Raw genomic sequence first — 72,089 nt, forward strand, 5'->3', positions numbered from 1 at the left:
TGTAAAGCACTTATCTTCCGAAGCATAACTCACGATCCGCACTCGTTACGTACACGCACACTAGATCCTCAAGTTCTTTCTTTCATTACCGCAAAATTCATACACAACTTAACATGACACTAATTTCCCCAACACCCCACACTCACTGTCTCAACAAAAGATTATGAACTACCTGCCGCTTTCAGCTCATTACAACACATGATCCACGAATCATTTCCCATTACCATGTCTACCGATGTCTCATCTGAAAACAAGATCAACATTACCGTAACAACCTCTCACAACCGCGTCCCATCAACAGATTATCACTATCCCATGACAACAACGAAACATATACAACTCTATTTCACATCATACTCTACCTCATTCCCAACTTAACCTAGTAACGAAAACATAAATAAGCAAGACAAATCTGTCTATCAAAGACAAACTGAAACTCGTAGAGAGCAACATCAAACAAAACAACAATCCATGTATAACTGGTATGTACTTTCGAAACTCGAATCATAATCACCCCGCCTACTCCACCACAACCGGTGACGGCATCACAACGCCGCCACCAACAGCCACACCGTAGTGCGAAAATACCCGCATCACAACACTAAATATCGAGCCCGGATCACCACCCGAGGCACCACAACCACATCGATAGACATCACAACTACATACGATTCCATAAATACTGCCTCGGAAATAACCTTTCGGACAAGGAAACTTACTCCAATCCACTTTACTCTATCACAACGCAACATATTATATGAAATAACAGATAAGCATCTCATGAACATCATCTCTACCATTTCACGGAATACACGTGTGTTATTAATACACATAAAATTATAACTAGCCATGTCAAATTAATCAAATTATTACCTTTTTGGATATCATTCAATTAAACTACCGTGTCCAACATATATATATTACAGAACATTCATAAAATAGCTTTATAATTATCACACCGTACCACTTCTTGTGAGGTCAGAACCTCACACAAACATTTACACATATCATAGACCCGTAATCACAACCAACTAGTCAATCCTGACCACGTAAGTTACCACTCAACAAAGGTTACCTGCCGTCCGAGCTTAACTCGCATGCCCCTCATCACATTCTTCCATTCGCATCACCAAAGACCTTCTCGCCATACATAACCATACAGCTAACACTCATTATGAGAAACCACCTCCTAAGACTATGTCTTATACTTCCTGACAACCATACTTTTATCAATTCAGTCTTTACAAAATCAGCCTCTTTAGAATTGCCACTTTTCTAATATACACTTTTCCTTAACCACTAGTCAAAGACCATAACACTACCTTTGTCCAGGACATCAAACCTCTTCACTCATCTCTAAATATCATGATTTCTTTTCTATCTTTGGTTAACATCCCAAACAACGAACATCGAATCCATGAACAAAATTATCTCAACATTCTTCCCAATATTTTCCTTAATTGAATCATCATCCATTTCTCCACCAAAATCTCATATCATGCGAGATATTCTCTTCTAACTTCTTACTTTCCTTAATTCCTAAACTCATTATCAATCATGTTGTCTGAAACTCCTATATAACCTTCACTAACATCTTCGTGATACTATCACACATTTCGATGATTCCTTACCTTTACATCACATAACTCCGGTGAACATTTTCCTCAGTTTACTTTTATCCTTCTTTTCTCTTTACACTCAATAATACCAATTTAATAGCTCAACTCCTTATTACTTCTATCTAACCCTTTTGTGCACCAATTACCTTCTCATCGCTCCAAAACTCAAATCCCATTATTTTATATCGATATCATCTCCCTCTTTCTTACCACAAATATTCTCTTATTATGTCATCAATCACCCTTGCCACTAATACATCCATAGAATCAACGTTCTTTGTTCAACAATTGCATCTCCTTCTTACATCTCTAGAAATCAAAATTCCTTTCATACCGCCAATTACCCAAGGAACTCACACAGTAGTTTCATCTTTTAATAAACCTCCCAAACTCACTCACTGTCTATAAATACACCTCGCGACATGTCTCCACAAAGTTCACTATATATTACTCTTCTCAACCCCTTTAAACGAACTTTCACTACCTAAATCCATAACCCACACGACTCCTAACCATTTCCCTCCTTAACTCTTTACACATCTCAAGCCGCCACTTTCCACATTCTTACTTTCAATCTTTTCATTCTCACGTTCATTATACTCACATCATCCCTTGTCTATATTCACTTATTTCTACATTACTCAACACACAATCATATCACTCATCCCGTCTCGCAAAACGTGCGCCTTGCCTCAATAAACTATACCAATCTTCCTTTTCTTTTTCCACCATCTATCATAATCACTCATAATTCATGTCCTCCCCACCGAACTCATACTCATCATAGTGCCACTCTTTACAACATAAGATTGGGTAACTTACGCTTCAGGACCAACACATACGTAAAACAATGCATAAAGAAGTAATACAACACCTTTGAATTAAACGTAATATGCAACGAATGTCAAAAGACAAACATACGACCCGAAATACGCATATGACCTGTACAGACCCCACTCGATCGAGTACCAGAACCTACTCGATCGAGTTGAGGCTACTCGATCGAGTGCCCAACATGCTCGATCGAGTGCCCCGACTCCAGAACCCAAATAGACCTTCTGATCTCTGACTTACTCGACCGAGTAGCCCGGCTACTCGATCGAGTGACCCCATACTCGATCGAGTGCCCGAGGTACTCGATCGAGTGCCCAGAAACACGATTCTGGTCAAAATAACGACAAGTACCCACTCGATCGAATCAAACCCACTCGATCGAGTCATGCGGTTTCGTGAATACTACCCGCATGTTATCTCACATACCCTAACGTACTATGCATTCATTATTATTTCAACATTATGATTACAACTACGCATTCAAATCTGCGCGACTCCTCATACAATCAACAAAATAATCTACTTCGTGTTATTAAGTGCCACGTTATAAACAACCATCATGCTTTTCATCCAATTCGTTATACAAAACACATATCATTGAACCTCTATTCTTCATGTTACTACTTACCAAAAGTCAAACATTACCACCTATCATGCTCATATAACATTCAACTTTCAATCATGTATTACTCGCATGTTTTAAATTTTCATAACTTTTCATAACACAAACCACACCCATACACTACAAATCCTATTTCCATGTTGCTAATACAACAACATTACAAATCCACTTCATCACACATCATCATATACGAACTACATTCTTTTTCTACCATATCATTCATCATTCTCATATACTTTTTCAACGATTCCAACCAACATGTCAACCAACTATCATGCAACATACTTTCAACAAACCATATACAACACAATTAACATACACGTCACACATATACCCACGGACTCCACGTTCCCATACCATGTGGTGGCTTAAGTATCATGGGGCCAAGATTTTGAAGTGAGGGCGCCTACTCACCCAAAACCTAGCATCGTAGGGCTCCCATTACACATACACCAGGTTCATTTTATTAGACTCCCTATGTTCATTATGTTCATTTGTTACGAGTTCCAAGATCGTCGCTCGATACCATTTGTAACACCCCCATACTCCAAGTGCCTTACCAGGACCACTCGGGTATAAGGATACTACCATCTCGGTTGCGAGGTAGTCTTGAATATCATAAGACAATAAAGAAACGTACTTTTAAAGTAATTATAGATTAAGTGATTACATGTTCAAACCAAAACTAATAAAAGGAATTACAAGGTTCTCATACGGTCTGACTAAAACTATCAAAGCTACTAGACTTCGTCTAACACAGCGGAAGACTTCTAACTGCCACGTGATGACTCATCCCAGCTATCCCATACGCGTCATATCACACCTGCTCAATAACTGCTCACCACCCCCGAATGGATCACCACAGTTTTTAAAACATTTAAACGGGGTCAGTACTAATCACACAATTCAATACATATATCAACAATAAGATAAACAGACAATTTGAGCTGTCACACACACACACACACACACCACCAACTCCCATCGTCTCAATCTTGTTGTCCCTTTGGACCAGCCGCCCGATGGGGACCGCGGCCGTTCCCACCTAAGCCCCGCTCATCGTACGAGCGATAACCCTGTCCCATTAATGTGCACATCCCCTTTCGTGGCGGGTTCCACGAAGGGCGAAACTAGGGCGTGAGATCACTCCCGCAAGTGACCCCACTCAGCCGAGAACGCATCTCGAGAACCATCAACAAACACAACCACAATCACAAACACAATTACAATTACAATCATCATATCAATCACTAACTACAGCACATCACCAATATCCCATTATGGGACTAATGCTGAGTAGGAAATCCTACCGGATAGCACAACACGCAGACGATATCAAATTTGTCTCAAAACGCCTCTTCTATGAACTCTCCTCCTACCATACAACACATAGATACTACTATTCAATTACTATTCATAAAAACCCCAAATTCCTAAATTAGGGTTTCACTAATCTTAACAAAACATTATATAAATTACATTAAAAGCTTACCCTCGACGCAAGGAATCCAACGACACAAACTACGATGCAAACCGACCGTCGAACTCCGGAATTGTCAAGAACGCGATTAGGAAGAAGACAAGTTGCTTTCTCTCTTAAACAGGTTTTAGGTTTTGTAAAAAGTGATTTAGAACAAAGACGAATTGGTTTAAATACCTTAATCGCGTAATTAACAAAACCCGAGAAAACTCCCCGTAAAACAGGACACTCGATCGAGTACCCAAGGTACTCGATCGAGTACCCCCTACTCGATCGAGTATTACTGCTACTCGATCGAGTACTAACAGTCGAGAAACTATTTTATTTTGCAACTTGCCCTTACTCGATGAGTAAGGGCTACTGACGATAAGTACCCCAAGACTTATAAATACGGAGTATTACGAAGAATGTAACATTCCGTTTGATGTCTATGAGTGTCTTGGTATTGGATTTGATAGTTGATGATATTATGGAGCTAGCGGCATTAGAGGATGGTAGTTGGTTATGTATGGAGTTGGTGTCGTGAAAGATATATATGTGGTAGATACGATATAGTGAGTCATGTTGTGGAAGTAAACATATTTTGGTAGAATGGGGGTTAAGAGTTCATGTTCTATGTTCGGTCGAGTTCTCGAGTCCTTAGCTAAGTTGTTGTGTCTTGGTGAGTCAAGTATGGTTGTTTTTATGTATGGGTTGAACTTCGGGACGAAGTTCCTTTTAAGGAGGGAAGACTGTAATACTCCGTATTTATAAGTCTTGGGGTACTCTATCGAGTAGCCCTTACTCTGTCAAGTAAGGGCAAGTTGCGAAATAAAATAGTTTCTGACCTGTTGGGTACTCGATCGAGTAGTGGGGTACTCGATCGAGTAGGGGGTACTCGATCGAGTACCTTGGGTACTCGATCGAGTGTCCGGTTTTACGGGGAGTTTTCTCGGGTTTTGTTAATTACGCGATTAAGGTATTTAAACCAATTCGTCTTTGTTCTAAATCACTTTTTACAAAACCTAAAACCTGTTTAAGAGAGAAAGCAACTTGTCTTCTTCCTAATCGCGTTCTTGACAATTCCGGAGTTGACGGTCGGTTTGCATCGTAGTTTGTGTCGTTGGATTCCTTGCGTCGAGGGTAAGCTTTTAATGTAATTTATATAATGTTTTGTTAAGATTAGTGAAACCCCAATTTAGGAATTGGGGGTTTTTATGAATAGTAATTGAATAGTAGTATCTATGTGTTGTATGGTAGGAGGAGAGTTCATAGAAGAGGCGTTTTGAGACATTTGTAGATATCGTCTGCGTGTTGTGCTATCCGGGTAGGATTTCCTACTCGGTATTAGTCCCATAATGGGATATTGGTGATGTCTTTGTAGTTAGTGATTGATATGATGATTGTAATTGTAATTGTGTTTGTGATTGTGGTTGTGTTTGTTGATGGTTCTCGAGATGCGTTCTCGGCTGAGTGGGGTCACTTGCGGGAGTGATCTCACGCCCTAGTTTCGCCCTTCGTGGAACCCGCCACGAAAGGGGATGTGCACATTAATGGGACGGGGTTATCGCTCGTATGATGAGCGGGGCTTAGGTGGGAACGGCTGCGGTCCCCCATCGGTGGTGGGTCCAAAGTGGACGGTCGTATTGAGACGATGGGAGTTGGTGGTGTGTGTGTGTGTGTGTGTGTGATTCGGTTGTCTGTTTATCTTATTGTTGATATATGTATTGAATTGTGTGATTAGTCTTCGACCCCGTTTAAATGTTTTAAAAGCGTGGTGATCCATTCGGGGTGGTGGCGAGTTATTGAGCGGAGTGTGATATGACGCGTATGGGATAGCTGGGATGAGTCATCACGTGGCGATTAGAAGTCTTCATTGTGTTAGACGAAGTCTAGTAGCTTTGATAGTTTTAGCTGTAGACCGTATGAGAACCTTGTAATTCCTTTTATTAGTTTTGGTTTGAACATGTAATCACTTAATCTATAATTACTTTAAAAGTACGTTTCTTTATTGTCTTATGATATTCAGTACCTCGGGCAACCGAGATGGTAGTATCCTTATACCTGAGTGGTCCTGGTAAGGCACTTGGAGTATGGGGGTGTTACACCGTTGGCCGGAGATGGCGGTCTTATACCATCTCCGGCGGGCATACTAAATTTATTTTCACGTAAAAATCCATAGCATAGTATTAGAGAGTAAGCTATTTATTTAATGATGAATAAAAGTAGGGCCCCACCTTCCCCAATCTCTCCCTCCATCCCGTACCTTTTACCAACACACAGCCAACCACCCTTCACCACCTTCACCAATCAAACATCACATTATCTCCCTTCACAAATCTCTTCCAGTCGACACCCAAAATCCAAATCCACCCATCATCCCCCCCCCCCCCCCACAACACTCCAGCCGTCGCCATCACCACACAACTTCAACAAACCCAAACCCGCTGCCTGACTATTATATTAGGAATAAATTTCTCTATCGTCCTCGGTTCTTCAACTTGGTGCCTCCGCTGATGCCGCTGAGTTTTTGTTCGCGCCGCCACCGTCATCACACTTGTCGATGTCCATGGTTTCTAAAACAACCCTCTTTGCCATGTTGCTTCGGCAACCGCCACGGTCCTAAACCTCGCCGCGTCTCACCATTGCCTTCTCCCTGTCCGCCTCTGGTTCGCCCCAGATACCAATCCCGCCTCGTGGGCCGGGTGGTATGACTCTGCCGGCTACGGCCCGCACCGCAATCTTGACTGCCTCTGGATCGAAGTGCCTCGATGTGTGCTCTGTCTTCGGTTTAGTAGTATTGTTTTATTTTATTTGTACGGTTAAGTTTGCTTCGGCCCTCACCGTTTTGGTGTTTCACGAGTTGTTACGGCTCTCGTGCACCATGATTTATTTTATGTTTTCTTTTATATAGTTGGTGTTCCACGAGCCGCTATGGCCCTCGTGCACCTTGACGTTTTAGTGTTGTGTCTCACGAGTTGCTTCGGCCCTCGTGCACAGTTAGTTCGTGTCATTATGTGTGGCTTTTCCAAAGGCAAGATTACAACAAGCGCAAGGTACACATTCAGTGAAAGCGTGATATAGGGATTTGCCGTCACTTCCCAATCAAAAACAAATTTATAAAACCCAATTAAAAGTAGTATTTAGTCGGGTGTCGAACACAAAGATGGCGGGGGTTAGATACTTGGTTTGTTTTAGTCTTTAGTTTAGTCTAATAAATGAAGGAGGTTTGATTATAAACTAAGATGCAAAAAAGAAATAAAATTAAACTAAATGAAATTTTAATTAATCAATATGAGAAAGACTAGAGCTTTGGGTTCACTCGGGTCATTGGGCATGAAACAAGGAAAATATGGGAAATAGGTGATTCAAATAGTCAAGGAATTATGCCTAATGTCTTAGGACATCTAGAAATTCATTAACCCACTTTCATGCGATTAACCAAATCTCGTCACACACATACACAAAGATCATCCAATAGTCTACACACAAAGATTGTTCATCCATTAGTATAGACACCAAGATAACCAAACATGTGAGAAAATACTCAAACTTTCATAGGAGCAATTCTACAAACACTTCATGTGCAAGAAAGTGACAACCATTAAAACACCCAAATCAATATGTTATCAACCCAAATTCACACCCATTTACTACCCAAGATCCCCCTAAGCTCTAGATGAGGACTACTCACACATGTTTAAGGATGAAAATCTAACAATAAGATGGAACAATACACACACAAACATGCTAAACATAATAAAGATAGAAACTTTGAATGAAAACAACAAGTAAAGAACAATAAATGTAAACTAATGAACTAATTGTAAATAAAAGATGAGAATTGTACCAACAAAGAGGAAATGAACAAACTTGGATAATAATGGAAGATGAATTTCTTCTTGTCTTCCAAATACAACCCAAATGACTAAATGTAAACTATTGAGAAAATGAAGAACTAGCATAAACTAGAGAATAATTAAACTAATAATTAAGGAAAGATTACTTTTTATTGAATGAAAATGAGAGAGGAAATATTAGAGTTCTACAAATATTTGAGAGGAGAATGAACTAATCTAATTTTCTATTCTAAATTGGTGATGTCTAATATCTAAGATAAATTGTGTAGTCTAATGTAGGGTGGTGTGTTCTAATTCTATTCTAATGTGGTCTTTATATACCACTCTACTAATAATTTAACTAATACAAATAATAATCATAATAATAATCTTCTAATAATAATAATCTACTACTAATAATAATAATAAAAATAATAATGCCTCCAAGCAAAAAACCTAATCACGCAACATTCTAACCCGTCAAAACAGGACAAAAACAGAGCAGGGGGGTCCTGCCGGCCCGCCGGACGCCGGCCCGGGCACCGGTAGCGAGACCATCAATAAAGGAGAGCAATTTTGGTGTTGCGTGTTGGCTGCCGGTGAGCCGGCAGAAGGGCCACCGGTAGAGAGCACAATTTGTGCGAGATTTGAAGAGGAATGGAGCTGCGTGCCGGTTGGCCGGCTGCCGGTGGGCTATGCCGGTAGCGAGACCTCACGAAAAGTAGGAAAATTGAGTGTGTGTGCCAGCCGGTTGAGGGAGTCGGTTGCCGGGGTACCGGCATAGAGAAACAAGCATGGTTGATTGCATTTGTTGATGTCGATGGATGGATGAGGGGCAAGACGTGGCTGCTGCTGTGGTGGCCGGAGGTGGTGTTCGTCGGCGATAGGTGAGTGCTGGGCTGTCATGGTGGTCGTGGGTAGCGGCCAAGGTGGTCCATGGTGGCTGTTATGGTGGTGAGAAGATGGTGTAGAAGATGGTTGTTGTTTGTTGATGGTGATGGACAGGGGGTATAAGGGAGGTCGTGGTGGCTGTTGTGGTGGTTAATGGTGGTTATTGGAGGTTGTATTGTGAAGTTAGAAGTTGGAGGATGTTAGTGGTGGTGATGGGTGGCTCCCACGGTGGCTGGAGGTGGTTATGGTGGTGGTTGAAAGATGGTCGCACGAAATGGTTGTAATTGTATGTTTGTGGCTAGGGGGTAAAGGTGGTTCGTGGCGGCTGGTGTGGTGGCATAAGGCGGTCATGGGTGGGTGGAATGTGATGGTGGATGTAGGGGGTGGTCAATGGTGGTGAGTGGTGGCTGCCACGGTGGCCGGAGGTGGTAGTAAAAGCTCAGCAAAGACCGTCTGAAGTTAGCAGCTGCTCCTTTACTTAGTTTATTTTTCCAAAGTTGAGCCTATTTTCACCTCCACCATTTCTTCTCATAATCTCGTCTTGCTCTTCCGCCTCACCTTCCCGTCTTGCCTGCACATTAAATTAATATAATAATAATAATAATAATAATATTATTATTATTATTATACATAAATACAATTAATTATTAGTTATAAACTAATACGACTAATTATTATAAATTAGTAATTAAATGAGCTTTTTAGACATTTAAGCACACAAAATCGAGTCGGAATAAGATATAAATGCGGGGTAAAATACGACTAAAATGCTACTTATCAAAGCGTAGACTAATATCAAGTCAGCTCATCTACAAAGCGTCATCAAGTATATCTTTTTTGGTCCAGTTGAAGCGTTCGTCACCTACCGTTTCGACTGAGGGGTGTATTAGAGAATATATTATCATATTATGAAAGATATTATTATGTGTATCATAATAATATCATATAGAATATTTAGGAATATGCTTGGAGTATCCTCCAAGACGGTCTACTATATATTGTAACCGAATTCATTAATAATAATCACGTCATTATACAATCTTACAATAAATTATAAACCTAACTGTGTTATTATGGTTACATTTAATCATAAAATAATCGCTAAACCCCGTCTTTTTTAAAAAACAATTAGTCTTGCTGAAGACGGGTCGGAACAAATGACGGATAATGACACTCACAAAACGGATAGGGGGGACAAGATAGGGGCACCCCATGTGCTTCCCTCTCTCCTCTATTTGGATCATTTGTGAGGAAAAATGGTAACGGATACGTGCCGTCACAAATGAGATTTTGTGTTTAAAAAAATAAGAACTTGTGGTATACATAATGACGGGTATGTCGGTCTTAATAATTCAATGGCCCAATGATCTGAAGTTTTTGTACCTCTGATGGAAAAAGATCGGACACACACTAGTGTGATTTTTGTGGATTTCGTAAAGCTCCCTCGTTTAGTGGCTTAAATAGTACTACATGTGTTACAATTGGTCTCCCTTGTGACGGGTTACCATTTGTGACGGATATTTTGTGAGATAAAATGGTAACAAAATGGGTTAGTGGAGAAAGGGGACCACATGAATAGTGTTGCAGAGAGAGAAAAAGTGGGTACATTGTGAGGTAAAATGGTATCCGTCTTCAGCTTGTGACGGATATGTCATGTCTTCAATGAGAATTTGTGCATGTGTTAAATGTCAGTCTATACTTTATCCACTTTTAGTCACTTACATATACATGTGCTAAATGTCCCGGGTCGGATTAGAGTAAATATCACTCTAGTTCTTAGGGTATTTACAATAGAGGTTTATTAACTACTTTTTAAAGATTTGTTGACAAACCTCTCTATTATTAGGAACTAGTGTAACACCCGTGAAAATTCACGGGATTGTTTATATTTTTTAATAAATAAATATATTTCCTAAATTTGTAAAATTAATACTATACGTTGTATTTAATCATTATGATTATAAATATATATGCTTAATATGATGATATATAAGATTTTAATGATTTATTCCCACTTGACATGCATAAGTTTAACTATTAGATTTTCTTTTGTATGAAACAAAATTATATACTTTGTAATTCATACATTTTTTATCTAAGATACAAATTTCAGTCGTGACTAAGATAAATCAATTTACCAACTTGATTATGACTTTATGAGACAATGTAATAAGCACTCTCATAATTCTAACTCAAGACCCCTAATAGGATATATTAGGATCATCAATAGCTAACATGTACTCACGTAGCATCCAATTTGTCTCCTCTTATAATCTGTCTGTAAAAAAATAATAACCTGGCATTAGAGACCGTCAAAAAATTATGTACTTCCTCCCTTCTATTTTTATTGTGCCCCTTGCTATTTTGGAATGATTTACTCCCTCCGTTCCAGTGATATGTTTACACTTCTTTTATTTCCCCCTCACAAAATAAAGGAAGTGTAAACATCTCACTGGAACAGAGGGAGTAAGAGAGAAAAAAAAAAGTGAATTACCAATTTTATAGCGGTAGACGGTAGTTGGTATTTAAGGGCAAAATTGGATAATTAAAGGTTTTCTTTACTAAATTTAAAAAGAGGATAATAATTATGGGATAAAATTTAAAGGAAAAAGGGACAATAAAAATGAGATGGAGAAAGTATTTGAGAATTTACAACTCGTAGAACATTAACTTACACCTATATAAAATCAAGTTCGAATCAAAATAAAAGAGTCGTAGCATTGATTAGAAAAGATGGAGTAAAAAGATGGTAGAATTCTTTACCACTATTTATGCGATGATATTGAAGCATATACCTGAATTCCGTCAAAACTAAAAACTGTAAGAATATTGGGTCCAATACTATTTATGTGGACACACTATTATACAGATTGTATTTGTTTGCTATCGTTTAAGTTTAGCCCAATATAGTGATCCATTCGGATAATATAATACGGGCATATTAATCACGTCTTATAAAGTATGGGCCGGATATCTTAATTGTGTAGATACCCACTAGGTTACTAATGCATGATGGGCGCATTAGATTAAGGAGACTATATATAAGTCACCTGGGTTATGGTCCCTGGTAGCACACAATAACCTAATCTCCCCGCATCCCATCAGTAGAGAGATCCCCTTGGTATTTGTGTCTACTAGAAGACCTAATCCCGAAGACCGTCTCTTCAGACGGTTTATCCCAACCTTTCGTCATGTAATCAGGTACGCTTCCGCTCTACAGTTTATATCGAATAATTTAGTATGAATTTATGGCCTTTAATCGGATTAATTCTAACAAGTGGTATCAGAGCCACCTTCATATTAAATTATTTGGGATGGTGTTATTAAGTTGTACGGTGTTCGATCTGTATTGTGTTTGCTGATGAACAACCGTCAATTATGTCTTATACTTTTGTTTGATGAGGTTTTCTTAATTATGGTGGATTTGTAATGGCATCATTGTTTTCATATTGCATGAATTTGCCTGATTTTGTCCACGTCTGATCAAGTGGTAGACCATTAGAATTAGAGTTGGATTTCATACGCCATATTGTGATACTTATACGATTAGAATTATATGTATATCTCATCTAATCATCTCATATTATACCGCTATTAATTTTACATTATGACCGCTTGGGTAATCAGTTTAGATTCATGACATTAATGCTTATTTGGCTTAAGAGTTTATTGCGTTAATTGACTCGATCTCGTGTTGAGTCGTTGAGGCGTCTGTTTATGTTTAACCTCAGTAAGTGCTTTCGGTGAATTGAGATTTAACTTGTATAATTACTGAGTAATGAGATATACGGAGTAATATATTACGAGGCCTAATAATACGCATGAAGTGTTAATGACTTATGTGTACGGTGAATTGGTGTGTTGATTTGTCCATCTCCACATACATGATTCATATATGCTTCGGTTGGTGGCTTTTACAATAGTAAGGGATTATTAGTGGTGCATAATATTGTGGGTTAAGGCATTGGGTTCAGTACCTCGGCTAAGTTGATGAATACGATGATTGACAAATTTAGTTCTCACTTCTCAGCCTAGTCTCATCTCATCAATTTATTAATCTACTTCCAAGTTTGACCTTTGCTTGTGCGGCCTCCAAATTCACAGCATGTTTTTATGGTACTGGTTATGGAGCTTCGGGATTTATTAAATCTGTACATCTGTTATGGCATAATTATATGGTTGATGTGCTTTGGTTTTTTATCCGATTGATCTTGGGCATGCCTTCCAGTAATTCTTCAGGCAATCGAAATAAGGTTAATTAAGTTAATGTTTTGATACATGTTTATAATTGGGTTTAATTAAGTTCTGGAAGGAACTAAAATTTGGTTTCGACACATTTTATATACTCACATGGTATATGAACTGCATGCTAAGAAATTCCTTGAACGCTCTCTATGGGGACTTCGTTTTTCTTTTGGATTATGGATTAGCACTAAGTTTTGCACTAATTGGCATTGGTCTATTTTGCAAACGTTTAAGGTAATGACGAGTGAAAACTAAGGTTTGTATTTGTATGGTCGGTTAAGCTTACATACTTATGAGACTAAGGAATTGTTTTGATAAAGTTTTGTATATTATCATTAAAGGTTAAGTCACTTGTCAATTAAGTACTTGTATTTTCAGATTTAATAACTGGTCAATCGAATTTATAATAACGGGTCTAATATTTTAGGTTGTTTGATCGACACAATAAGTTGCCAAAGTAACCTCTATTGTGTAAGTTGAATGATTTAGAATATTATGACTACAGTGTGTAATTGAGTTTCATGCGGATAATGGTCGGCCCAAAGGAAGGCTATTATTTGGCCGAAATTCAGTCATGCTTGTGGTGGTAAGTATGTAACAACTGTAAGGTTTCCATGTGAATATTAAGTCGGCTCAAAGGAAGGCTTAATGTTTGACAGGAATTTATTGTTAATACTTGATCACTACACCAAGATGACCACTTACAAGTTAATTTTATGTCCAAAGACTAAACTTAATAATGTACTAGGTGTCTTGTGTTGATGGGGATGCCAATATTTGAATCTGAAAATCAAGTTAAGGGAGTGTCATTATGTTTATGACACTCATAAGGATTATGCCCATAAAGTTTAATTTTAAGGTGAATAAATTCAATTTTTGGTTTAGTGTGTGTAGTTCATGCGAATAATGGTCGGCCCAAAGGAAGGCCATTATTTGGCCGAATTACATATACACGTTGGGTAATAAATATGTGACGATTATTCGGATTTTCATGTGAATATTGAGTCGGCCCAAAGGAAGGCTTAGTATTCGATGTGAGTTTATCGTCAATATTTGATTACAATCACTAAAGAGTATTGTCTTTAATTAGTTAGTATTTATGTCCAAAGACTAAATATTTAATTTTGCAAGGACACTTTAATTATTTGAATTTATTCAAAATATAAGGACATTGTTTTGTTCATTCAGTTGACATTTATGTTCATTATATCTGTCATATTCCGTTACATTCTCAATTCGGATGAAACCATTTATCAAATGAATGGTAAGAGAATGTACATACTTATTTGGGGTTGCGATAATCTTAACATTGCTTTGAGAATGTATAATTGCTACTCATAAGGATTAAAGTATCGTGTGGACTCACGTGATTTGAGGAGTAGTACATTTAAAATGCATGTTTAGTGATTATCTAATGCGACATTAAGGAAATATTTAAGGGCATTTTTTCAGTTAATTAAGAAGCTGCAAAAGTCAAACTCAAAGAAATAATAACAAACATAAGGTTAGACTTTTTTTAGTCGTTAGTTTGTTGAGAGTTTTGACATAGAAAGAAAATCTAGTATCAGTTTTAAAGCCTTGCGTTTCGGTAAAGTTAAGCTTCTCATTCGGTTTGTCTAAGGTTAATTTTTATATCTAATCATGTTTGGTGGGTGGATTTTTTTTTTTTCACCCACATAAGGAGATTGATGCAAGTATAACTAAGATATGACAAGCCAAGTGATGATGAAAGATTCATCTATTTGGGGGCAAGTCATCATCTGAGTTTGAGACAATCAACTATTTTAGTTATTATTAATGACTTATTCTTTTATTTGTATGTGGAAAATACTTTCGGTACCGCCTTTAGGTGGACAGGGTTATTTTTCGTATGGACAAATTTGGTTTCTTGTCTATTGAGAAATAATTAATTTTGTGTTTTCCTAATTCAAATAATAGTGAACCTATCATTTTTAATAACTTTATATAGTTTAGATTGGAATCTCTTTTAAGTAAACATGCATTAAAGTTCAATGGATATAAAGAAAAATTAAGAAATAACAATTTCTTTTCAGTATGACACATTAAAAGAAAATTAATGTTTTGGGTCAAAATGAAATTGTTGAACCCCTTTACTTCGGATATTCAAATTTAAGGGGATAAAGATAAACTAAGGGAGATTAGATATCAGTTATTTTTCGATGTCTTATTATTAACATATACGGAAAGGTGAACCATTTTATACTTAAGTATTAATGGTTTATATTATTATGTTAGTTTGTAGACGGAATTTAGGCATGGATATCTAAATCTCATTTGTGAGAAGTTTTAAGTTCTTGACGTTTTTAGTGATGTTTGACTGAGTTATTTTACTCAGTAAAGGAATAATTATGTCATCTTTGATCTAAGTGTTAATACTTTAGCAAATGACTAGTAAGGATTACAACGTCAAGGTTATTTTAAAGAATTTCTAGAAGAGTTTGACCTTGTATTTGATATTATATTACACCATATGAGGATTCTTAATATGGATGGTGTAGTATGTATACAAACAAGATCCTAAGGCCTGGTAAGGAGTGTGATTATTCATACTCTTTTCCATATTACTCTAGTTATAAGTTCTTAAGATTGCAGCTATCTCTGGATAAATTTCTAACAATACCATTGACTATTTAATCATAGTGTAAATAATGTACACATCCGGTATGTCCAACTAATTAAGGTTGAGGTTTAACAGTCATAAGATTAATAGTTGGATTTAAGGATAACCAATGACTATTTTGTTGGATAGTACTTAAAGTTTTAAGGGTAATAAAGTAATGATCCCACAATAAAGCTATTTAAGACGGAAATTAAGGGGTTCATTGAGAATATTGAGTTTGAGTGGGAGAAAAGGTAATTGACATTGTTTTAAGTCTCCTTATACATGATTATAAAATCAATTTGGTTAAACAAACTCAAATATCTCAATAACCAATTCATTAGAAAATCCACATAATAAGGTAAATACAACTACATTAATTACATTGTTTTCCTATATGGATAAAAATGGACAACAATGTAGTGACGGATTAACTAGTTGTAATAAGAGTTAGATAATTAATGGAATGGTAAAGATGATTTAATCTCTTTTTGCCAAACCATTGAAGGTCCTAACTCATATAGGTGGATTGACGTCGTAAAGAAATTAAGTCATTTGATGGATGATGATATTTGGACATTGTTCCATTACCTAAAGTTGTGAAATATATTGGTTTCAAATATTTATTTGTTATCAAGAAGGATTCAAAAGGTACCCCAATTCTTATTTCAGACCAAGGGTATCCGTCTTATTAATAAGACGGATACCATATTCTCTCACAAAAAACCCATTTAGGGTGAGTGGAGAAGCACATGGAGGGTCCCACCTTTGTCCCCTCTACCCATTTCCTCTCACACAACTACCCGTCTTAAAATCCGACCCGTTTTAAGCAAGACTTACTCCAAAAGGTAATGTGACAGTATATTTCATCTAGTCAACAATGACAATAAGGATATTTTGGCATATTCCGGTTTTAGTTACATTGGATGAATGTTAAAGATATGTTTATCACTTGTGATATTGATGAAACTATTCAGTGCAGCAACTAGAACTTTGATTCAATAGATTCAAAGTCGATTTTCTGCAAAAGGGAATTCATCCAATAAAGCTCAAGTAAGGTTTTTCGTCATAAAGATTACAAATCTGCCTTGCTGACATCTTATTTGATATTAGATGAATGTGGTAGATGATTGCAGATACTCAAGATTCAGTGGGAGCAAGTAAATATTTTTAGTTAATACCCTTACAGTAAAGGAGATAAATTAGTCTCAAATGCCCTAAGGAAAATATTCAGAAAAATTCATTAATGCTTAAATTCATGTGTCTCAGGAAATATTTAATGTGTTTAAGTATTATGGTATATATTTAGCTTGTATGCATTTGGATATTGCGTACATCCTAAAGTTTGTTGAACAGATATTAAGGCAATACAGATTAGGATCTAGGATCCACTAAGGGCAGCCAAATATATTGTTGGTCATTTATATTTGGAACAAAACATTGTTTATAGGAGATCGATTCAGGTTGAGATCATTTGGTATTTCGACTCCTAGTTGGTTATGAACATTTGTCATGAGGCTGCAAATTCAGTACGATATTGAAAGACCATTTAAGTTATTTTGCGACAAATGTACAACTGTAAAGTTTCTAATAACAATATAAGTGATGTATTGTTTAAGAAACAATTCAGAGTGAAAAGGTGTTAATTATACATGTTGATACAAACTCCATTTTGCGGATCCGCTTACTAAGGAATTACCACCCACGGTCTTTCTTGAGCCAATTGTTCAAATGGGTGTTTCGGTTTTAAGGAAATTCAGTTTAAGTGGGAGTTTGTCATGTTAGACACATTACAGTATACGGTTATTAAGTTCTGCAGAAATAAGGATTTCGGTTTTCGGTTTTCGGTTTCACTCTGTGTTATTTTGGTTGATCTCACTAAGTTGGACCAGTTGGAAATATACATATTTTGGATCACATTTGGATGTTGTTTCCATGCTACGCACCTATATTAGATTCATGTCGTTGGTTATATTAGCATACGTGACCATTGAGGGTCCTGTAACGACAAACTGTAGCAAAGGCCGCTTTGATCCTATGTTAGTATGATTGATGGACCGAATTGCATAAGACGGTTGGAATGTTGATAGCACTGTTGAGCGCGTAAGGTTATAAAATGAATACAATTTTTTAGGTGTCACACACTATCTGTATTTGACCCAAGTGGGAGATTGTAAGAATATTGGGTCCAATACTATTTATGTGGACACACTATTATACAGATTGTATTTGTTTGCTATCGTTTAAGTTTAGCCCAATATAGTGATCCATCCGGATAATATAATACGAGCATATTAATCACGTCTTATAAAGTATGGGCCGGATATCTTAATTGTGTAGATACCCATTAGGTTACTAATGCATGATGGGCGCATTAGATTAAGGAGACTATATATAAGTCACCTGAGTTATGGTCCCTGGTAGCACACAATAACCTAATCTCCCCGCATCCCATCAGTAGAGAGATCCCCTTGGTATGTGTGTCTACTAGAAGACCTAATCCCGAAGACCGTCTCTTCAGACGGTTTATCCCAACCTTTCGTCATGTAATCAGGTACGCTTCCGCTCTACAGTTTATATCGAATAATTTAGTATGAAGTTATGGCCTTTAATCGGATTAATTCTAACAAAAACCAACTAAGATTGCACAGCTTTAACAGTCTATCTTACTCCGTATAACTCTAGAATGGAGGAGAAAATTCATATGAACAAACGAAAATGTTAACAGAATGTTAAAGAAAAGAGCAGGTAGGTGTGCTACAATCTAATAAAAAATACTGCAAATTGCTAAATGAAATCACGCAATGGCATCCATGAACATCATAGCAACCAATAACGAAACTGAGATCCATTATTATCGTTGATTCAGATCATTATTGTTGTTCTAAAGCGGCGCCGCTAGGGTCGGATAAGCCGTAAGTGGGAGGATTAGGAAAGCCGATTCAAGTGTTAAATGAAAAGTGAGTACTCCTGCCAAAGTATAATATCATGAAAATATTTCCACGTTTGGCTTCTTAACATTAGGGTACATGTTAGAAAATCATTTAAATGAAAAGAAAAATACCATAAACAAAGTGAAACCATAATACTATATACTCCCTCCTATTCCCGATAATCTTCCCTATTCATGGGTGGCACGAAAATTAAGAGTGTTTGAATTAAATAAGTTAAAGTATTGTGGTGGGGTAAGATAATTGGAAAGAGGGAAGGTATTGTGGGGATGAGGTGATTAAAATAAGTATTGTTGTGGGGTAAGGTGATTAAAATAAGATAAAGTATGGGTATTGTGGGGTATTGTTGTGGGGTGAGTTGATTAAAATAAGTATAAAACTTTACTAAATAAGGAAAGAGGGAAGATATTGTGAATAGATGAAAAAGGAAATAAGGAAGGTTATGTAGAATAGGAGGGAGTATGACGTTTTACAAAAAAATCAAACTTATTAAGAAATCTTTTTACTATCGTTATGGCATTAATTAAGGAGTATTTATGAGCTTTGAAAATAGAAAATTCACTCCTGCCAAGTAAATTAATCAATCATGTGAAAGCTTTCAACTCAATAGCAAACTTATTGAAAACAAACAGCCTGCATTGTGCATTAAATACATTAATTAAGGAGTGTTCATTGGCTTTGAACATGGTAAAACGTCATGCATAAAGAAATTTCTATCAAGTGCTTCAACGTCTTATATTGAATAATGGAGGGAGACCGGACCGGACCTTTATGCAACCGGGTCGGTCTTTGGTCTTCTGTTTTTGTCTGGCCGGTTTACGATCCTAGCCGGTCTAAAACCCGGAGTACCCGGTCTAAGACCGGAACCGGATGTTCGCCTGATAAATGATGGGTGTAGGCATGTGGTCAGTTGTCATTGATGGCTGACACATGTAATTGAAATCTTGGGAAAGTAAATAGTGGGGGTAGGCGGCGGAGACTCTTCGAGAGTTATAATAATAGGGTTTATTTCATTATTTGTTTTGAAAGTTACCTTGTCAAGTCTTTTAGACTTTTACTAGTACTTTCCCTTTTTTTTCTCTTTCCTACTCCATTTAAACTCTCCATCTTTTTAAGAAATTTTCATCTTTTTAATCTTTCTAATCGTTTTTATCTCTCTAATTAAACTCTTTCATCTCCATGCGAAGGCTCCCGAATCCCGATTAGATAAAATTATAAAAACTCTCGTTATGATAATCTATGTTATAAACAGGTACTTGTCTTTCAAACTCACATTTTTTAAGTAGTTCTGTCAACTATATACAATTAGAAAATGTAAATTTTTTTATTCTCGACTGTTTTTTTTTACTCCGTATCGTTTTTATGATCAGTAGGTCTTGGTATAGACGGGTGGGGCGAACAGACGGGTAAAGACCTCTAATAAAATGGGTAGGGGGACAAGGTGGGGCACCCCATGTGCTTTCCACTTTATGGCAAAATGGGTATTTTGTGAGGAAAAGTGGTATCCGTCTATACGTATAGACGGATAGTGTCCGTCTATAATGAGAATTTGTGTTTTATGATTAAGAGTAGTATAATATAATATGTTTTCTTTTCGATTAAATTTATTTTTTCAGTTACAATTTCTGATCTATCTTATATTCTAAAATTTTTTCCTAACAATGGACACTTATTTAATTTTTTTCATTATTTTGTACAATATTAATGAAAAAAAATAAAAAAAATGAAGATCGTGTCAACTGTCAATGTTTCTTTAGACGAATGAAATGGGAGAAGTGAATTACTGGGTTGCATTTTCTTATGTTTTGATTCTTGTTAACTAAAGAAAATTATAGAAAAATGAAGTTTCAGTATCAAGAATCGGTCCTTCCGGTTCGGTCCGGGTTTAGACCGGATTAAACACTGCTTGAATCCTACACAATTAAACACCAAAGAAGACATAATTTTTATCATTACCCATAAATTTCAAACATTCATTTTAACAAATTAATTAAAAATATTACCAAAAATCACAAGAATTAAGTTGAATAACCTGGAAATTCATTTAAACTAGTTTTAAACCCGTGCAAAAAATGCACGGGTCGTAATTAATAACATGCGTTATCAATTTATCATTGTATATAAGAGCACTTAAATGAGTATGATTATCCTTAACTTTGTTTATTGACATCGCAAAACAAATAGCGATGAGAATATATTCAAGCAAAATATAAGTTTTTTTTTTGCCAGCGGTAAAGATAAAAGCAAAATATAAGTATATGTTTTTAAATGAATTTTAAATTCATGATCAATTAAATTGATTAAAAGTATCTAGTGAATATAACATGATTTTAATACATTTAAACTGATATAAAGAACAAAGAAAAACCTTATAGGGAGGGCCGACGGAAGTGAAAATAACTATATAAAATCTCGACATGTTAAAATAAATTAAATGTACATCTATAAATTATACTCCTATAATATTTAGATCAACAATCCTGATGTGTCTAAATTGTAATTGGGTCGACATTTTCAGTTATTTAAATGGACATATGACTAAAATATGAGTTCAAAACTATTATTCCCTCCGGCCGAGTCATTTGTAATCTGTTTTTATTTTAAGTATATTATTCATTCGTTATCTATTTCTATATCAGGTAAATAACTTTTCACAAAATGACAAATATGCCCTTACACAAATTATAGAATAGTATGACATCATAGTGTAAAACGGTCTATTTTTATTAGAAAACTTTTTATTTTATGCTAATAAATAATTTGTATTTTTAGACGATAAAATCGTCTTATCGGCAAAACCGCTTCACAAAAACTACCATATCCCATATTATTCACTACTATCGTACGCTCTATTATTCACTACAAACTACCATAAAACGGTAAGTCTATATTACCTACCTATAAATTCTGATTTTGACATACAAACGGATAAACCTACCAAAACTTAAAAGCTAAACAAATTATACATAACCAAAAATATGTTTTAAGTAATTAACCATACCCAGCCACCTCCTCACTCATTTTACCCCCTCGTCCCATTTCATGTGGCTCTCTACCCCTATCTTAAAGTTCCGCTGCACTCCTCATCAGTCACCTCTTATATTTTTAAGCTCATTTAAACCAATCTTTGTTCATCATCATCTTTCTCCTTTTGTGATCCTACCCATTCTCAGGTATCACCTTCACACTTTTCACCTCCTATTTCGATCTCTACAGGGTCTCCACCCTAATGAGAAAAAATAAAGATAAATTTTCCTCTAATTTTCTGCCTATCGACAATTTACATCAATATACATATTCTTTAATCTTTAATGCCTTTTAGATTCAAATTTAATAAATTTAATGTCAATATTGGAGTTAATTGAGAGTATAAGTAGAAGAAATTCATGTAAGTATGATCCAAAAATTATACTCTGGGTTCTTTTATTCGCTTGGTCCATTTCAAAGTACATATTTTTTTTTCGATTTTTAAAATTTTGTCAATAAGTTTTTTCCAAGATTTTTTCAGATCTAATATGCTTCTTATTTGACTATTTCTTATTTATTATATATTAATATATTCATTAAAGTGTTTTTTTATGTTTCTTTTAGAGGATTATTTGTAAATAATTTTTTTTTTTGCTTTTTTCTCCGAAAATCTCCACTTCTACATTAATTGTTACTCGTATTTTTTTCATTTTAAAATATTTATCAATATTTTTTTTTGAAAACCTTCAAATACACAGTTTTAAAAGATTCAGTAGTATAATTATAATTATTATGGTGATTTAATTTTTTTAAATAGGTCGATGTATTCCCAATGATTAGATTTATTTCCGCAAAACAATTATACACATAATATTTTTAGTTAACTGGTATTTTTTTATTAAGATATTATTTTTTAAGGAATTTATATTTATTTACTATACTCCGTAGTTTTTTTTAAACATCATTTTCTTTAAACATGAAACTATTTTTTTTTTATGTAAAAGTTGACTTGTTGAAATTAAAAGTCAAGATGATTATTTAAAGTGGGCTGGAGAGTGATAACTGGTTTACAATTATTATCACTAATTATTGAATTTGAGTAATTAAGAATTGACAATTGAATAAGAATAGAGTAGAAATTTATTAGAGAGGAGAGAGGGTAATTAAATTAGAGGTAAAACATGGGGGGACCCATACAAATTCAATTTTATGAATTTTATCGACCAATCAGAAGCCTTTAAAGAACCTAACTTTTATACTTTCTAGATTGCTCCATCAAACAAAGAGTGCTCAAAAAATGCATCCTGCGCCATTTTTATCAAATAAATACAACCCAAAATTCTTATGTTTATATACTTTGATTAGTACCTGCAATAAAAGAAAAAACAAAGTTTTAATAATGGACTAAATATTAGAAGTCAATAGAAAGTATTAAATCATAATTAATTAAATTGAAAGAATGAAGGTAAAAGGAGTTGAAGAATATTGTTGGGAATGGAGTTAATGGACTGGATTGAGAATGCCGAGTAGCAGGGAGTGTAGAAAATTGAAGGAGGAAGATGTATTGACGGATCATCATTTTCTGATCTCATTTCAAATAAGGGAGTTTTTCCTGAAACAAAAAAAATTAAATTATAATATAAAAAAGGACAAAGTTGGGGATGATGATATAGACGGTAAAGGAGAATACTTAAAGACAGTAAATGCTACTTAAGATAATAATAATGGGAGTGGCTAAAGCGTAGGCAAAAAAGACTTTGGAAAATGGTATTGTGCGCTAACCTAGGGATGGAGTGATAATAACTGTTTTATCCCTCTATTTTGTACTGAATAATTAAACTATATAAGTGAATGGACCATTTTGTCCAATTTATGAGAGAATTTTTCTGAAATCTTGTGCTGCCATGTCAGCTATTTTAAGGTGTTAGTTTTGATTGGGTGAGAAAGACTGAGATTGTGAGAGTGAAGGAGAGGGCTTCTAGAGTAGTTTTCTGAAATTTGGTTGCGCCACATCAGCAATTTTACAAGATTCTTTTATATATATAATATAATAATGAGGGTTGAGGTTCATAAATGGAAATGGTTACATATTTGTATACAGGTTTGTGGGATGACATGACAAGTGGTGGTCTCTAAAATGTACCCAACATATGAGAGGAAAAAAATTGGATAATTTGAAGTGGATCCTCTAACATAAACCTTGAAAAGTTTTGTCTATTGTTATGTATGAGTTTGTTATCGGAGAGGTTTGTTAATTTGGTGATGTGTCATGTGACAAACCTCTTTAGAGGTTCATCTATTGTGGATGCCCTTATGAGTATGGTTTAGATTCAATCATTCAAATACAAGTTACAAATATTTTTTTCACCCTTATCTAATTTAGGAAAATGAGATAGCGCCACCGGATGACATTAAAATTGAGCGTTACCGGGGACATTATAGTAAAATTGTATAGGAATTTTCATTTCCCTCCCTTCAAATTTAAATTTTAAACTAATTAATAAAAAGGGTTATATAGTAACTTGACATTTCATAATTAATTATAAGGATAGCGATATAGCGCCACCGGGTGGTACCGAATCTCAGCGCCACCGGGTGGTACCGAATCTCGGCGCCACCACAATTAAAGAAAAATAAATATAAAAAAATAAAATGTTCACTTTCATTTTTGCGCCAAAGTTTTAAGGGTGTCTACGTAATTTTATATCAATTCAATTATAATTGAACTCTTAACTAAACTAAATTTTATCAAATATTTTACATCAAAACAATTTATTTAATATTAATCTAACTTACACTAAATTATCTTCATCGATAATTACATTTTGTCATCATCGTATTGTGTGTTTCATCTACTTCGTTTTTCATATTGGATTTTTCATCTATAAGCCGACGGAAGAAGAATTGCAAACGATTCTTATACCTAGTTCCTTGATAAAGTGAGTATAATTGATTGGTGGATTCTGTGTTGTAAGTGTGAGTTGCCTATGATACTAAGGTTATGGGACTTGACCTTGTTGTTTATACTTGGAATTTGAGAACTTGGTAACTCGAATATTGTTGCTTGGGGTTTTGACATGGAGTAGAGTTTATGATGAGAGCTCGTTGTTGGCCATTGGTGATGAAAGTGTTACTTGGAAGTTTGAGTTGAGCTCGAGGTTAGCATAGTCGGTATACTTTTGTGAGTGTTGTGATGATTACGTAAGGACCATGTTAGGCGAGAGTTGTTGTTAGTTTTGGAATCTCATTTGGGTTTTCACTTTGCGGTGATGAGGATTAGTAGCCAGAGTTCTTGAGATGTAATTATAAGTTGGGATCGATAGATGTTGAGCTGAAATGAGTTAGATGTTTTGGGGTGGTTGTCTCGTAATTTGGAGAATGTCACCATCTACGCTTGAGGTTTCGAGAGTATAACAAGATCTCTTTGGGATGATAGAATGTGCAAAAGAACTTTTGAATTTGGATTTTTGATTGAGGGTTTTACCATTTTGAGAAACTCATAGTTGACACTAGTTGGATATGAGTATAGCCTTGTTAGAAGCTTTGACCTTGATCTCGTGGAGGTTGTTTGTAGATGTTTGAGGATTTGGAGTGGTGAAATCACACTTATAGTGAAGTACCTTGTTTCATGGAATAGCTTAGGATGAAGTAACGTAAGTGTTTTGAGGAAATCCTTGGAAGTGATGTGGTTATGAGTTTTGTTGCTAGGGACGTTTGAGGAACCGTTAGGATGACGTGGTTGTTTGTGTTTGAGAGAGTGGCGTTCCCTTGTCACCTGATCTTCCCTCTTTCCTTGACCATAAGCTTCATCGTTCATGCATCTCCTACCCTTTTTCGGTGTGCTTCCCCTTTTGATTTTAATCTAGAGGCTTATGAAAAATTCTATCTTTGATATCCTTGTTGACCTCACTTCGACACTTACCCCTAGGAAGTTCATCATAGCTCTTTTGTTGGTTAAGTTTAGATCCATTTAGCATACTTTATATTTGTGATGTCTAAGTTACTTTTCATTTCGTACGATTTCTAAACTATTCAAACTACCATTTTTGGTTCTTTGTTAAAAATATTTATATTACTATTATAAAACTTTACCTATTTTTAAATATTTGAAAAATGAAAATTTGATTTAATTCTCTTTTGTTCTTTGAATATAACATTTTTTTTTAATTGCTAAACCCGAGTTATTTTTAATTTTGCTCAATTTCTAACTAACATTGATCTATTTATGATTCCTTGTCAAAACCTAATGTTATAATTCAAGAATTTGATTCCTTTTCGAGTTTAACAGTGAATCTTTTAATTTTCATTTGGCTTTTGTAAAAGAAAATTTGAGTGGATTACCTTTTTCAATTGGTTTTAATGTTGATAGGATGTTAGAACCCGTTATTAGAGACGTTTAATAACTTGTTCTACGCTTGTCGGCGAATGATTTTTTTGTTTTAAACCTGCCTTTGACTTGGAAAGTTAGCGCTCTTGTGTGCACGACAAGAGCAATTTCGTTCCATGAAAGAGACTTATACTTTTGAAAACTCTTCATAAATATTTTTGAAAGTATTTTGATTTTGGTTTTCTGCAAATGATTTGATATTTGACCTTGTCTTCGATTGGGAATGCGATATTCTTGAATGCGCAACGAGAACACTTCCGTTTCTTTGACGAGAATCTGGTGCTGTTGAAAAATCTTACTTGAAACTTTTGAAAGAATTTCAATTTTTACAATAAGTAACCTTTTAATATTTTAGTTACCGATTTCAAAAAGTCTGGCTTTATTTTTCTAACCTTTCATTTTCTACTTTCAAGTTTCGAGGGCGAAACTTTTTAAAAGATGGGGTGATTGTAACACCCGCGAATTTCTCATTTTGACATTTAAAATTTATTTAACCGTTTAATTACTTTATTTTATATTTTATAATTATTTAATTTAATTAATTTATTTTAAACTCGATTTTTATAAAAGTAATATTTTAAGGCTTAATTTATATGAAAATACGTATTTTAGTCGGATAGTAAAGACAGTGACGATAATAATAGTTTTTCGTCTCAATTTTTCTTCCGTCGGCTTATAGATGAAAAATCCAACATATGAAAAACGAAGTAGATGAAACACACAATACGATGATGACAAAATGTAATTATCAATGAAGATAATTTAGTGTAAGTTAGATTAATATTAAATAAATTGTTTTGATGTAAAATATTAGATAAAATTTAGTTTAGTTAAGAGTTCAATTATAATTGAATTGATATAAAATTACGTAGGCACCCTTAAAACTTTGGCTCAAAAATGAAAATGAACATTTTGTTTTTTTATATTTATTTTTCTTTAATTGTTGTGGCGCCGAGATTCGGTACCATCCGGTAACGCTATATCGCTATCCTTTATTTAATTAAAACACTTCTTAATTAAAATTTAATTCATAGTATTTCACTACTTTACTAGACTAATATCCAAAAGCTTAACTCGTTAAGCTCTTATTAGTACTTGTGTTGTGACAAGATGAAATTTTGTTATGTTTTATTTGGTTTAATATTTACTCCCTTTGTTCCAGTGATATGTTTACACTTGCTTACTTGCTTTATTTTGTGAGGGAAAAATAAAGTAAGTATAAACATATCACTGGGACGGAGGGAGTACTTCCTACTTTTTGCTTCCTCCATTTTATTAAATTCTTTACGTTTGTTTTTTAGACACTTTTCATAAGTGGGGTGAGAATCTTCAATACAACTTTTAATATATAACGTACGGAGTAAATGATAGCCATTTGATATCTTGTTTAAATTGTTTTACCGAATGCATTAATATCAATTTTGTATAATTTTTAGTAATATGTAACTAAAGATATAAACAAAAAATTACTAAAAATTAAGAAGTGCATCTCCAGTGGCCAGCTTTCATACATTGTAACTTAATTTACCAAATCGATTTTTGTAGCGATTCTTCTTCAGGCTACAAACTGTTTCAATGATAAGCTACAACATCATGTAGCTAGTATGGGTCCACATTATTATTTTCATCCAATGAGAAATTTTTATTTTTATTTTTTGTGAATAAAGTTAAGTAGCTTGGTAGAGCTACCATGCTTACTAGCTAGTAGTTACACACAAATATTGTCCCTCCTATGGTAGGCTACATTCTTACTATTTTGTTAATATTGCAAACAAGTCATTTAGAAAAACCATTGAAGATACTCTAAGTAATTGAGAAAAAAAACAAAAATAGGATGAATTACCTTAGACTTTATTTGTTTTTGAGCATATGTGTATTTTTTCTGAGTTTATTAAAGTTTATAAGTTAGATTTTAATTTTTTTTCCGTCAATACTCAAATTTAACTAAGATTATATGTAATGTTTTTGAGCTTAATGTTTAAGTGAATGAACTCAAAAACTTTATAATAAAACTCATAATTTTTAAAACAAAACTCAAAAAATTTATTATAATGCTCAGAAACTATACAAGTGGTGGTAGTAATCGGATGTATAATCTACTTACTGTAAGAAATTAAGTATGGTAAACCAAGTATTTGATTCATTACTTGAAACTGATAATTAAATTATTATTATTATTATTATTATTATTATTATTATTATTATTATTATTTAGAACGGAGTATGTTTCTTTTGAGTTACTTCGTAGCTTTTTTTGGGTTTGGGTTTTTCTTATAAGATATGGACATATGGTGAGCTGATGGTTGTCCGTAGAGGGAGTAGCGAGGCCGGTAGTGATGGAAGGAGGGATAGTAGCGTTGGGGGTGGTTGTGGAGGCGGGTTTTGAGGGGTTTTTTGTGGGGGGTTGTGGTTGGCTGACGGTGATTGGTTGAGGGTGCGTGAGCGGCGACACAGTGGTGGGTGTGGGTAAGCAGCAGCATAGTGTTGTTCTGAGGAGGCAGGGGCTGTCGGAGTGAGGATTCATTGGTGATAAGTGGTTTACACTGTATTGTACAACACTACTACGTTGGGGGGGATTTTCTTTCTCCAAAATATTTTTTGTATATCACATAATGAAAGGGATAAAAGTGACGAACGCATACCGTACTGAGTAAAATATATATTAGGAAAATCAATACTCTATATTCCCTCTTTATTTGAGTGTTTTTTTTTTATTGAAAAAGGAAGAACACTCAAAACTAGGAGGGAGTGTTATTTAACCATATTTTTGGCATTTATATGTTATTTTCTAAAGAATAAAATCTCAAAAACTTTTGTTATAGGAAATGTAAATATCTTAATACGTCATTTTTATCATTTATGGTTTATGATTCAAAGTTCTGGAACTTGGATGACAAAAAAAGGGTCTGTATATTAATGCCTCGACCAATATATCTAGCAAGTATATTATTTTAAATCATACTCATGCCTTGAGTGGTGTGGCACACATGCACTAAAGATTTTGGCCGTCGAATTAATGCTTGCCAAAAAAAAAAAACATAATTGCTCTTTTATAGACGGATTTTAGTTTTTTATGGAGTTTTTTTTCATAAACTTTCATATCTTTCCCTTCTTTAGAAAAAAAAGTAATCAAATTCTTTCTCCTTTTCTTTCTCTTAAAAATCAGTCAAATCTTTATCAAATCATTCAATTATAATTCAATTATAATCTTAAATCTCATATTAATCAAGTAATAATTCATAATTCTTACTCCACAACATTTTTTAATATTGAATTTGGGTGGTAAGGGACCAAGAGGAGGAGCTGATAGTGACGTAGGGAGGTCGTCTGGGTGGTGTCGGCAGGTGGTGGTGGTGGTGGCGACTGGGTAGGGGAAGGGAGGGTTACGTTTTTTTTTAATTCTTTTTTGTTAAATGAAAAGGTATAAAGATCTTTCATGTCCATGATTGAGTAATCATGTCCATAAAACAGCATAACCCAAAAAAGAACAAAATGATTACAACGTTGAATGCATATATCAACACAGAGGGATTTTACCAATCGTCTCCTTTTAACCTTCTCCTCTAAGACCATCTTATAATATTAGCTAATTTCGAATATTATAAACGGAGATTGGAAGAGAAGACTTAAAAAAAAAAAAAGGTAGATAGTATTTCTCATCGGCCAAAACACAAGCGCACCACACACCCCTAACCACCTTTCCATCTCCACTCAGTGGCGGAGCCAGGAACTGACCCCAGCAGGGGCGAACGGGTAATGTTTTAAGGGAGACTCGAAAAAAAATGGCAAATTTTAACTAAAAACGCTAACTTGGAAATTTCCAACCGCCAGTGGGAACAACCGCTACTGCTAGCCCTCCCTAACTCCACCACTATGTCCACTGTCCACGTTATGATCTCATCCAACGGTCCAAACCACTCCCGAATCCAAGTCTCACACTCGTCTATCTCCTATATATAGGGCAGTCATAAATCCGCGGTGGAAATACACGGGGACACGGGATTTCTTAGCTCACTTGGTCACTTGCCTATTATGCCCTTATTTTTCATGTCCACAACATATCAGCACTCATATAGGTACATAGTAACTTGGGGAGTATTACATTGGGACACTAACATTTTCGTCTTAATGAATACTTTAGAATTTTCTGCGCGACACAAATTCTAAACGATTTGAGCCGGCTTAAGGTTAAGATAGAGATAAGCAAAAACGTATATTCTATATGGTTTTAAAACCGTATATCCGAATATCCAGTATTAATCTCATTCGAATATCCTATTCAGATACAGAGTTTATGTATATACGGAAACCGTATATCCGGTTTTCGTATATACGGTGATTTATGTCTTGTTTTAAATTTTTAAAGTGATTTTATGATTTTTCTTAATAATTTTAAAAAGTGCCAAAAATAGTATAGGAGTAAATAGTTTAAAAATGTATAAGACTAATAAAAATGAGTCACGGATATATTAGACGTTTTGTAATTTTATGATTTAATTTAATATTTTCTATTAAAAGTCCGTAACAAATTATGTCGATTCGTATATGAAAATTTGTAAAATTGGATAACAATACCATATCGAACGTATGGTACATATATAGAAAATCCGAAACGTTATACAATTTCAATTATCCATATACGAATATCCGTATATACGACACAATTTATAGAATAAACTGTATCGGATATGTATCAGCGCAATTTGAAATGGGATATGCGGTTTCCGACACGGATCCTTTTTGAAGGGAAATATTAAAAAAATCATAAAACCACGAAACATCTAATACAATATATCACTCATTGATCCAGGATAGGATATTCATTCAGAGGTTAGATATACGGTTTTGAAAACTGTATTGGATATTTACGTCTAAGACTTAAGCTTAAGACGGGTCAAGTATCACAACAACAACAACATTACCCCAGTGCCTCAATAGCCTCAATGGCTCGTGCAAATTGCGGGGTAGGGGGGTCGGATGTACGCAACCTTACCCTTGCGTTAGCAACACAAAGAGGCTGTTTCCGGATGACCCAAGATGAAAATTGCGTCGAGAACATAAGATAAAAATATAATGCATTGAGATTGCCATGGTATTTATCTTATCTATACAAGTGATGTTTAATTTGATTCATTTTATTCTTAAGACAGATATATCCGCTCGAAAACATTTAACTTAAAATTTGTGCTGCGTAAAATGATGCATTGATAGATGAAAATATTAGTAGGCCCAATATAATGCTCCACATGTGTACATGAAAAACAAGGGCATAATAGGCAAGTAGGCAACAACTCCTGTGTCCCCGTGTGTTTCCTCTGTGAATTTATGCCTGCCCTATATATATATCCCCTGCTTTCCTCTCATCTCCTCACCATTTCCACTTTTCCCATTATTATTTTACCCCTCAAACAAACTAAGAAATGATGATGTTAGGAGCTCCACTCTTCAGCACCATACCCACCCCGGTCAGCTCGAACCGTCCTGGGTTCGGCATTGGAGTGAGGAGGAGAAAGGTGAAGAGTAATGGGTTGGCACTTGGCAGTAGTGGCTGCGGTTCAAAATGGTGGACCGGTGACGGGGATTGTGTTTCAGCCGTTTGAGGAGGTTAAGACTAATAATTTGACAACGCCCATTCTTCAACAGCTTTCACTCGCTCGTCAAAATTTTGTTGATGATAGTGAATCTGCTATTAATGAGCAAATCAAGTACGGACTATTTTTCTCTCTCTTTTATGAGACTTACTAAGTTCACTAATGTTGACTTTTTTTTAAAGGTGACTATGTTACTTAACATTTTGAAATCGAGTCTTTGATTTCGACTTATGATGAGATAAACTAAAATCAGTCTCTAAATTGACCAACTTGTTATTTAAAATAGTAAACTACGGAGTAGTAATAGTTCATTCCGCGTTTGTTACCTAAGACGCTCGTAGACGGAAGAGGATCATCTTTCGTCTACGAACGATGTCTTACGTAATTTCATTTCAGTCAAATTACAACCATTTGATCGATCGATCTAGAATTAAATCTGGACCACTTAGAAGGTAATGAACCTCCCGCTTTTCCTAGAAGAAAATTTATTGCTCCTCGTAGACACTACGTGGTGTCCTTTCGTAAATGTCATATTGATAAACGATAAACCCGTCCGTTGGTTTAGTTGTGCATGGATGATGTAGGAGGTTTGCTGACAATAATGTTACAAATGGCTACAAAGAATATACTCATCCGTACCATACAAATCGAATAAATTTAGTGTTAATTAATTCTTCCATTCAGCTAATTTTGTACAGTATGTCCGATTAAAATAAACCTCGCAAAAAAAATAAAAGATACTTCTTATAATTAATTGAACAAGACGGAGTAGAGACTAATATGGAGGGAGGTGACTAAAACATACTCCTAATATGGATTTAAAAAGAGGGTGCTAACCATAAGATAAGGACGTAAATTTTCACACTTTTTTCTGTTAAAGATCTCAACTTTTATTTAATACGGTTAAGGACCTCATACTTCACTTCCGTCACTCTTGACGTTAACTTCACATTGTTATGCAAGAGAGAAATAGACTATGAAAAGAATTTTCATTGTTTATTTGTTTCTCCTTCACTATGTATTAGCACAAAATCTCCCGTTTTCTCTCACAAAACACCAATTGAGAGGTGAGTGGGAAGCATATGGGGGGTGCCCCACCTTGTCCTCTCTCCCTTTTTGTGAGAGGTCTTCCGCTTGTGACGGGATTAGCCCGTCACAAGCAAGACGCTTTGATATATTAGTTATTCTTTTATTTATTTTCTTTACTTTTTTTTTTTTTTTTTTTTTTTTTATTCTCACTCATTTCAACTAGGGCTGAGCAAAAAATCCGATTATCCAAACTGATCCGATATCCAATCCGAATCCGATCCGAATTTTTGGATATCCGATCCGAAAATTAAGTTTGGTTTGGATATCTGATCCGAAATCTTTGGTTTTGGTTTGGATATGGATATTAGAATTAAAATATTTGGATATTCGATCTGATCCGAAACTATATTTTTCTAGTATAATTCGAGAAAATAAAATTTTACTCCCTCTGTCCCGGTCATTTGTTGTCCTTTTCCATTTTGGGGTGTTTCGGTCATTTGTTGTCCTTTCTATTTTAAGAATGAACTTGATGAGTAATTTGATCATTCTCATTCAATTTGTTCCACTTGTCATTTAGTTATTGGCCTATTCCTCTTTCCTTGGTCTTTGTGCCAAAACGAAAGGACAACAATTGACCGGGACAGAGGGGTATTTGATACAACAACTTAATTAATGTTTAAAATATTAGAGAAATAACTAAGGCCCTGTTCTTTTGGACTGGAACTTATAGGATCTCAATCGAATCGAACTTATAAGATCGAATCGAATCGAATCGAACTTATAGGATCTCGAATCAACTTATAGAGTCTGAACTTAACTGAACTTATAGGATCTGAACTTAACTGAACTTATAGGATCTGAACTTAACTGAACTTATAGGATCTGAACTAAACTTATAAGATCTGAATTGAACTGAACTGAACTTATAGGATCTGAACTGAACTTAAATTAAGTGACGTATAGGATCTGAACTGAACTTATAGGATCTGAACTAAACTGAACTGAACTTATAGGATCTGAACTGAACTTATAGGATCTCGAATCGAATCGAACTTATAGGATCTCGAATCGAACTTATAGGATCTCGAATCGAACTTATAGGATCGATCTCGAATGAATCGAACTTATGGGATCTGAAGTGAACTTAAATTAAGTGACTTTAAGTCCAAAAGAACAGGGCCTAAGTGGTACTTAAATTTTATGTCGAGAACATTGGAGTAAGAATATTAAAGAAAATCATCATGTAAGACTGAATATAATCGTGTTTCAAACTTAATTTTAAAGTAAATTCAAAAGTTTGGATATTTGATCCGAAACTATATTGATCCTATTTTTAGATGATGAGTTGACTCATATTCTGTATAAAACCAAAACTAGAAATCGTTGTTATTACTTTCATAACCAAAAAAAATTGGAAAAAATATATAAATTGAAACTCATTAGCTTTATTTATGCTATAAAAATACTTTCATTAAAATATATTTCAATTCATTACTAAATTCTCTTAACTAATTTTCAACTCTAACTTGTATTTATCAAAGCAAAATACAATTATGAGAAATGTAAACAATTACAAGGTACCAATATTATATAAGTAATTTTATAAAAATAATAAATTTTAAGTTGCGCGCATATAATGTACGGGGTCTAAACTAGTGATGTTTTAAGTGAATGTCAATAGGTATGGATTGCATCAATATTGTTTAGAACTGAGACGATCTCACATCTTGATCGAGACAGTTCTATTATGTGAAAAGATAATTCATTTATTAACATTAAATGAATAATTTTATTTTATAAAAATGGATGGTTTTATTCTGTAAAACCGTCTTGTTTTATAATTTGTGTAGTTAGAAAAGTGGGTGAGATAAGTTTGTTAATTTGTTATAGAGTAGAGAGTAGTTTAGTGCGATTAGGTAATACAGTAGGAAAATGGAGGCTTAAACTTCCCTCCATCCTCATTATTGTTCTATGTTGGGTTGTTTTACGATCTACCAAGTCCTTACGACCTTATAACTCTAAGAGTTAAATCTTGAATCGCTGGTTCAACTAAGAGTTATGAGTTATGTACTTAGTAATATTCATGCCATTCTATTCAACACTAACGGGTTTTGATTGGTGTAATTGAAATTTCAGTGTGGAGTACAGTGTATCCTATGTGTACCATGCTATGTTTGCATACTTTGACAGGGACAATATTGGTCTCAAAGGCTTTGCCAAGTAAGTACACATTATTGTAGCATCAAGTTAGTTTCTAAATCTGAAGATCGGTATCGCATTCAATTCATTTATCATTGTAACATGCTCTCATCTTTGACATTGTTTAGATTTTTCAAGAACTCTAGTTTGGAAGAAAGGAACCATGCTGATAGGCTGATGATATATCAGGTAATAGCCATGCTGACCGCTCTACTCTGACAGACTTGCTTGAGCTCGCTGTTACTATCAGTGTTTATCTTCTTAATGTATGTTTGCTAGAACAAGAGAGGAGGAAAGGTTAAATTGCACTCCATTTTGATGCCATCGTCCGAGTTTGACCATCCTCAAAAAGGAGCTGCATTACATGGTACTATACCACCTCTTATTCTCATTCTTCTCTTCCCAAAATTCTGACTCACTGTAAGAGACCGTCTCACACTGTATATAAACTTTTGCTGGAATCTTGTTGCAGCAATGGAGCTCACATTGTCGTTGGAGAAGCTTGTGCATGAGAAACTTCTGTACTTGCACAGTGTAAGTTATACACCCTGTCTAATCTAAACAACAACAAACCCTTGATTCCAAAAGAGTGTTCTCGGGTTGGGTATCGTCAAGCCGTGCCCGTGAACAATAAAAGGAAAAAAGCAACACGAAAAAAACAATGATCCATCATTTATATTTTGCTACCGATTATGTATATTACAGGTTGCACAGAAAAACAATGATCATCAGCTACAAGGTTTTATAGCAGGCGAATTCCTGACGGAGCAGGTAATCTTAATGAAGTTACCTTGTATGCAAATGGCAAACTGCTAGTACTATTGTGGCTGATGAATCAATCCTGGTTTCCCATTTCCATAGGTTACGTCGATCAAGATGATTTCTGAATATGTCAGTCAATTGAGAATGATTGGCAAAGGATATGGTATAAGTTACACTCTTACTAAGTGACTTAGCTTCCTCTGTGCTGTTGAGTGCATTAGCGCAGTATCCTCTCGAGTCTCAAATGCTGTTAACTTGTTGTAATGTGGGTTCTAAAATCGGATAAATTTACTTTCAGGGGTATGGCACTTTGATCAAATGCTCCAAAGCAAGGGGAGTGGATGGGACTGAACTCAAGTGGAATTTTCTTCGCAGCTGTATGAATGAATTGAATGAAGTTTGTTTCTGAATAAGTTCACCTTTAGCTTGGAGTTATTGGGGTGAAAGTACTGTAAAACTTTGAATTGTAGAATCATGTTCGGCATATTGTTGTTGTTGTTGTTGTTGTTGTTGTTGTTGTTATCATCATCTAGACTTGAAGCAGAGTATCGAGTAGCGAGGTCTCTTGCAATTAACATTTCTAGGAACATCTCTAGTACAGGTTGAATGAATCATTTTCCACATAATTTCTACGTCACCATATCCTGCGCACAACTCCTTGTCTTTGTATAGGCTTATCAGCTCCTTTTTCTTAGTAGCTGTGTGACACAAGTTATGACAGGAAGACATCTTAATTTTCTTATAATTTAATAACATGTGCAATAAACAAATTCTATGCTATAGAACCACCGGAAACAGTGACGGAGCAAGGGGGCTAGCCCTTTCTCCATTTTGTAAAACCATACTCTTTCTACCAGAACCTTACTTTCTCACTTCGGTACCGGCAAACAATCAAACAATATTTAATTAAAGATTATATATATGAACTTGTACCTTGCTTGACTCCAGAAGTAGAATATCCTACATAGTTTAACAAGGGAAAAACATAAGTTTTTCATTTCATTTCCATGCCTTTAATTATACAAATCAATCAAACAATATTTACAAAGAAATATATATAAACTTGTACCTTGCTTGGCTCCAGAAGTAGTTTCCTTCAATTGTAATAAAATGGATTACTTCATACTTCGTCTATTCATTTCTTTTCCATACGTTTGTTCAAATTACATGAGTTTTTTTAACTAACGTATGGAAATGAAAAGGATGAAGTCACATGAACGAACCTAGAATTAAAATTTTGGGTAGCAAATTTTCCTCATGTTGCTTAATACTTATGTTAAGATTTATATATAAGAATTTTGGGTAGTAAAAATCGATAATCTTAACCATTTTTCGAAAATTTGGGGTAGCGAGTGCTACCTTTTGCTACTAGCTGGATGAAGAGCGTATTAATGGTCATAAAAAGAAATTAAAACCAATCGTTGGTTGGCGCAGTGGTAGCATGGGGCTGCGCTTGGTAGGGAGGTCTGCGGATCGATCCCCCACAACTGCGATTAGGAGAGGTTTAAATACCGTAATCCTTGGACACGCCCCGAAATCCGGATTAGTCGGCCCAATGTGGTTCGGATTACCGGATGATTTAGACCAAAAAAAAAAAAAAAAAAGAAATTAAAGATGGTAAAAAGAAAGGGTACCTTTAGCCTTAAGCCATAATCTAGATGGTAGCTTAGTGAAGATGGTTGTAGTTGGGAAGAGAAGGGATGACGAGGTTTTGAAGCAAAGGTATTCCCTTAGTCTCTCCATTTAGTTTTTTAAGTTAGCTACATACACTTATGCTTTCTTCACTCCTTATATATTTATTATGTTTAGTCTAAAAAGTCAAATGATTTTCTTGTAGTTGAAAAAGGTATTATCATAAAATAATAATAAATAATTCATAATCACTACCATTAAGAAACTATGTGGGCTATAGTTGAAAACAACACATGTAAGGACAGTTGAGCCTTCCCACACTTATGAATTAGAGTAATTCTACCGTCTTCCCGGAGAACGATACTCTTCACGCACAAGTCATTATAATATTCTACTTGGGTGGATTGTGTTTGTGTGTGAGAAGTACCGTCCTCAGAGAACGGTAGAATCTATATATATATATATAAAAGAGAGTTTTTTCGAGCGATCTGAGAGCGTCCACATCATCAAAAATCAATTTAGGAAAGTATAATTGTTGATGTAAAAAATAAAGTGGAAAATCTTTTAATTGTTATAATATGTATATTTCCTAAATTATATTCAAGTGATATTTCCAATTTTTATATCAAACTTTTACATTTCATTTGTCAAAAAAATATCGTTAAAAAAATTATGAAAATAATGTAATTAGCTTTGTGGTAAAAAATGGTATCATTAGAGTATAAATTTCATATTATTTGCACATATTAAAGATGGTGTATTTCTTAATATGAAAAATTGTGTACTTTTTAGTATGTTTTGTCCCACATTGGAAAATAAGTAGGTGTGGTGAACGTACTACATATAAATAGTAGAATTGTCCCACATCGAAAGATCAGTATAAGGTGGGTGATTCTATAATTATAAATAGGAAGCATACTTGGAACTTAGGCATCAACCCAAAATCTTTTGAGTCTCTTAAGTATTGTCTTGGAGAGCTCTTAAAAGTTTATATCATTATATTTTCTACCTATAGATTTTATATATCCCACATTGAAAAATAATGTAGGTGTGGTAAATATACTACGTTTAAATAATATAATTAGAATTGTGTTAAAAAAAAGTCTATCATTAGAGTATAGGTTCATATCATTTGCACATATTTTAATTATGATAAAAAATAAAATAAAAAACAAACGTATGGATATTAATAGATAATATAGTATTTGCTTATTATTAAATCGGGTTGGATGTCGAATTAGGTTCAAAAAATATGGTGTACTTTTAAATATGTTATTCGTCTCACATTGAAAAATAATGTAGGTGTGATAAATATATACTACGTATAAATAGTTGAATTGTCCCACATCATAAGATTATCATAAGGTGGGGTGATCCCATGATTATAAATAGGATTTATCCTTGGAACTTAGGTATCACCCCAAATATATTAAATCTCTCAAAATATACTTATTATATAAGAGACTTTAAACATAATCTTGAATTAAATGTTAAATTTTTAAAGTGGCGTTATGAAAAAAGTAAACACAAGGGTATTATATGTACAAACTTAAAATTAGGGATATTATGTGTAATCTAACAAAATTCGAGGGTACCATGAAAAATTTCCGTTATAATATTGACCATTCTATCGATCTTTCTCCCACCTAAAAAAATGTTAGTTTATTAAATAAAATATGGATTTAAGAATTAAATGATGAAGTGTTTGTGTAATAGATAACAAAAGAAAAATGCGTCAAAAGTCATCGTAGTAATGACGTTATGACGGAAGTTGTCAAATGGTATTCTGGGAAAGAAAAAGGTGAACACAGGGGTACCATTTGTAGAAACTTAAAATTAGGAGTACCATGTGTAATCTATAAAAGTTCAAGGTTACCATGAGAAATTTCCAAATTTTTTTTTTTTGGGTAACTAGGGAACCCGCAGCCGCTACCTTCGATGCGCACTGGGTAAACCCGCGGGTGTACGTGATAGCCTGCGAACCACGTATACCAGGTAAACCATCCGAGGGTGACAGGCTCGAAGTCTATTAGGCATGGACTCAGGCCAAGAATGCTCCACAAGATTTTGCTCTTGGGGAGGCTTGAACCTGGGTCTCCTGGGAATTTCACCAAGTTTTAACCACTATAATGATATAGTTAATTAAATTTTCATTTAAAAGAGAGAGATGTCCGTACCAATAAAACAATAAGGGGGTATTATTTTTTAATTGTTATTTTATTGTCACGCCATCAAACTTAACGTCTATTTAACAGCCTTTATATTAGGGGGTACCATGAGCAAAAAAAATGGAACTTCAAGGATACCATAGGCAGATTCTTAAAAGTAGGGGTAACATGGAAAATCTGACAAAATTAAGGGGTACCACGGAAAATTTCCGTATCTCATTTATGATAAAAAAAAATGAAGAAAAACAACGACGAATATTAATGGAGAGTACTTGATCATATTATTAATTTTAAATATAACTATTAGATATAATGAGTAACAATTAACCGTATTCGGTATTCGGGATCTGGTTGAATGTCGGACTAAGTGCAAAAAAGATGGTGTAATTCTGAGTATGTTATTTGTCCCACATTGAAAAACAATGCAAGTTTGATGATATACTACGTATAAATAGTAGAATTGTCCCATATCAGAAAAATAATCCAAGTTTGGTGAATATATTACTTATAAATAGTAGAATTATCCCACATCGAAAGATTAGTATAAGGTGGGGTGATTATATGATTATAAATAAGAGTTAACCCACGTATATATTAATCTTTTATTTTTTTTGAAAGAGATATTTTAATAATATGTAAACAAATCATTAGACATAGAATGTAAACATTAAACTCTTATGTTTTTTTTTGCATTATAAATACGTTAATTACCCCGTTGTAACGCACGGGCATTCAAACTAGTTTTTGTATGAATTAACCCTTTTTCTTAACAAACTTCGGTCCTTTGCTTTTAATATAACAAGAAGACTCTAAAGTTAATGTACCCCATTTATTAGATGACAAATATGGGAACCACTCTTTCAACTTTATTTTATTTATTTACTAGTTTGAATGCCCGTGCGTTGCAACGGGATAATTAACTTATTTATAATGCAAAAAAAAAACGTTATAAGAGTTTAATGTTTACATTCTATGTCTAATGATTTTCTTACAAATTATTAAAATATTCTTTCAAAAAAAATAAAAGATTAATATATACGTGGGTTAACTCTTATTTATAATCACGCCACCTTATATTAATCTTTTGATGTGGGACAATTACACTATTTATAAGTAATATTCACCAAACTTAGATTATTTTTCTGATGTGGGATAATTCTACTATTTATACGTAGTATATATATTCATCAAACCTGCATTATTTTTCATTGTGGGACAACTAACATACTCATAATTACACCATCTTTTTTGCATTTAGTTCGACATCCAACCAGATCCCGAATACCGAATACGGACAATTGCTACTCATTATATCTAATAGTTATATTTAAATTTAATAATATGATCAAGTACTCTTCATTAACAATGTTCCGACATTAACTTAGTTTGAATGCACATGCGTTGCAATGGGGTAATTAACTTATTTATAATGCAAAAAAAACTTTATAAGGGTTTAATATTTACATTCTATGTCTAATGATTTGTTTACATATTATTAAAATATCTCTTTAAAAAAAGGATTAATATATACATGGGTTAACTTATTTATAATCATATAATCACTCCGTCTTATACTAATCTTTTGGCGTGATACAATTCTACTATTTATAAGTAATATATTCACCAAACTTGAATTATTTTTCTGATGTGGGACAATTCTACTATTTATACATAGTATATATTCATTAAACCTGCATTGTTTTTCAATGTGGGACAAATATCATACTCAGAATTACACCATTTTTTGGCACTTAGTTCGACATCCAACCAAATCCCGAATAGCGAATACGGACAATTGCTACTCATTATATCTAATAGTTATATTTAAATTTAATAATATGATCAAGTACTCTCCATTAATATTTGTATTTTGTTTTTCTTCAAAAAAATTTTATCATAGTTGAGATACGGAAATTTCCCGTGGTATCCCTTAATTTTGTCAGATTTTCCAGGTTACCCCTACTTTTAAGAATCTGCCTATGGTACCCTTGAGGTTCCATTTTTTTGCCCATGGTACCCATAATGTAAAGGCTGTTAAATGGACGTTAAGTTTGATAGCGTGACAATAAAATAAAGATTAAAAAATAATACCCTCTATATTGTTTTATTGGTACAGATTTCTCTCTCTTTTAAATGAAAATTTAATTAACCATATCATTATAATATTGGAAATTTCTCATGGTAACCTTGAACTTTGATAAATTTCACATGGTACCATTAATTTTAAGTTTCTACAAATGGTACCCATGTGTTCACCTTTTTCTTTCTCAGAATACCACTTGAATATAAAATAAGAAATACAGAGTATATATTATAATAACTAAAAGATTTTCCAAAGATTAACTTAGGTTAGAGATCATTATTCTAGAGACAATAATACAAATTCTTTTAAGAGCTCTCTCTGACGATACTTAAGAGAATCAAAAGATTTTGGGTTATGACTTCTATTTATAATCATAAAATCACTCTGCCTTATGGTAATCTTCCGATGTGGGACAATTCTAATATTTATACATAGTATATTTACCACACTTACATTACTTTTCAATGTAGGTCAAATAACATACTAAATACACCATTTTTTTTGCACCTACTTTGACATTAACCCGATTTAATAATGAGAAATTACAATAAAATCTACACTCTAATGATAACATTTTTTTGTCACAATCTAATTATATAATTTTCATACGATACTTTTTTGTCAAATGAAATATAAAGTTTTTATATCAAAATTATAAACATCACTTTAATATAATATAGAAAATGTATATATATGAGACAGTTCTATTATTTATACATAATATATTCACCACACCTATATTATTTTTCAATGTGGGACATATAATATACTAAAAATTACATATTTTTTATATCAAAAAAATTTGAGTTAATACCTAAGTTTCACGGATTCCTCATATTTATATTTATAGAATCACTCTACCGTATACTATTCTTTCGATGTGAGATACATAATTTAATTATTTAGACGTAGTATGTTCATCATGCCTACATTATTTTTCAATGTGAAAGATATAACATACCAAGAATTACATGTCTCTTCTTAAAAAAAAACTACTGTATACATATTATTTTTCTTTAAAGGTAAACCACTTAGTCTCGATCATTAATTAGATAGAGATCTCTACATCGTACATATAACGACTCATTTTGTTACTAAGTTAATTGATCCCATATATATATATATATATATATATATATATATATATATATATATATATATATATATATATATATATATATATATATATATATATATATATATATATATACATTTTCGATCATTATTTTTTGATTTTCTTGTTCATGTTCTTAACTCTTTCCCGGGTAGTTTCCAACGATTTCCACTTTATTTTTTATATCATATCGTAGATAATGATAGAAAATCTTAAGAGCTTTTTAAAACAATATTTATGAGACCTCAACAAATTTTGGGTGGATACATAAGTTCCAAATATGCCTCCTATTTATAATCATAGGATCACATCACCTTATACTAATCTTTCGATGTGGGACAATTCTACTATTTATATGTAGTATATTCACCACACATACGTTATTTTACAATGTGGGACAAAACATATTAAAAATTACACAATTTTACATATTAAGAAGTACACCATCTTTAATATGTGCAAATAATATGAAATGTATACTCTAATAATAGCATTTTTTACCACAAAGCTAATTATATTATTTTCATAAGTTTTTTAACGATATTTTTTTGCCAAATGAAATGTAAAAGTTTGATATAAAAATTGGAAATATCACTTGAATATAATTTAGGAAATATACATATTATAATAATTAAAAGATTTTCCACTTTATTTTTTAAATCAAAAATTATACTTTCCTAAATTGATTTTTGATGATGTGGACGCTCTCAGATCGCTCTAAAAAACTCTCTTTTATATATATATATATAAATTTATTTATGTCATTTTTAATTTTAAGAAACTCATTTATTTATCTCTTTAATATAATTTACAATATATGATTGAAAAGTATAAAATTTGGAATATGCCTAATTACAAATCAAGAGCCACATTGTTTTGAAAGAAAAATACTTTTTTTTTTTAAAATCAAAGGCATAATTCAAAAGTGTAACGGAAACGGAAGAATAAAGTTGAGATGACATCAACGCTCGAAAAACAAAAGCCAGGATAATGATACGGCGCCACCAGGTGACGCTCAATTTCGGCGCCACCCTTTCACATGCATCCCTTATTATTGGGGTTCCCACTTATTTTATGGGTTTTATCCATTATTTTGGGGGTCCACATTTATTGCTTGTGAGAGAGTGGCGCCGAGATTGGGTGTCACCGGATGACGCTAACTCATTTTCCTATTACTAATAATAAGATGACACTTTTAAAGAGCGAAATTTAATCGTTTAATTTACGATGTTAAAAGGTCTTTCTAACATGTGTTCAAGTGTCCACTAGGTACATGTTAAAAAAACAGTAAAAGAAAAAAAAGTAAATATTTTTATACTACGACACAAAAATCAAAAGAGATAATGCTAGCAATCACCTCCTGACACATGTTATGGGGTTATGTATAATACTTCCTCCATTCAACTCCGCTCTACGTATTTTCATTTTCTACACTATTTACAAGTGCACATTCAATTTCGATTTTCTCTCAATATATAAGTGAAAATACATTCATGTGAGATCTTGTTTGATCCGTCTTTACGAGTACATTAAAAATATCTAACTTTTATAATTTTTGCAAGTACGTAGCTAACGATATTTACTGCGTAAAACATGCGTGTTGACAAATGTGAAAAAGTAGAGTGATAGAGTGGGGTTGAATGAAGGAAATATTAAGTTAGATTAAAACAACTAAATTTTTATTTAATATAAGGAACGAAAATGTGAAGTTTGTAGGGAAGACCTTTAAAGCAACAAATAATGGTGAAGTGGGGTTTGTAAATACCTAAACAATAGGTCTTGGTATAGACGGGTGGGGCGTATAGACGGGTAAAGACCTCTAATAAAATGGGTAGGGGGGACAAGGTGGGGCACCCCATATGTGTATCCCACTTTATGGCAAAATGAGTATTTTGTGAGGAAAAATGGTATCCGTTTATACGTATAGACGGATAGTATCCGTCTATAATGAGAATTTGTGATACCTAAATTAGTGGGCACAGTTAGTCAAAAGATTAAAAGGAATGATGGATGCCTCCATTAAAGAATAATTTTAAAGGTAAGAGTATTTGTTATTCATGAAAAAGAAGCATTTCTACAATTATGCAATAATGACAAGGTCTACGGGTTGCTGATTTTAATTTCTCATCTCGGAAATTGGAAATTGCAATGATGATTATAAATTTGGGTTTTCTAACTGGGCATAGATTAAGAAAGCAAAAATAGAAAGATTTAAATGTTTTCCTTGAGAAAAAAGTAAAAGTAATTGTATATTATAATTTTCCATAAAGACATCATTAAATTCTTTCTTTTTTTGGCTTTCTTGGGCATAGGTTAGAAAAACCCTTATAAATTTAAGGGTGGGTTGTTAATAGTTGAATCAAACACAAATACTCCCTCCTATTCTTGATAAACCTCCTTATTCATGGGGGCACTAGAATTAAGGAGATGGATTAAAATAAGGTAAAGTATTGTAGTGGGGTTTGGTAATTGGAGAGAGGGAAGGTATTGTAGGGTATTATTGTGGGTGAGGTGATTAAAATAAGTATCCTTGTGGGGTAAGTTGATTAAAATAAGTATTGTAGTGGGTTGAGGTGAGGTATTGTTGTGGTGTAAGGTGATTAAAATAACTATAAAACTTTACTAAATAAGGAAATAGGGAAGGTATTGTGAATAGATGAAAAAGGAAAGAGGGAAGTTTATGTATAATAGGAGGGAGTATGATTTAAAGACCTTACATAATTACTGGGTTTCTATGTTTATTCTGCCCAATGGAGTCATTCACAGGGTTGAAGCTATTTGTAGGAATTTTCTATGGGATGGGGGAGTGGATTATACTAAAACCCCCTGGTCTCGTGGGATAAGGCCTGCAAACCTAAGGAGGAAGGGGGATTAGGCCTTAAAAATGATATACTATGGAATAGGGGCGAGTGGGTAAGTTGGTCCAGTGAATTGCCTCAAAGTCTAATCACTTATGGGTTAAATGGGTTAACCATACCTATATTAAACAAAAAAATTGGCACACTTATTCCTCCCAAAATGCCGCCGATTGGTATTGGAGGAAAGTGTGTCAAACAAAAGACCACTTTGCAGAGGATATCGAGAATAAGCTTTGGGACCCACACACGAACAAGATTACTCTATAGCAAAAGGATATGAATACATCCGTGAGAAGGGTAAGAAAGTTAAATGGTGCACAATGGTCTGGAATAAATGGACTATCCCTAAACATGGTTTTATTGCATGGATCTATCAACATCGCAACATGAACACTAAAGACAAACTCTACAAATTGGGGATAAGTACAGAGGATACATGTGTTACCTGTGCCAGAGAAGCTGATACCATTGATCATCTCTTCTTCGAGTGCTGCTACAACAGAGAAGTGATGACGATTGTAGGAAAATGGATGGGAATTACCTTGCCTACTCGAAATATCCTTGATTGGAGGCCGAACAGGAGGGGATCGAAAGTAAGAGTGGATCTGACTAATGCTATTGTGAATGCATGTATCTACCACATCTGGAGATAATGGAACATTAGCAAATTGAGATGCAACTGTCCCGACCTCAGAAAGTTGCAGAGGAAATTATTGGTGATATTAGATTGAAATTAAAAGGGAACAAGGGGAAGGATGAAAGATGCGAGAAGATTTGGATCCAAAGGTTAGTAGGAGACAGAGATGGTATCTGATGGTTCATCCGAAAAAAAATGGAGATGAGGAGGAAGACGGATCAGGTTTTTTGGTTGATGCGCAGAGTTAGAAGATAGGGTTGCCTGATTTGGTTTTATCTCATTTTGTTGTCTAAATGTGTTTTTGGGTTGTTCAGTTTTCTAATTTTTCAGCCCATTTGGTGTTTGTATAGGAGTTAGCCCTCTCTAGGAATTTTTGTTTGGCTCCGGCTCCTATTTGTATGGTGACATTTTCTTTTGATATATATACTTACATTTTATCAAAAAAATATGATTTAAATAATCAATCAATCAATGTATGAATTATTTATTAAAGCAGATAATGCAGAAGATATAATAATTATAATTATAATTAATCTATAATTCGCAAAAGATATATTTTCCATTTAAATTTGTTAAGAACTAAAACATTCTTTTTGCTCAAAAAACTCTCTCTAAAAAACCCTAACCTCCATCAAATTATACAGGTGTAGATACCCAGTATCTGCACCTTCCAAAAACCACCCGATGATGATCAGACTATAACGTATTTTTGATATGCGTGCGTGGATTGGCTATACATGAGACGGTTTAATGCACTACTCGGATATGAAAAATAATTTCAAAAGTTTTCTAACTTCATTTGCATTAAAATAACACTATTTAGAGTTAAAACCGTCTTCGGACCCAAAACCGACTCAGAAACCCGCAACTCGAGTCAACCTGAGTCAATCCGAGTCAACCCAAATCTTGAATTTAAAAAATAATGCCATGAATGTTTTCATCATGTCATTTCCATTAAAATGACCCTAATTAGAGTCAAAACCGTCTTCGGACCCAAAACCGACTCAGAATCCTGCAACTCGAGTCAACCCGAGTCAACCCAAATCTCGAATGTCAAAAATAATGCCATGAATGTTTTCATCATGTCATTTCCATTAAAATGACCCTAATTAGAGTCAAAACCGGCACCGGGCCAAAAACCGACTCGAAATTCAAATCCCGACTCACACGGGTAAATCCGAGTCAAGCACACAAAACACCTACCTCAAGTAACACCAAAATCATCTTATTAGATGCCCATATTATTACACGACATCTTATATGAATGCCACATATCAACAATGGATGGAGAATTAGCCACGTCCAAATTGAAAGGGACAATACACCCACTTGTATCACTAGGTGGCTCGCGCCTAAAGCAGGTGTCTGCTTAGCCTCTAAGCAAACACAACCGACCTACCATCCCACATTTCTCTATAAATACCAACCATCACACACTACAATCTTCACGCGAGTGTCCGCCCCCTCACCTCTCTCTTAAACTTCTAGACCCGACTTCCTAAGTCACAAAATCGACACGTGTTTACGACCTACCGATCGTAAACACAAGCCTTACACATTTTGTTTGGTACCATCGCCGTGCATTCGACCGACCCATTTGACCAACTCAATTCATCAATCACCATGTTTTAATTAACATATATTCAACATATTTTCAAAACCAAATCCTTTTTTTAAGGCACTCTTTTTAAACTTCTTTGATCGCGAGTAGTCACAACGAGAAAACCGTCTCTAAAGTCGTCTACCACGCAAACATCAAAATACGTAAGTTTGAGGGTGTAAATATCTCACTTTAATTCATGTCTTTACTGTTTTGATGAGTTTATAAGCATGAACAATGCATAACACGATTCGAATTTAGGTTAGACGAGCCAAAACCGAGTTTTGGCCCGAGACAGAAGCTCCTTGCTATGCAAGGAAGCTCGCGCCTCTTGTGGGTCTTGGGTCAGACTCATCGTGTTTGTTCTCGTCTTTCCTCTTTATTTTATTTCTTATTTGTAATCGGTTTTTACCATTTCAAATGTTTTAATTCATTTTTATGATAAACATGTTTTGACCATTACAAAAATCATCCTTGGTTCCATATACAATGACGGTTTATTCCATGACTCGATGATATTATTGGTTAATTACATTTTAATGGGTATTTTAACACCCTTTTCTTTTATTTACCATTTTTCTCATTTATTTACATTTGTTAATATATTAGTCATAATTCATAATCATTCTTGGTTCTTTATACCATGTCGGTTTAATCCGAGTACGATGATTAACTTGACTAATTACAAAGAAATGAACTTAACATGATTAGTTCAAATCAAACATTTTACGTTTTTATTTGTAAACTATACTTTTCAAATATGCAAATCCGACAACGAATATTACTAATATTATAGTAATTATTCCGAGTCATGCAAATCATACTTGCAAATCATTTATTCACAAATACGGTTTTAAACAACCATTTTAACAACAAGGAGGCATCTCTTGGTTCGCCCCATGGCTCGCGCCCCAAGAGGCCCTCTGCTTTCATATTTCAGAACCTGGGCAAAGCCCCTTACCTCGCCAATAGGCTCACGCCTTAACAGGGCTGCCTGGCACTGTTCTGCCTCGTTCTTAGCACTTGTCTAGGACGATCCCGATTACGGTTAATCCGAATACATGACGGATCAGATTGACAAGCTTACGTTTTTAGACTTTGTTATTTGACACCCTTTTTCACTAAATGGATCGTGTTAAGCATCATAACCCGAACTTGGTAAATGGATGTTTAATTTCCGTTTTCACATGCAAATCAATTTAAATCCAACTTGACATCTTATGCCTGATACTTGGATTAACAAACCGACTTAGAAATCTCACATGTTAGGTTAAAACTTTTGGATGTGCATTCATGCATTTACACCGTTATATCAACTCTCGCACTTAAACAACCACGATCGATCAGTAGAGGCCGCTAACGCGGGCGGGATTGGGTGTCCGATTAAAGGGCTTCCCAATACGTACCCTTACCCCTTACTCATAACCTTTGGATAGTGGATGGCCTTATCCAGGGGGTACGAGAGTCATTTTAGGCATAGAATTGCTAAAAGGGGGACGAGTCCTTATCTTTAGTACCTATGTCAAACACTGCTTTGTGCTTCGTTTGACCGAGGTATAAAGTGGATTTCGAACGGGTTCCAAGCATCCCACAAATGCTTGGTGGCGACTCCGAACATCTCTGTATCGTTTCGAGACCTTTGCTGAGACGAAACCGACCGATCTAAAGCGATCCGGTCGAAAGCATTTTTACGCCGCCGACCGTGGCTTTCAAAAGACCGCTGCATGTCCACAGATTGGCTTGGCGTTCAGATGGCCCGTGACCGCAGAACGGTAGGTGGCCCAAATCCACAGACCGGCCTGTGGCCCATGTCCCTGATTGGCGACTCGCGGGGAAAACTAGGACACTTGTGTCTTTGTGATCCTTAGAGGTGAAACTCGAACGAGGTCGTGGTTAAAGTGTATTAATTGATATTACGGTCAAGTTCGGGTTCCTTGTCCGGACCCACAACCTAACCCTCTTAGACCAATTGGCTCGTCTCGTCGGCGTGAGTTTTCTCATCCCCGCGTTTCGAATCCCGATTGAGTCAAGCATACCGTTGACGTTACACATTTCTGTTTCGTCAAAGAGCTTTCATCACCTTCAAGCACGAGGCTAGGGCACCCTCCTTACACATTTTGTTTGGATTGGTATCCCTCTCGCAAGTCGGGGTTTGATTGCTTGGTGTGTAACCCACCCTTTTAAGCCAAAACCCGTGTCAGCATTATGCATAATATAATGAACTGTGAGTGCTTATGTGTTATGTTATCATAAGTCCTCCCGTGTCTTTTCAAACTTTCAAAAACACCTTTTTATGCCGTTATATGGCCATTTCAAAACCCGGTTGTTTTAACCATTTCAAATATACCTTTTCGTGCCGTCGTAATGACGATTTTCAAACCCGGTTTTTATAACCAATTTCAAATACCCCTTTTTATGCCGTTATAATGACCATTTCAAAACCCGGTTGTTATAACCATTTCAAATGCACATTTATCACACCGTCGTAATGACAATTTTCAAACCCGGTTTTCACAAACCATTTTAAAATACCCTTTTACGTCGTCATAATGGCCATTTTAAACCTCGGTCTCTCGCCGACCGTTGCATTCTCAAAGCACCCTTTTACGCCGTCGTAATGACGAATTCTACCCTCGAATTTTCAAAATTCGAAATAAATTTTCAAATAAAAACGTTTTTCAAACCGTCGTAATGACGATTTCAACCCGTGCAACTTTCCAAATTTTAAATCTCGTTTTCGAAATCAAATTTGGCTTTTCTAAGCCATCGTAATAACGATTTCAATTCTCACACTTTTCGATTTGCATACCGTCTTTCAAAAGTTAAACGGTTTTCTAACCCATCGTAATGACGAATTCAATCATCACGATTTCAAAAATCAAATCATTTGAAAACGAATTTAACCGTTTTCAAATTCCATTCAAAATCAAATCATTTGAAAACGGATTTAATCGTTTTCAAATTCCAATTCAAATCAAATCATTTGAAAGCCAATTTAACCGCTTTCATATTTCAATCAAAAATCAAATCATTTGAAGGCCAATTTAACCGCTTTCAAATTCCAATTCAAAATCAAATCATTTGAAGGTCAATTTAACCGCTTTCAAATTTCAAATCCAATTTCAAATCATTTGAAAACAAATTTAACCGTTTTCAAATTTTAAATTCAAGATCAAATATTTGAAAACAAGTTTAACCGTTTTCAAATTTCAAATCCAATTTCAAGTCTTTGAAAACAAATTTAACCGTTTTCGAATTTCAAATCCAAAATCAAATCTTTGAAAACGAATTTAACCGTTTTCAGATTTCAAATCCAACTTCAAATCCTTTGAAAATAAATTTAACCGTTTTCAAATTTCAAATCAAAATCAAATCTTTGAAAACAGACTTAATCGTTTTCAAATTTTCAATCCAATTTAAATCCTCTGAAAACAAATTTAACCGTTTTCACGGCCATTGTGATGACAATTCCAAATTCTTCAATTCTCGATTTTCAAATCCGTGATTCGGAATTTCAAAAACCGTCTTCGGAAACAACACATTGTTTTCGAGAGCCGTCTCTCAACTCGAACCGTCTTTTGAAAACAAACCTAAGACAACCCTTTCAAGTGGCCGACCTTTCGAAGATCCTTACTCTTCGGAAGGCATCCATAAAACCACAAACGAATCTTCTTGAAAATTTCTATTTTCGAAAATTTCAGTCCACCTTTCCGATTCAGCCTCGAGTCGATTAGAGTTCAGTCGATTTCAAGTCAAGTCGTCTAGATAACGTCGAGTCTATACCGAAGTTAGTACCTACCTTCTGGTCTAGGTTGTGTCGTCTAGTTGTCGAGACATATACAATGGCATTAGCATAGTCGAAACCTGTCGGGTTTTAAACCCGCATTTCCCCTACATTACGGGTCAAAGGTCAAGTTTGTGTACATGTCTTGTCCAATGGCGTCACTCCATCGACAAACCTCCAAACTAAGTCATAAGTCGTCTGTCTAGGCATCATTATGCAAAAGTCGACACTCGAGTCTAAGTTCAAAGTCATGCACCCTGAGTTCGAACACAAGAGGTCATTCACGATCTTTAATGAACTCATAAACTAGTCACATCGTCGCGTCTACACGACAAAACTGCCTTTTGTACATATGTGTCAGACTTGCCTTTGTTTGTGCAATCTATTGCCAATACAAGTTATAACGCCTATCGTTATGTCAAATAGGAACCCCTTGGGTGCCATCAATCTTCAACCAGAAACTCAAGAAGCTGATCAACCTTCATCCGCCATGACTTCTGCTGAAACCAACAACATGGTCCTTCGACTCCTAGCTACCGTGGAGAACTTGAGCACCCGTCTCTCCCAAGTTGAGGACAAAATGATAACCGAGAATTTTCCTTCTTCTGATATTGAGCAAAGGGTTAAGCTTCTTGAAAGCCGGCTACTGGCCAACGACCAAACCAAAACCAGACGACCTCATATGTCCTTCCCTGATTTGGGTATGCCTTATGCCACAGCCTTGGAGAGGCTAATCTCCCAAGGAAAGCTCAGTCCGATTGGTCCAACTCCAGACCCTTCACCACACAAGCGAGGACGTAGATGGGACGGAAAACTATTTTGTCAATATCACCAAGGCCGCGGACACGATACTGAAATGTGTCTCCCCCTAAAGGGTGTCATCCTTGATATGATCGAAAAGGGCGAGTTACCATTACCTCCCTCAACAAACCACAAAAATAACCCTCCGGAAAATCCTATTGGACGTAGTCAGGAATCTTCCCTAAACTGCTCTCACCTCATCGCTCCCGACGATGAGAAAATTCATGCAATTGACGAAGATAGCATATAAAGTGCTATAATGATGCTCTCCGTCTCCATCAACAACATATTCTCAAAGTTGCAAGTTGCTATCGATGACTTGAACACTCGAGTAGCTAATTTGGAGGAAAGGTTTGGTAGTACCGAAAATGAACCTGACCACCAAGGAGAAAACCGACCCTCCATTCACCAACCAACAGTTGTTGAAAATTAGGAGTCATCACCGTCTAGTGACCTCGATGGAGTGCGAATGTTGGACTTCATTGACCGATTTATTAACAGGGCCGACCCCACCGTTTCTTATGTTGCTAGGCGAAGGGCATTTGGGTTTTGCTTGTTGCATGTGTATGTCCTCCAAGGGCACGTTGATGAAGACTTGAGAGGTGATCCTCGTCTTTTGGGCCTTGTTGAGCAAATGGAGCTGCGCAGGAGCCCAGCTTGTTTATGCTTAGGAGAGATCCTGTTGGGCTTGGATAATAGGAAGGCCAACCGTGACCTACCGTATTTGGGAAGTCCCGTTATCTTGAAGGTAAAAGAACATTTTCTTCTTCTTTTTCTTTTTTCGTTTTTTTTTTTTTGTTTTTTTTTTTTTTTTTTTTTGTTTTTTTCGTTTTTTTGTTTTCGTGTCTAATACCCGCTTTTGGTAGGTCTGGCTTATGGAATGGCTTCGATTGATCGAGCCCCCAGTTCATGTTCCTTCTTATCATGCTCGTTCGATTGCAATGAGGACCAGGTTGTACATGGTGGACTTCACTCGAGTGCGACATCGGAAGAATAAGCTGAAGAGTGATGATGGCCCCTTGATTAGGTGGATTGTACCATGGTGGCACCTCAAATCTGTCACTGGAGTGTCTTCTTTGGATCCTACCCGATCTGTGCGCATTTCTGGCTTGGAATTCATGGTGTGCATCTTCCCGGAAAGGCTGATGAGACAGGTTGGACTAAAACAGACGATCCCGAAACTTGATACCGTCCCGCAGACCGTTGTGGCGCTTAATACAGAGAGCCGAAGGGAATGGGCCATTAAATGGGCCCAAAGAAACATGTGGTTCTTGAACTCTTTTGCTAACGCCTTATGGGTGTCGGATTCTTATCTGCGATGAAGGAAAGCTACTACTCCGGAAGAGCGTGAGAGATTGAGAAAGCGCGAGCCCGTTGACTACAAGGTGCGCGAGGTGGAAAAGGAGAAAGAGAAGCATCTGACCGAAGGAGAGGAAGAAGCCGGGTTTCGAGTCGTTCATCCTTCGAAGAAACCGAAGACTTCTCCTGCCGTGGAGATGGTGATTGGCAAGAATGGTAAGGCTAGGCATCGAGAAAGACCGTTGGTGATTAGGTCTGAAGTGGCGCAAGAGCGTCCGGCTCAAGGTCGTGACAAGAAATATGACAAGAATGACAAGGGCAAAGGGAAGATGGAGGAATAGCCCTAGTTTTTATTATTATTTATTATTATTATTATTATTGTTGTAATAAAAAAAGGTGGGATTTTTAGAATCCTAGCCCACTTATTTATTATTATGTGGCGTATTATTATTATTTAGAAAAAAATGAATGAAATAAAAAAGGTTAAATGGTTATGAAACCGTTGTGATTTTCTATTTATTATTCTTGTCGAATTCCAAGTGCAATGCAAATGTCCTTCTATTTACATTTTAAAATAATGGGTTGTATCCCGTGAAGGATTGCCTACGTATTCATTTAAAAAATGAAATCAAACCCTTGCGCGTAGTTCGAGTAAATGTAAAAGAATAATTGTTCTAAGCAAGAGCTTGTAATGAACTTAGAAAATAAGCATGAGCTTTTGCTTACTCTGAAGGTGCGAATTTAGTTTATTTGATGATATGAGGATGACAAATTTGTCAAAATGCAAGAGCAGAGTGACATTAGCTTATTTCAGCTTGGCCAGGGGCCGTTTATTTAGTGTCACAAGAGCGACAGGTGAGGTTATGCGAGGCGCGTTTTTGTTCCTATTCTAGGCATAGTACCGTTTCAATTGGTCAAGGTTTGTCGGGTTGGAAAACACATTCCCATCTAGGTCTGTGATCCTAACCGCACCCCCTGGAAGTATGGATTTGACTAGAAATGGCCCGGCCCAATTAGGTTTGAAGTTCCCCGTGGGTCAACAGGTAAAAGAGCTCTAACCGATTTGAGTACTAAGTCTCCTTCTTTGATGTTCCTGAGCCTAGCCCTTTTGTTGAAAGTGCGTTTGATACGTGCTTGATATATTTGGACATTGAGCAAGGCGCGTAGCCTACGTTCATCCAGGAGGATGAGTTCTTCATATCTATCCCTCTTCCAGTCGGTTTCTGGGATTTGACTTTCGAGTAAGATGCACAAGGATGGTATCTCTAACTCGACTGGTTGTACAGCTTCCATTGTAACACCCCCTCATACCAAGGTACCTTACCAGGACTACCCAAGCATGAAAGGCTGTTACCCTCTCGGTTGCCCGAGGTTAGTATATATCAAAAGCGTCCGTCCTAAACACATTTATTAGAAGTACTGTAAAGTATTAATGTTTACAACAATCCAAATCCAAACCAAAACCAATAAAGTGAATACAACTGAGGACAACTACAAAATCATAGCTAAGACTCTTGACTGTGATACTACAACTGGTGATGACGACTTCCCTATGACCGCCCAAGCTCACTAAATGCAATACCATCAATCGCTCACCATCCCCGAATGGATCACCGCAGTTTTACAAAACAACAACAATGGGGTCGGTACCATTCAATCAATGTAAGACAAACAAACAATGTAACCGATTGATCATCCTCCATAGTAACCGACTACACACCGAAGTGTGTAGCCCTGCAGATTACCCATCGCAACAGGTAATCCACTCCGCTTGATGGGTGACCGCAGCCCATCCCCACCAAGTCCAGCTCATCAACGAGCGACTAACAATCCCTGTCCCTTAATGTGCACATCCCCTCCCGTGACGGGTTCCACGGAGGGCGAACTAGGGTGTGAAGCCACACCCGCAAGTGACTCCACCACAATCAGACACAACACCACAGCCGTCACAACACCACAACCGTCACAACACAACCACATCACCACCGTCGTCACAACACCCATACTCCGATGATCAGCAGATAACAACAATTACAACACAAGCACAGTCTTAAATCCATTAACAGTAACTGAGTAGGGAAATCCTACCTTTTTCACAATCCGCTTACGCTGCAATCAACCATACAAATGCATAACAATTACCACATCGTCACCTACAACAACAATCTTATAATTCTAATCACTAACTGCAAAATCCCATTTCCCCCAATTCAAAGAATAAAGACAAACCCTAGAATTAATCATCAACAACATAGGGATAAAGACTTACCGGCGAAAGAATGAAAGATTGAACGCAAGGACTACGACGATTGCCCACACAGTGGAGGATTAGGGAATGATTAGAGTAATCGTAAAATGTTTAGGGTTGTAAATGACGTTTAGAAACTGACTTTCAATATTAAATAACCCTAAACACTCCCGCATCAACCGCTGAAATATTACTCGCCAGACCGGATACTCGGTCGAGTAAAGTGTATACTCGGTCGAGTATTCACTATACTCGGCCGAGTATTCCTCGGCAGAACCCAAACAGATAACACTCTTGACACTACTCGGCCGAGTAGGCTCTACTCGGTCGAGTACTTAGCTTATAAAAATCCGTAGTATTACAGTCTTCTCCCCTTAAAAAGAACTTCGTCCCCGAAGTTCCAACCCAACCTATAAAACATGGACACCTAACATTAACTCCACCAACCACGCTTACTAGTTAACATATCCTCTCGATATTGACTCCATAATATTATCGAATAACCACAATATAACGTTGCCAACCTTGTCTCACTTCCATAACACTCACTAGCAACTCAATACCAAGACAATCCACAAAACAAGATCAAGATCAACCATCGAAACGGAATGTTACATTCTACCACCCTTAAAAGGAACTTCGTCCTCGAAGTTTACTCACACTCATCACATCATCATCCAACTGTCAACACTATTGAAATATTCTCCCATTCCTAAACATCGAACTACTACAAGCACGGTCATGACCTTTAATAAAATCAATCAAAACAAATATCCATCCTTTATGTTACACCAACACTCTATTTCCAATTATACTACCATATGCACGACCATCAAAATCTCTTTTATCGCATCCTACTCCTCTTAAGATAAATGTTACGTTCTCGTTGTGAGTTAATATCCGTATACTACCCTTTAATTGCATGACTATAACGTAAATTTATACATGCGAATATCGTCATAAAACATAAAAACAATAGAAACGATAAGGAACAAGAAATAACCTCGGGTCCTTTAAATTGCGGCGTAAAGAACAGAAATCAAAGCAGATTTCCTCCTAATCGTTACACCCAAGACTTTGTCCGAGATATGCCTTGTGCTAGAACAGTGTTCTCCGATTGCCTTGCAATATAGGGAGAACTGATGTGAGTTTTGTCGAGATGAGAGATCTCAGGTTTTTCAGAGAAGAATACTCTTCAAAACCCTAATTATTGTTTCAAATGATGATTAGGTTTAACAGAAGGAGGAGGTCTCCTTTTGTTCTCCTATTTCGGCCGAGAACCGTGACCCACAAGGGGAAGTGGGCTTCCACTTCCTCTTGGTTTTAACTCGAGGTCCGGTTCGTTAAATACTAAAATGTATATGACGGGTTTGTATTATAAACTGTTATCGGTTATCGGAAATTAAGGCATCAGCTAATAATACGGGTTAGCTGAATTATTAATACGTGTCCGACAAAACAGTATTGTATAATTATTTTTAATATACATTTAATTAAATATAAATCACGTATATTTAATTTACTGAATTAATCTGGTTAATTCGCCTTAGCCCATGATATTTAATCCGTATTAAATATAATATCTCAACATCACATATTTGACTAATTACTAGTCAAATAACTCGGACTAACTGGTTAGTCAATTTTGGCATCTACATGACAGTATTTTCATACCGTCACATCTCACGAACGTATCCTATAGGTGTGACTTTTAGGGACCAGGTTGATTGATCACCGCCATATCCGTATGACAATAACGTCAAACTTATCTAGCAAGCCAACCGTTATTGATAAACGTGGATCAATTGATAATAATACCAAAGTATGCCCTTTGATCCTTTTAGAGGTTTATAAGTCCTTGCACTAACTGTTAAGGACACCAACCCCAACAAGCTCCCACTTGTCCGTACAAGTGTATGTGCAATGACGTTATCCGCACTAACTGGAGGACACAAGCTCCAACAAACTCCCACTTGTCCGAACAAGTGTAGGTGCGATAACCGATTCTCATATTCATTTTAAAATTTCTCCCACTCAATGTAAAACAATTTGCAGATCTGGATCCACAAAGGTCGTATTTTACAATCGATCTGTATCTAGAGTGGTTTCCCCGACTAGAGAGTAACTTAACTGATAAAACGAATCCGTATCCGAGCATGGCCATGCATTTCGATTCTGACTCCTCGAGTGGCCCCGAGAAATATCAGTACACGATAAAGGCTGAATATTTCCTTCAACTCGACTCCTTCCGATCTAAGCACGACATGAAATGACCGGAAAAAATCTACTTGGCCCCGTTACGGATGACCGTGAGAAAGAAACCAAAGTCACCCAAAAATGCCGTAGTCTCGGAGAGACAAAGTCGATAGTCAAAGAATCGACTCTTAGGATCACCATGGAAGTCCTATCCACGACCAGGCAACGAATGTTATAAAACATTTAGGACTCCACGTCGATGTCACAATTGTGTCCTACGAAATATCCGTATAAATCGCCTCTCCGTGATTGGTTAGTCAACTTTGTTGACTTATGGCTCGTTGAACCCACCATCAACCAACGTCACAGAATAATTGCCAGAGTTATCAGCTCATGTGGGCAATTAAGGACTAACAAGATATGATGTTTGTTCAGTTCACTTTGTGGTGTTCAAAATTGTCGTACAATTCCACATGAAAAACAAAATATATATATATATAAAATATCAAAACGATGATGTCGTATAGAGTACAAAGGAGAATGAATCTGATCCATAAAAGAGTACTACAACTCAGGAACACGTTTGATTCCCATGGAATTTACGTGCCCTTCATGCTTATCTTGTCGTAATGCTTTAGTGAGAGGATCTGCTATGTTATCATCTGTAGCAATCTTTTCTATCACTACTGTCTTTTGCTCCACGTAATCCCGGATTAGATGAGCTTTCCGTTGTACATGTCTAGATTTGTTGCTAGACTTAGGCTCCTTAGCTTGGAAGATGGCACCACTATTGTCGCAATAGATGGTGATCGGGTCATTCGAACTAGGCACTACGAGATAGTCCATGTAAGAATTGACGCATCCATATCGCTTCCTTTGTTGCTTCGGACGCGGCATAGTACTCGGACTCGGTCGTAGAATCTCTTTGTAACAGTTTGTTTTGAACTCTTCGGTGATTGCAAGCGCCATTAAGAGTAAAAACGAATCCAGACTGAGATTTCGAGTCATCTCGATCCGTTTGGAAGCTGGCATCTGCGTAACCGGTTGCGCATAGCGTTTGAGAGCCTCCATAAGTCAATGCCCAATCTTTAGTCCTCCGGAGGTACTTAAGAATGTTCTTGACAGCCAACCAATGTGGTTCACCTGGTTCTTTGTTGGAATCGACTTGTCATACTCAATGCATATGCCACGTCCGGACGTGTGCATATCATGGCATACATGATTGATCCTATTCGGGCGAAGCATAAGGAATCCGTGTCATGCGCTCTTTCTCTTCCGGTGTCTCTCGGTGCCGAGACTTGCTCAAATGCACCCCTGGAGCCATAGGAAGGAACCCCTTCTTGGAGTTAGTCATACTGAATCTCTCTAGGACTTTGTCTATGTAAGACTCCTGACTGAGAGATAACATCCGTCGTGATCTATCGCGATAGATACGGATGCCTAGAATTCTCTGTGCCTCTCCCAGATCTTTCATCTGGAAATGGTTCTTCAACCATACTTTCACCGAAGTTAAGAGAGGTATGTCATTCCCAATCAGGAGTATGTCGTCAACATACAATATTAGGAAGACAATCTTGCTCCCACTCGACTTGATATATAGACATGGTTCCTCGACAGATCGAGTAAATCCATTTTCTTTTATCACTTGGTCGAAGCGATGATTCCAACTCCTTGATGCTTGCTTAAGTCCATAAATGGAACGCTTAAGCTTGCACACTTTCTTAGGATGTTCTGGATCGATGAAACCTTCGGGTTGTACCATGTACAACTCTTCCTCCAAAAAGCCGTTTAAGAAGGCGGTTTTCACGTCCATTTGCCAAATTTCATAGTCATGAAAAGCGGCAATCGCTAAGATAATCCGAATGGAACGCAGCATAACTACGGGTGCGAAAATTTCATCGTAGTGCAAACCTGACACTTGGGTGAAACCTTTAGCAACTAGTCGTGCTTTGTAGATATCTTGTTGACCTTCCACAGAATGCTTTATCTTGTAAAGCCATTTGCATTGAAGGGGACGAACCTTAGCAGGTAAGTCAACAAGATCCCACACGTTGTTCTCATACATGGAGTCCATCTCGGATTGCATGGCCTCAAGCCATAGCTTTGAGTCAGAACTAGTCATGGCACCTTTATAGGTTGCGGGTTCACTACTCGTTAAGAGTAGAACGTCATCTATGTCATGTTCCTCGACCATACCGATGTATCTGTCCGGAGGAATAGAGACTCTTCCCGACCTCCTAGGTTCCTCGGGAATATTCACATGGTAGGGATTGAAGGAATAGGTTCCTCCAATAGTTGCTCGGTATTTGGTTCTGGAATCTCCGACAGGTCGAAGGTTCTATCACTCTTTGCATTCTCGAGAAATTCCTTCTCTAAGAATGTCGCACTAGCCGCAACAAAAACACGTTGTTCGGTTGGCGAATAAAAGTAATGACCACGTGATCCTTTAGGATAACCTATAAAGTATGTCTTGACCGATCGCGGGCCGAGCTTATCTTCAGGTCTCCACTTGACATAAGCCTCGCAGCCCCAAACCCGTATAAAGGACAAGTTAGGGACCGTTCCCTTCCATAGTTCATATGGAGTCTTGTCAATGACTTTAGACGGACTTGTTAAGTATTAGAGCGGTGACAAAAGAGCATAACCCCATAATGAATCGGGTAAAACCGTGTGACTCATCATGGATCGAACCATATCAAGTAGTGTTCGATTTCTCCGTTCGGACACACCGTTCAGCTGAGGTGTTCCAGGTGGAGTTTACTGTAGGGCAATCCCACAGTCCTTTAGGTGTTGATCAAACTCGTGAGAAAGATACTCGCCACCACGATCTGAACGCAGTGTTTTAATCTTTCTACCTAATAGGTTCTGTACCCTATTCTGGTATTCTTTGAATTTCTCAAAGGATTCACTTTTGTGCTTCATTAAGTAGACATAGCCATATCTACTCAAATCGTCCGTGAAAGTGATGAAATACCTATAGCCTTCTCGTGCGGTGATTGACATAGGACCACATACATCCGTGTGTATGAGCCCTAATAGGTCGCAGCCGCGCATTCCAACACCTTTGAAGGAAATCCGAGTCATCTTACCGATGAGACATGATTCACACGTGCCAAATGATTGAAAATCAAAGGCCGAGATAGCTCCATGTTTGATGAAAGTGTTTCGCGTTTCTCATTAATGTGTCCCATACGGCGGTGCCATAGATACGTTTGATCTTTGTCACCAACCTTTAACTTTTTATTCATTACGTGTAATATTTCCGTGGTCGGATCTAAAACATAAATTCCGTTCATGGAAAGCGCCTTGTCAGTAAATCATATCGTGTAATGAGAAAATGCAAGCATTGTTTTCTATTACAAATGAAAAACCAAGTTTATCAAGCTTAAATGAAATAATGTTTTTGGAAAGACTAGGTACATAATAGCAGTCATATAATGACAACTCAAATCCGCTTGGAAGCTGGATTACATATGTCCCCTTGGAGATGGCAGCTACTCTTGCTCCATTCCCAACACGCAGGTCCACCTCACCCTTTACGAGGGGTTCGATGTTTCGGAGCCCCTGCACATGATTACACAGATGAGAACCACAACCAGTATCAAGTACCCAAGTTCCGTAACTTGCGTGGTTAATCTCAATCATATGAATAAAAGTAGAAGAGAGAGAAGACATACCAACAGGTTTAACACGACCTGCCTTTAAGTCCTCATGATAAACAGGACATGTGCGTCTCCAATGCCCAGTCATGTGGCAATGGTGGCATTCCATGTTTTCACTCTTGCTCTTTGTCATGCCTGATGAGTTGCTCGCCTCACCAGGACCACTCTTACCTGAACCCGACTTCTTGAACTTCGCCTTACCTCTACCGTTAGGTTTTCGGAGCTTTGCCCTTACCTCTCCCTTTGTTTGACACAACGAGGACATCCTGTTTCGAACTCCCACTGCACTTCATGTCCTTCTCGGTGCATTTGCGAGGAGGAGTGCGATTCATGGGGAGTTTTCTTCAAATCATTCATATAGTAATTCGCTCTGAATTGCGAATAACCATCGTGGAGTGAATGAAGAATACGGTCGATAACAATATTCTCGCTGATGTTACAGTTAAAGGTCTCCAGTTTCTCGACATTCTCAATCATGCTGAGAATGTGTGGGCTAACCGGTTGGCCCTTCTGGAGTCTCGCATCAAAGAAGCGAGTGGTATGCTCATAGGTCACGATTCTCGGTGCTTTTGAGAATTCCTTAGTGAGCGTGGTGAAAATCTTGTTTGCACCTTGGGCTATGAAGCGTTTATGCAAATTGGGTTCCATTGCAAAAATGAGTACGTTTTTACCGCACCCGCTTCTAAAGCGAAATCGTTATACTTGTTGATTTCGTTAATTCCAGCCGTGGGGCCTGGGTTTAACGGCATGGGCTCAAGCAGATATTTGAGCTTCCCGTGCCAGCGGCGGCGGCATTCCGTAATCTTTGCCTCCCGATCCGCGAAGTTGGATCCATCATTCTTGATCGAGTAGACTGATTCATCGACTCATGAAGATCCTAAGCCAGGACTCACGGTCCAATGTGGCACTTGGCATTGGGTTATCACTTGAACCAGCCATTTGTTGTTTAGCGATTTAAAACGTGATCTACACTTTGAAAAAGAAAGAAAAACAAAACGAAATAAGCAACTCATCGAGGTGATTTAAGTCTATTTTAAAATTCATTTTAAACATGTAGACTCTTGCACTTGCATAATGGATCTCCCTCAAGAATGATACAAGTGATCCCAAGACTCAATTTCAGTAAATTGATAAGCCAACTGTTTAGCTAATTCTTCCGGAAGAACTCTTGGTCGATAGATTTCCGTAAATCCTATCTATAGTCCACCATGATCACAGGATCGTACGAGTGACCATAGTGTTGAGATAAAATAGGTCAATCGGTTCCAACTTACCCGACGTAGAAGGGGTCATAGTATGCCTACCGACGAAGAAGGGACTCATTGGAGTTTGACCTATAAAGACCGTTCTCAATTTTGGTTTATACGAGGAAGATCCCATCAACTAAATTATAATTCATTTTAAGTGAACGAATAACTAGCGTCTGTCGTGAATGAATTTATTTGGATGATGGCTTAAAACGTGTGACATGAGAATGTCAATGAAAACTAACTCGTGACCTCTATATGTGTCAGTTTTCATGCAATAATTAGGTGGTTCGGTTTTTAGGCGGAAAATGATGCAAATTATCGTAACAATAAATAAATAAAGTAATGCAATACGTAAATAAAAATTTCCTAGTGTGGCCTATCCTAGTAAAAGAACATAATACAACTTTGGAATCCACCGTTGGACCCGAAAAGCTTGTCTTGATGTTCCATCTTGATCCAAGTAGCGGGAGTGAGCATCTGATCTCCATCTTTGGTCTTCTCAAAAATTACAATTAAAATTACAAAATATAAACCTATTTACATTCTAATTAAAACTGTAATTACAAGTGAAAAATCCAAAACGGAGATACTAGATCTCAAAATACAACCAAGACCGTGTTCCATCATTACGGTAACACGTTCTACTAAGGCCACACTAAGTTACAACCGCTTGCAAAAATTAAATACGTAATAAAAGGCATTCACGGCATTCATAAATTTACGATAAATAAAAATGCATCAACTAAAACAAATTCATTCGTGACATAATTCCGTAATTATGTTAAATTTATCCAAACCACCTTTTAATGATTAAAATTCATGTGATAAAACCGCTTCTATCATTTAATTTTAATCCATTATAATCCATCATTTCAAAAAACGCTTTAAAACAACTATATGGTACGTGAGTGAACCGATTCACTATTAAGCGAGTGTACTATATCCGTATAAAGTACATATTGAAGCCAAAAGAAAATTTAAATCAAAAGAAACAAATTTTCAAAGTCAAAAGATTTAAATCCCTCGATCCAGGGACATAAGTGCTCGATCGAGGGACAGGGAGGGCTCGATCGATCGAAGCGCAAGTCGATCGAGAGGTATGCTAATCAGGAGGTGCTCGATCGACTAAACTGGAGGTCGATCGAGTACCTATATCAGCAAAACTACTCGATCGAGTACGAGGACAACTCGATCGAGCAGAGGGGTTTTGAAAGCAGGTCGATCGAGTACAGCAAGGACTCGATCGAGCAAAAAAATTTGAAGACGGTCGATCGAGTCGCAGGGGACTCGATCGAGCAAAAAATTATCTCTGAGAAAAGCCACTCGATCGATTAAAAACATGGTCGATCGAGTGCAAAAACCTCTGGAAAATCCAAAACCCACGTGAAAACATATTTCGAGACAAAATCAATTGCAAATATGATCAAAAACGCATTAAAACAAATTTGACAATTGACAAAACATGACATATTGTTATAATCTCTGTATAAAACAACAATATGCAAAAACCAAATCGAAAAACATGAAATTACCGTGTAATACATGACACGGTTTAAAAAATTTCTGCCGTGTATACTAGGCACGGTTTTGGCGAGAAAATCATCGTTTCAAAACGCGTTTTATGAAAAACACATGAAAAATTCACGTGGCCTCGCTCTGATACCACTTGTGAGTTAATATCCGTATACTACCCTTTAATTGCAGGACTATAACGTAAATTTATACATGCGAATATCGTCATAAAACATAAAAACAATAGAAACGATAAGGAACAAGAAATAACCTCGGGTCCTTTAAATTGCGGCGTAAAGAAAGTAAATCAAAGCGATTTCCTCCTAATCGTTACACCCAAGACTTTGTCCGAGATATGCCCTTGTGCTAGAACAGTGTTCTCCGATTGCCTTGCAATATGGGGAGAACTGATGTGAGTTTTGTCGAGATGAGAGATCTCAGGTTTTTCAGAGAAGAATACTCTTCAAAACCCTAATTATTGTTTCAAATGATGATTAGGTTTAACCGAAGGAGGAGGTCTCCTTTTGTTCTCCTATTTTGCCGAGAACGTGACCCACAAGGGGAAGTGGGCTTCCACTTCCTCTTGGTTTTAACTCGAGGTCCGGTTCGTTAAATACTAAAATGTATATGACGGGTTTGTATTATAAATCGTTATCGGTTATCGGAAATTAAGGCATCGACTAATAATACGGGTTATTTGAATTATTAATACGTGTCCGACAAAAAAAGTATTGTATAATTATTTTTAATATACATTTAATTAAATATAAATCACGTATATTTAATTTTACGAATTAATCAAGTTAATTCGCCTTAGCCCATGATATTTAATCCGTATTAAATATAATATCTCAACATCACATATTTGACTAATTACTAGTCAAATAACTCGGACTAACTGGTTAGTCAATTTTGGCATCTACATGACAGTATTTTCATACCGTCACATCTCACGAACGTATCCTATAGGTGTGACTTTTAGGGACCAGTTGATCACCGCCATCTGTATGACAATAATGTCAAACTTATCTAGCAAGCCAACCGTTATTGATAAACGTGGATCAACTGATAATAATACCAAAGTATGCCCTTTGATCCTTTTAGAGGTTTATAAGTCCTTGCACTAACTGTTAAGGACACCAACCCCAACACTCGTAACTCACTAATACTAAATCCTAGCTATATCGTCTCATTATCCTCATCACCACCGCATGTTAAAGATAACCACCTATAATCTAAACACTCAGCATGTATATATCCAAGGCTCTCTTACTTAAACATTTCTCATACCTCAACTCATTCGTCACACCACCTGACCTATACCATAAAACTCGTAGCAAAATCACCATACTAACTCTCCATTATTACTGCAAAACAACATACCTCTCTATGTAAAGCACCTATCTCCCAAAAGCATAACTCACGATCCACACTCGTTACGTACACTCACACTAGATCCTCAAGTTCTTTCCTTCATTACCGCAAAACTCATACATAACTTAACATGACACTAATTCCCCAACACCCTACACTCACTGTCTCAACAAAGGATTATGAACCACCCGCATCTTTCAGGTCAGTACCACACATGTTTTACGAATCACTTGCCATTACCATGTCTACTAAAGCCTTATCTAGAACAAGATCAAAATTACTGTAATAACCTCTCACAATCGTGTCCCATCAACAGAATATCACTATACCATGACAACAACGAAAACATATATACAACTCTATTTCATATCATACTCTACCCTCATTCTCAAACTTAACCTGGTAAAGAAAACATCAATAAACAAGACAACTGTCTATCTGCACAAATTGAAACTCGCAGGGAGCAACATCAAACAAAACAACAATCTATGTATAACTGGTATGTACTGTCGAAACTCGAATCATAATCATCCCGCCTACTCCACTACAACCGGTGACGGCATCGCAACACTGCCACCAACAGCCGCACCACAATGTGAAAATGCCCGCATCACAACATGAAGTACCATGCCCGGATCACCACTCGAGGCACAACAACCACATCGATAAACATCACAATCACATATAATTCCCATGAACACTGACTCAGTATGACATTTCGAACAAGAAAACTCATTCAAACCCGTTCTACTAGATTATAACACAACATATTATACGGAATAAACTGACAAGAATCTCATGAACATCATCCTTACCATTTCACGGAATAAACATGTATCATCAATACACATACAATTTTAACTATCCATGCCAGATCAATCAAATTATTACCTTTTGAACCTCATTCCATTAGTATACCATACCCAACATAAATTACAAAACATTCATATAACAACTTTATAATTATCACACCATACCACTTCTTGTGAGGTCAGAACCTCACACAAACATTTACACATATCATAGATCCGTAATCACACCCAACTAGTCAATCCTGATCACGTAAGTTACCCCCCGATAAAGGTTACCTCTCGTTTGAGTTTAACTCGTATGTCCCTCATAACACATTCTCCCATTCGCATATCCATCACCCCCTGCCAAATGTAACCATACCATTAATACTCAACAACTAACAACCGCCTCACATAACCACATCTTATGCTCTCTCACAACCATACATATCAACCTGGTCTCTACAAAATCACCCTCTTTAAAACAACTAACTTCCCTAAAGTAACATCACCCTCATCCACTAGTGACACTACTATGACACCAACATCCTTCATATGACTACTCTCTTACTATCACTTCTTAGTATAACAATTTGTTTCTTCTCTTTGGTTATCATCCCAAATACGAACATCCAATTCATCAACAAAACATACCTCAACATTATTCCCAATTCTATCCTTTATCATATCGCTACCTAACTCCCCACCAAAATCTCAGATCTTGCAACACTCCACAAGCTTCTTATTCCCTTAATACCTCGAAACTCACGGCTAACACGTCGCCCTGCTCTCCTATATAACCATTAACTCACACCCTCTAGTGGGGATATCGTACATTTCATAATTTCCTACCTTCACGCTCCTTAACTCCGGTCAACGTTCTCTCAACTTACTTCCATCTCTCTTTCCCTCCTTTTACTCAATAATGCCAATTAATAAGTCATCTTCTTTCTCTTTCTACCTAACTCTTTAGTCATTTGTTTATTTTCCATAGCTCCACCACTCTAATTCCATTAATTCATATCAATATCTTATTATTCTTCTTATCATTTATCATCTCTCATCTTGCTTCACACTCACCCTTGTCACCATCAAGTCCACGCACTAATGATTACTCTTCAATTAGTCGTATCTCCCTTTCGCATCTCTAGAACCAAAATTCACTTCATACCGTTTGTCCAAAGAATTACACACTAGGCTCACCCCTTGATATTCCAACTTCCCAAACTTAGCCACTATCTACAAATCCACATTGCGACATAACTTCCTTTAAGTTCACTATATACCTCTCTTTCCTATCTTCTTACAACAACCTTCCATTACATATATCCTTAAGCAACTCTATCCTAGTTGTCTTCCTCCATAAATCCTTACACACCCAAATATGCCACTATTCGTATCCCTTATCTCTATCTTTCATTCTCATGCTTCTTTACACTTACATCACCCTTTCCCATATACACTTACTTTTATACTACTCAACACACGACTATATCACTCATCATATCTCACAAAACATGCTCTTTACCTCGATTAGCTCATCATTCCTCCCTTTTCTTTTTCCACTATCCTTCACAACCACATTAACACATGTCTTCCTTACCCAACACATGTCCCTCATAAGTCGTCATTCTCCATGTCATAACTTACGTATCAAGACCGTCTCACATATAAAAGAATGCGTTAAGACTCAAAACATACATGTGTATATACCCTACGACTCAAAACAATGTAAAAACATAACCACCGGCTCAAAACAAAAGTAAGAACATAGCCACCGACTCAAAACAAAAGTAAGAACATAGCCACCGACTCAAAGCGGCCGCCCAATGAGGTACTCGGTCGAGTACATAATATACTAGGTCGAGTACAAGGTACTCGGTCGAGTAACTATATTACTCGGTCGAGTTTTCGACTCCAGAAGCAAACTCAATTGTCGCAGAAGGATTACTCAGTCGAGTATTGGGAATACTCGGCCGAGTAGCCCTTACTCGGTCGAGTATGAGACTACTCGGCCGAGTTCACGACTCCAGACGCAAAACAGTATTATCACAGAGAGATTACTCGGCCGAATATGGAATACTCGGTCGAGTATAAAAGATACTCGGTCGAGTAGGGACTACTCGGTCGAGTATCGGTGCAGTTCTCAGCACCGTCCAGTTTTCATAAAACAGTCATATCTCACTCGTTACTTGGTCATTTTGGGTGTGTGACCTATTGTTAGAATCGTAAGAGGACAAGTTATCACCTAAACTTGGAATCACATCAATATAATTTCCAGAACTCGACTTATGACAGTTTTAAGACAACCCTTCCAAAATCGGTTTGTATACAAATCAAAATTTCTTAACAAAACAACTTAAACATGCATAAAACAAACAATAACGATCCAATACTTCTAAAAACCAGTACACGGGTGAACTTTTATCATATCCACATGGAAATTAAACACGACATTCATATGCATAGACGCATGACCTTAATCACATGCTACTACCAACAACCAAACATTAACATCATCAAGATTATGTACGCATGTTCCACTACCCTTTTGAAAGCCACATAATAAACACTTAACATGCCAACTTACTTCATACCAAATCCGTTTCAACAAGTTTCACCATGTCTTACACATGTTTCCATACATCTCACTTCCTTTCACATGATTCAACCATTCAAGTTCCACATACCACACACACGCATCGAAAAGACTCACAACATTTCCCCCTGGTGATCGGCTTGAGATTGTGAGGGCCATAGTGCGACTTCGGGACGTCTCCCAAGTCTTTGCGGTAGCTCCAAACAACTCTCCCCGAGTTCATTTTATTTAGACTCCCTAAGTTCATTGGGTTCATTAGTTTTAGGTGCCAGAATCTTCGGCTTTGATACCACTTTGTAACACCCCCTCATACCAAGGTACCTTACCAGGACTACCCAAGCATGAAAGGTTGTTACCCTCTCGGTTGCCCGAGGTTAGTATATATCAAAAGCGTCCGTCCTAAACACATTTATTAGAAGTACTGTAAAGTATTAATGTTTACAACAATCCAAATCCAAACCAAAACCAATAAAGTGAATACAACTGAGGACAACTACAAAATCATAGCTAAGACTCTTGACTGTGATACTACAACTGGTGATGACGACTTCCCCATGACCGCCCAAGCTCACTAAATGCAATACTTGTCAAGTCTGCTCACCATCCCCGAATGGATCACCGCAGGTTTTACAAAACAACAACAATGGGGTCAGTACCATTCAATCAATGTAAGACAAACAAACAATGTAACCGACTGATCATCCTCCATAGTAACCGACTACACACCGAAGTGTGTAGCCCTGCCAGATTACCCATCGCAACAGGTAATCCACTCCGCTTGATGGGTGACCGCAGCCCATCCCCACCAAGTCCAGCTCATCAACGAGCGACTAACAATCCCTGTCCCTTAATGTGCACATCCCCTCCCGTGACGGGTTCCACGGAGGGCGAACTAGGGTGTGAAGCCACTCCCGCAAGTGACTCCACCACAATCACACAACACCACAGCCGTCACAACACCACAACCGTCACAACACAACCACATCACCACCGTCGTCACAACACCCATACTCCGATAATCGCCAGAGATAACAACAATTACAACACAAGCACGATCTTAAATCCATTAACAAAGAATCGAGTAGGAAATCCTACCTTTTTCGCAATCCGCTTACGCTGCAATCAACCATACAAATGCATAACAATTACCACATCGTCACCTACAACAACAATCTTATAATTCTAATCACTAACTGCAAAATCCCATTTCCCCCAATTCAAAGAATAAAGACAAACCCTAGAATTAATCATCAACAACATAGGGATAAAGACTTACCGGCGAAAGAATGAAAGATTGAACGCAAGGACTACGACGATTGCCCACACAGTGGAGGATTAGGGAATGATTAGAGTAATCGTAAAATGTTTAGGGTTGTAAATGACGTTTAGAAACTGACTTTCAATATTAAATAACCCTAAACACTCCCGCATCAACCGCTGAAATATTACTCGCCAGACCGGATACTCGGTCGAGTAAAGTGTATACTCAATCGAGTATTCACTATACTTACCGAGTATTCTCAGCAGTAACCCAAACAGATAACACTCTTGACACTACTCGGCCGAGTAGGCTCTACTCGGTCGAGTACTTAGCTTATAAAAATTCGTAGTATTACAGTCTTCCCCCCTTAAAAAGAACTTCGTCCCCGAAGTTCCAACCCAACCTATAAAACATGGACACCTAACATTAACTCCACCAACCACGCTTACTAGTTAACATATCCTCTCGATATTGACTCCATAATATTATCGAATAACCACAATATAACGTTGCCAACCTTGTCTCACTTCCATAACACTCACTAGCAACTCAATACCAAGACAATCCACAAAACAAGATCAAGATCAACCATCGAAACGGAATGTTACATCCATGTCGTAAGTCAAATAGAAAGGAGTGGCCCCAGTGGGCGTCCTAACAGATGTGCGATATCCCCACAAAGCGAAGGGTATCTTCCTTGGCCAATCTCGATAGTTGTCGATCATTTTCTTGAGGATTTTGACAACATTCTTGTTTGCTGCCTCTACCGCGCCATTAGTCTGTGGTCTATATGGCGAGGAGTGGTGATGTCTAATTTTGTACTTGGCTAGCAATTGCTCAGTCTCAGCTTGGAAATGTGATCCATTATCACTAATGATCTCATGTGGGCAAATGTATCGACAGATGATGTTTTGTATGAACTTTGCCACGTTTTTAGCTGTGAGACTAGTGTAGGAAGCCGCTTCTACCCATTTGGTGAAGTAGTCAATTGCCACTAGGATGAAATAGTGACCTCCTGTTCCGGCTGGAGTTATCTTCCCGATTATGTCAATTCCCCAGGCAGAAAAAGGCCAAGGAGATGTCATTGTATAAAGCAATGAAGGAGGGATATGTTGTACATTCCCGAAGATTTGGCAATTGTGGCAATGTCTTACGTATTTGATGCAATCGGATTCCATTGTGGTCCAATAGTACCCCAAACGCGT

General features: G+C 36.3%; 1 long non-coding RNA gene and 1 pseudogene across 1 annotated transcript; one reads left to right on the forward strand and one right to left on the reverse strand.

The window, feature by feature from the left end:
- Nucleotides 1-31,788: 31,788 nt before the first annotated feature.
- Nucleotides 31,789-36,655, forward strand: LOC141617781 (ferritin-4, chloroplastic-like; annotated as a pseudogene).
- Nucleotides 35,906-37,777, reverse strand: LOC141617782 (uncharacterized). The gene is made up of 3 exons (XR_012531208.1): nucleotides 37,650-37,777; nucleotides 36,949-36,975; nucleotides 35,906-36,713 (listed from the first exon to the last, which is right to left on the reverse strand). It is a non-coding gene; the product is annotated as an uncharacterized LOC141617782 (long non-coding RNA).
- Between the last annotated feature and the right edge of the window lie 34,312 nt (nucleotides 37,778-72,089).

The sequence above is a fragment of the Silene latifolia genome, chromosome X (assembly GCF_048544455.1).
Source record: "Silene latifolia isolate original U9 population chromosome X, ASM4854445v1, whole genome shotgun sequence".
Classification (NCBI taxonomy): Eukaryota; Viridiplantae; Streptophyta; class Magnoliopsida; order Caryophyllales; family Caryophyllaceae; genus Silene; species Silene latifolia.